General features: G+C 35.9%; 1 long non-coding RNA gene across 2 annotated transcripts; it reads left to right on the top strand.

The window, feature by feature from the left end:
* Positions 1–12,376: 12,376 nt before the first annotated feature.
* On the top strand, positions 12,377–42,079 carry LOC141570726 (uncharacterized). 2 transcript variants are annotated; one of them, XR_012495173.1, is made up of 4 exons: positions 12,377–12,647; positions 40,571–40,612; positions 40,902–41,039; positions 41,176–42,079. It is a non-coding gene; the product is annotated as an uncharacterized LOC141570726 (long non-coding RNA). The 2 variants fall into 2 exon arrangements; XR_012495172.1 differs by lacking the exon at positions 40,571–40,612 and having other exon boundaries at positions 12,386–12,647; positions 41,176–42,075.
* Positions 42,080–72,089: the final 30,010 nt, after the last annotated feature.

Below are 72,089 nucleotides of genomic sequence, written 5' to 3'. Positions count from 1 at the left end.
CTACTTGATGTATAAGCATTTCTGCAGTTTATTTGCATGCCAGGGAGAAAACAAAGCATTTATAAGACAGAAATTCTATATTTATTTTGGTCAAAATCACAGAATTTCACAGCTACACCTGTTCCATGCAAGGAGACATGCCTACCTATACCTGTGCAGGGTATAAATCGCTGTACAAATTTACTTATGGCACATAGTGGTGATGTATAGTAGTCACTAGTGTTGTGTTAGGCAAAATGGCCATTTGGGAAAGATGCAGACTGAGCCTGGCACAGGCCATTGAGCCCAGGGCTATTTGAAGGATTGTAGGCCCCTTATTTATCTCTTCTTCCATGTTTAGAAACATAACAAATGCTGCTTTAGGGAACAGCCCTACAAAATCTTTCAAGCAGAGAATTGTAATGCTCCTGAAAATTGTTTTAATTATGTTTAAGCAAATAACTTTATTTTGCTCCATGTTGTATCTTTATACTGTCTGTTTGTAATAAACAAAATGATTTTATATAGCTAAAGTGAATACTCACATCAAACAATCAGTATGTACAATCTTTTCATAAATTCTCACAAGTACGTATATAGCAGACATCACTAATAGCTCCAAAACTGTAGGGCAAATTTATTAGTATAGAAACTCTTCAGTAGTGGTTATAAGTCTAATAAAATATATTATATAGCTCTTCTAAACTTTTAATAATCAGATAGATGAAAGGAATTGGAGTAAGAAATAATACTTATGCAGTGAGTTTAAAAGACACTTTAAATAATGACTATTCACCTTTTTATGTTATCTTTTAAGCTTTAGATTTAGTGTTCACATTGTTCATATTGTACATATATGTACATATATATATATATATATATATATATATATATACACATACATGCTCAGAGAACAGGCATCTTATCCTATGGATAAAAATCAGTACAATAATCTCATCTGACACCCTTTATCTTTCTTTCTTTTTTCTTTTTTGTAAGATGTTGAAAAATGTTAAGGCTGTAAGATTATGTCTATGTAGCTTTAACTAAGCTCGCTGGGGTAAGGGATGGAGCAATTGCTCATGACAGGAATGTGGCCTAGGGCATTCAGTACTGTACCTGGGGCCAGAGTGCCTGGGTTTCTGAGCTGGCTTTGTCACTTCCAGCCATGTGACTTTGCTTATGCCAATTCACTTTAAGACACCAGGATGTTCTCTCTCCCTCAGATAACCCATTGAGTTTGTCTCCCTGGACTACCAAATAATCTAGCCCAGGGGATCCCAAATGTGGTATGTAGATCCGAGGGGAACCTCAACACTCCTTCTGGAGGAACACAAGGTCAGAAACTACTTTTATAGTATTATTAAGATTTAATATGTCTTTTTCACTGAAGGAGCAAAAACAATGGATTGTAAAACTGATGGCATCCTAGCATGACTCAAGGAGTGGCCCCAAACTGTACTGGTAGTTGTTCAATTCTTCACCATCACATAGTCACTGTACATGTGTATATACATACATATATATATATATATATATATATATATATATATATATATATATATATATGTATATATCAGTATATATATATTCACTCGAGAATGTTCTTGATGAACCAGGAAAAATACTAACTTTATTCAATCCCTAATTTTGAATACACATCTTTTTAATATACTGGTGATGATGTGTGATGGTTTCTGAGGATAAACAGTCATGCAATTGTTGTGTTGTGTGCTGAACTAGTCGCTTTTTCATGGAACACTCACTGTACCTTAAAGAACAGCCAATAGGCAAACTATGATTTTCAGACTTGAATATTTGACAGACATTTTTCTCAAAAATGAATAATGGGAGACTGTTGCTTCAGGTAAAACAAAAGACAATATTTGCAGCTAAGATAAAATTGGAGATTTCAAGTGAAAATAAGAGTTTTGGAGAACTTGTTTTCACTACAAATTGATAGCTCCATAATATGTAAAGACTAATCTAATAAGATTGGTTGTGTTATGGATGGATATTTGTGTCCCCCTGAAATTCATGTTGAAGACTTAACCCCCTATGTAATGGCATTTAGAAGTGGGGCCTTTGTGAGGTGATTAGGTTTAGATGAGGTCATGGGGATGGGGCCTCCATGATGGTATTAATGCCCTTGTGAGGAGAGGAAGGGAGACCAGACCCCCATAATCCCCAAGGTAAGAGAGGTCTGAGGTTCTGATGTGGGGCTGATCTCTTGGAATTTTCACTCTACCAAAACCCACTGCAGTCTCTACATGAAGGAATGACACTCCCCTTGCCTTCCGGGGTTGTCTGCTGCCCTGCCCTATGCTGGAGACACCCTGCATCTTAGGTGGACATTTGTGCAAACAGCTTCTCAGCCTGCTGCCTGAAATGTTCTTCTACAGCTTCAGTCAGGAGCACATGCAGCTGAGAATGGAGCAGTTTCGTTTTCCTGTACTCTTTTCTTCTCTGGTTCTGGCCCCCAAAGAAACCCAAATCAACCAAAGATGATACCACAAACCATCATGCCAACCAAATGTCTTGGCTCTTCCTCTCTGGTTGTTCAGAAAAGCCCAGCCTTGTCTGAATGGTAGGTGAAGTTCAAAATGGATGCCTTGAGAATGTAATCTTTTTACTGAATGAATGTGAAGGTACAAACAGAAAAGGAACTTTACATTTCCTGCCACTAACCTTGTAAATTTGGACTGTAGGATACTTCTCTCCTTGCCCCTGGATGAACTCTCAGGTTTGCCTCAGATTTTTATTCAATTACAACTTATATAATAAGGTGCTCAAGTAAAATTCCAGAGAACAGTCTCACTTCAGTCATTAAAATATCTAGACCAGGTAATAATCAAATTCAGAGATTGGAAATTAATGCTTCTTTCTGCTTAGCTCCAGTATGAAATGATAATCATTCCAGATTCCTCTCTCTCTCTCTCTCTCTCTCAATTTATCTCTCCCTCTTGATCTCTGTTTAGCTCTCTGTCTTGCTCTTTCTCTTTGCTATTGGCTCAGGTCAACGCAGCAAACGCTCTCCTGACCTTCTATTTTGCCCATGGAAATCAGTGTTTTTCAAGGCTGATCTTTCACCAGTGGCAGAACCTTACAGGTTGTTTTTTTGTTGTTTTTTGTTTTTTGTTTTTCTTCTTACAGGTTTTTAATATGTTTTAAAATACTTCTCTAAATTTGGTAGGGTGGTTACCCTGAGTTCACCAATCAAGTTAGAGTCCCATTCCCAGCCCGTCCTCTATGATTCTTCTCACTTTTCCACTATCCAGCACATGAAAGGTGACGTCTAGCTCCACAGGCCCAGATACTCTAGATCTGTGAGCATCAGCGGAGCAGCAGTTGTTAAATATTTCAAAGGTCATCACAGAACCAATCCACATCCTCAAACTCCCCGAGACAAGGGTCAAGCTCTTTGGTGGTCCCTTGAAGCCCCTCCTGGTTGGCTGCCCTCACACATCACCCTTCATGGCAACCCTGTCCATACTGCTGTCCCTAATCTCCCCATAGACTGTGCAATGCTGGCAGCACTGGGTTGGACCTCACCTTGGCAAGTAGCCCATGAACCATCAGCAGCAGCTCACTTTTACAGAGGGAATACTTGGTGGCTACATTTTATTCCAAGGTTTTGGGGTTCAGCTAAATCAGTAAATATCTCATTTTTAACAATCAATCAGATTCTATTTGGTAGGAGCGCATATTCTTCCAGAAAATGTGTGTCATTAATAACTATGCTTCTAATTAGAAGCTAATATTAGCTGCTATTATGTAGGACTAGAAGGAAGATATAAGGTTTTTTTGAAGGGCTAGGGAAATTATCACATGACTAAGGAACAACTTGGAAATAACTTAAAATAATTTTGGAATCTACATGGATGTCTGTATCCATGACATACATATATAAATATGTATGTAATATATTGATTATATATGTATGTGTATATATGTTTGTATGCACTCTATAGAACTTTTGGCTTTCTATTTGGATCCTGACAATACATAGAGAAGTGATGGTTTATATCATAGAGAACACAAAACATAAAAGAGAAGAATCTGTAGGAGGTGGCAGAAAGTGCAAAGATCAATTACTGGAAAATCAGCTAAAAAAAAGAATAGCAGAAATAAAGCAAACTGTAGACTTCAGTGTTCCCAATTTAAAAAAATGGTCAAAAATGTTCTATTTAATAGGCTTAAAATGACATTATTTTGAGCCATCAATATTCTCCCAATTAAAATTTTATTTTCCTCTGCCTCCTTTTGTTCCATCTCTACTGCCATCGTTTTCTCACTGAACTTGTTCAGCATTTTGCAGTAACTTATATTCACTAATTTAAAACAAAAGCCTTATCATATCACATCAAGTAGGAGGAGAAAAATGAGTCTTCTGCTTATAAGAGGACCAAATGCCCGGTCAGCGTAAGAGAAGAGGAGAGATGGAACTGGTTGTTGCCTGAAGGCCTTTGGGAGCATTCGTAGGTCAAGGATTAAGTCAGGGAGATAATTCAAAACATAGAATCTAAGAAGGTTGCTAATGTAGCTCAAAGGAGCACAAAAGGTATGTGATGTGTTTTGAACATATTGATGAGTTTTTCCTGAGGGTCCTCTCAAATCTGTGGTGCTGTCTGCCATGATCTAGTGCCTCTGCCACATGGCAGAAGCATCCTATATTGCTAATGTACTGAATGTCACCTGCTTAATGTTCCACAGACTGTCACTGTTCCGTGAAATGGAGAAATACTTTTAGACTCAGCTAACTTACAAATTTGGGTTATTTTAGATATAGATACTTTTGTGTCTCTCATCTCATATCAGCGGTAACTTTGGAAGCCTTCTGAATATGAAGCTAGTAGATTAGAAATCAAGAAATGGTGACAGGTTGGTAAAAATATATCAGGGATATATTACAAGACAGCCATTACAAAAGGACTCAAATTCTATTATTTTCCCACCCACATTTGTGTATATAGATAATCCTAGGGTAGGAATGATGGAGGTGGAGAATTAGTTAAAAAGATCTCATTAGCTCATCCTTAAAAAGGTCATTACTATTTAATTAGAAGATTATAAATGAAGTTAAATAGCTCATTACATATTTTTAAATGCCAAAATTACATATTACCTCAATTATGCATGTAATTTGTAGTTGATTATTTTGGTTATTTGAATTTCAGTGTTCTGAAAAATATTGGTGAAAATTGAGAATTCTGATCGTGTTTAAGTGAGGCTAACTCAAAACAGAAACCAAGCCTCATGAAAAAGTAGAAGTTTATAGGGGAAATATGTATTTCAGAAACAAAAACCATAGTTACACATGCATCCATTATAACCTTCCTAATTTTGCCTTCTGACCCTCAGAGGACCTTGAGAAGCAAATAGTTCTCCCATCGTTTCAGAGACCATAAGGGGAAAGTCAACAGGTTGCCTTTAGCAGGTGCAGAAAACAAGACCCAGGAACAGTGCTTTTCTCTGTGTGAGATGGTTGCAGCACTGGCATGGCATTTGTTGATGAAGTGTTTCTGAACCCTATTTTCTTATATTTGGTTATTTTAGTAAATCACCTTCTCAGTCACCATTCATTCTCATGTTCCTAGAAGGAACATTTCAGGAGCCATACATAATAAATTACATTTTAAACATCATATTTCTGCATTAAAGGTTGGATTATAAGGCACGTTTATGGGTCCTTTTCTTTCTTTATTACATTTATGACTTTTATAATAAACCCTTACCTATAAGAGAAGTGGGTATGGGGCAAGTATGAGGAGATTCAGAGAGCAGTAGAGTTCTTAAACATTCTCGTAAAAGACATTGGCATGAAAAAGGGTGAAGGTATGGCGGAGGAACTGGTCTTAAAAATATTCATTGAGGTCTGTGTCAATCAAATAACTTGAGGTGGCTGTTAGGTTTATTAGCAGGGAGGCAGGTCTCATGATTCCAGGGTTCATCTCCCCAGTCATTAGGGTGCACCTCAGCTCACACTCTTCATGCTTTCTTCACCCCTGCTGTTTACTTTATCTTCCTAGTTACTCTGTGCCTCTCTTTTCTCATACTTCTTTCCAGTCTCAGGATGATTTTTTAAAATAGACTCTGCCATTCCTTTCTAGTCTACACTTTAATACCCAAGTTCAGCTCTGAAATACATTCCCTCCATTCCTCAGTGCTACATCCTCAAATACTCTTTCCATCTTCACAACTGAGGTTTTTCTATCCCCATTTAAATTCTTCTCCTCCACTACCCCTTCCCCAATAGAAGCCAATACAGGAAATGCTGCCTTAAGTAACTGTTGACTTCATTCTCTCCCGATTTTCTTATGGTTTACCAGACAGTGGTTTTTAGGGGGAAGGGTGATAAAAATATGTAAAGTACATCATGCTAAAAAATTTATATAACTTAGTATACATCGATATCATTAAGTATAAAAGCTGATATACAGCTAAATGTAGACTCACCTTCTAATCCATCATTTTTCCTTCTAGGTATTTAACCAATTGATTCAAAAAGTTATGCCCACACAAAAGCCTGCTCACCTGCACGTGAATGTTCATAGGCGTTCTATTCAGAATCCCCTCAAACTGGAAGTAATCATTATGTCTTTCAAAAGGTGAAGGGAGAAACAAACTGTGGTGTATCCAAACATGGAGTCCTATTACTATTCACCAATAAAAAGAAATGCAATGGTCAAGCTCCCTGAAGACGTAGATGAATCTTAAATGAATATTGCTAAGTGAAAGAAGCTAGTCTTAGAAGGCTGTGTAATTTATGATCCCATTTATATAGGAGTCTGAAACAGGAAACCCTATAGAAACAGAAGCCAAATCGGTAGTTGCCAGGGAAGTACATCTTCTCTCCGTCAAGTCTCGGCATCACTGCAGCCTCATGAGTGACCACGAGACGGAGGGCCCAGCTAAGCAGCAGGGTGCCTGACCCACAGAAATTGTGAGAGAATAAATATTTGTTGTTTTAAGCCATCAAATTTGGGGGATAATTTGTTATATACCATGATATAATTAATCCCATCAGATATATTTTATGTAACATTAAAACCAAGTTGGCAGATGAGCTTTTGCTTTTAAATAAGATGATATTGAAATGTTGTGAAAATACCTTTGTCATGGATCAATGCATGTGAACAGAGTTATCGCTGGAAATATGACAGTTTTGAAACTGGACATTAATAATGTTATGCGTTCTACCTTTGCAGAATAATAACACTTTTCAATGTGTATTATATTTTAAAAATTCCTTAACACACGAGTCATTCTATTGAATTTTTATGTGATTTTCCCCCAATAAGTGCTGACTATCCAATCATTAATTAAAAAAAAAAAAAAGAAGGATATGTTTTAAACATTAAATAGGTCAAAATAAATGTTTGGTCCTGACTTCTGATTCCTCCTAAATATGTCTACATTTTAACTGTACATAAGAAACAGTCTTCCTTCACATGTTCTATGCCAATGGTATAGAAAAAAGGAAAGGGATGGTTCTAGACAAAGATGTAAAAGACATTTAGAATCAGAGCAGGGACTGGAAACCAGATAGAATCTAAGATCACTTAAAATGTCAAACTTCAATTTTTCTGGTTCTTGATTCATATCATATTCAAAACTCCTCCCTCCACTGGCTCTTTTCTATACAGATGTGGCCCATTGCCTACACAGATATTTTCTTTGGCTAATGTTCCCCATATGCACAGATCAATCTTCACACCTTCTCGCACTCATTTTGCCTCTTTTGGCATGTGTTCTGTTTGTCTGCCATATGTATCCATCCCTGCAACATTTCTAGACACATTTTAAAGTTTGAAATGTATCCTTCCCCGCACTTTGCATTTCTATGCCTTGGGAACTTGGCATAAATTTTCTCCATCAAAATCTGACTGATCTTCTTTCCTTTTTTACTTAAGCTGGTTAATTTCAAAGAAGCATTTCCTCCTACTTTTATCATTTTTGGCCCAACTCAGACTTAAGAGAACATAAAAAATGTAGCAGTGTATCAGAGAAATCTCTTTGTAGTCCTGTGAGGGCAATCCTAGTAGACAGGTGGTGTCTTCGTGAAAGAACTGGATTAGATCAGAAAGTTTTCATCTAAGCTTTTCAGCCAACTTCCTGTGTGAACCTCCTTTGGCTTAAAAAAGATACTGCAGCAAGCAACTGTTCATTCCTGTAGGAATGGTTTGTCACATTGTGAGATCTGACTTAATTCGTAATTCATAGAATGGCCCTCAGAACGATTGCCTGAAAATTAAAATTTTGTTTCCTAATTTATCTGATGGCTCTCTGTGACACAAGCAAACTATCCTATTCCAATTCGGGTCACCTACCATTCACAGACTAGAACACATGCTCATGTCATCACTCCAGGATGAATCTTGTTTCTCTCCCTCTGTACCTTCTTCATTTTCAAAGATCTAGGCCAAGTACCACTTCCTTCACAAATCCCTCACTGATTCCATCCACATTGATCTTAGCTTTTCTAATCTTGTGAAGCATTCATTGATTCTCTTTCTCGTTTTACTTCTTAATCATAGACTCTTACACAGCCTGGGATCCTCTTCCTTCTCTCTTTGGCCTGACAAACACAGACTTGTTAAGACGTTCTGGTAAGCAGCACCTTGTCCTTCAAATCACCCCTGACCACTCTCACCATCTGTTGCCCGAGGAAGTAAGTGTCCTCTGGACGCTGCTACCATAGCATCATCTGTATGAGAATATAGTATGTGTCCCCCTGTTTAATGACATTTCTTCTCTACTTCCCCATTGCAGAGTGAGCTTCTTCCTAGTAGGTAGTTAATCGTGTTCAACTCAACCTCACCAACACCTAACCCTAACTCTGGAAAATTAAAGAGGCACAATAAATATTTGATGAAGTAATAAATGAATGGACAGAAAACAGAAATTAATGAACATGTAAAGCAGTGAATTATTGCATTGTTATATGTATCAAATAATTACTGATGCATATAAATTAATTCATTACATGTATCAATCAATAAACGAATTATGTGCTCGTATTTTATCAATCATTATGTTTATTAACTTAGGAACCACAAGTCAGTTAATAATACGTATCAATTAATGATTATGTGCACATTTATTTCTTGCTGAATGAATAGAGGGGAAAATGAGTGCATAAGATATATTCTTGAACTTTCCCACGTAACTGAGGAAAGAGATTTTGTTTTCGTCACTGCTATAGACTCAATGTTTGTGTCTCTGGAACATTCATATGTTGAAGTATAATCTCCAGTATGACAGTATTTGGAGGTGGGGCCTTTGGAAGATGATTAGGTCATGTGGGTGGAACCCTTATGAATGGGATTATGGTCCTTATAAAAGAGACCTTAAAAGGCTTCCTCACCCCTTCCACCATGTGAGGACACAGTGAGAAACTGGCTATCTATGAACCAAGAAGTGGGCTCCTCCCAGACCCTAAATCTTCCAGCACCTTGATCTTGGATGTCTCAGTCTCCAGAACTGTGAGAAATGAAGTTCTATTATTTATACGTGACCAAGTCTGTGGTATTTTTATTATAGCAGCCCAAACAGACTAAGACATTCTTAGTTTACATATGTTTACCAAAATGATTTTTATTACAAATACAATTTACTTAACTCTAAGAAAGTTATGAAAATGGAGAAGAAAGTAAGGAAGAAATTACTGGGAGGAAAAACATGAATAAACCCAGTGTTTTAACCATAGCACCTGATATATTTTCTTGACATGTTTTCCACGTAATTATCGTGTTTTACCATTTTGTATGCCATAAGAATGACTGTGTAATACTCAACATAATAGACTGTCACAGTTTAATTAATGGAAATCCACCGGCCAAAGGCCAGGAGAACACATCTGAGTGAAACAAAGTAAGGTTATTCAGCGTGCTGCAGCAGGGAAGGGTTCTCTCCAGAGGAACTGTCCACGTCTCAGCAGGAGGATTTGGGAGAAGGTTTATGGAAGGATGGGGCTTGTGCTGGGTGACTCTAAGTAGGGCTTAAAGAGAAGAGGGGCATTTCTGAATTGGATGCTATCAGAAATCAGAGGCAATTTGGGGATTGGCTACCTTGGCAATTATTCTGTAGGATGTGGGAAGATTAAAGCAATGCTGCGTTGTCATTGGTAAATAAGTAGTAGTCACTTGGGTTCTTACAAAGAGGGGTTGTTTAGTTGTTTTTTGCGGTCGCTGAGTGTCCTGGCCTCTGTATTGTTTCAGACCTGCTCACAACCACGCCTGAAACAAGTTGATGAGTGTTGATGTTTTGTGTGTGTTGTTCATCACAGCCTTGCTCTAACTGCCCACAGCCAGGACTGATTTTCTCTTTCTGAAATGATTTATTTATCGTTGGACTTTTAGTTTTTCCACTTTTCCCATTCTATGATGTGATATGCTGAGCACCATTATAAATTAACTTTGAAAAAAAGATCCCAGAGAGGGCCGTCAGTATCAACTTGTGGTCGGTTTTTCCTTTGATCGCTCTATTGATATTATTTTTCTGCCAAAATTGCCATGAACCAGTTTGAACTATCGACAGTAACATATGATACTATATCTCCATTGTTGTTGTAAATTTCATATTTTAAAACTTATTTATTTAGTAGGCAAAAGTGGAATACAATTTTTAACTTATTTGAGTTTCTATAATTATTTGTGAGGTCGATTTGTTTTTTTTTACATGTCTTGTATCTGAAATTATTTAGGAAATGGTAACTTATTTAGGGAATGGTAAAAAATGCATCTCTAATATGTTGCTATTGTAGATATTATCTACTCCATTTCTCATCATGCATTGTCTTCATTTTCCTATACAGACTAGCATTTTTGGATAGCCTTTCATATACTGGTGGAGACTAAAACTAAATATTTAATATTTTTATAAATAGTGTTCCAGTAAGCAAAATTTATGAATAAATTTTTTTAGGGCAACAATTTCAACTATTGGCAGAAATCACAGTAATAGATATTGTAAATGAATAAATGAATAAGGAAAATTTCTTATAATCATGCTAAGGCAAGATTTTTGAGCTGCATGCTTCTTTATAAAATTAGTGCATTTAAATTACCAAAATGATATAACTGTGTTTTGTTTGGCTTTAAAGCTACTGAATTTGTAGATATGTATTTGCTATGCAACAATAGAAAACTTATTAGTTTTTTGTTTTCCCAAATATTTTTGGTGAAATCCATTTGAGAAACAAGGGAGACTTCCTGAAAGAAAGACACATGTCCATGAGGTATGTATCTAAGTTTTTGTTTTGTGTAATCTTGATTTTAAGTTAGCATTATAAAATTCTAGACACCAAGTGTATTGTCATAAATACCTATTGGATGACATATGCTTAGGTAAATAAAGATTTCTAAATGTTAATCTTTCCGCTCTACATCTTTCCCAAAATTGACTTATAAAATTAACTAAATGTAAATAAAAGATGCTCCTAAAATGATTTATAATATATTCCTCTTTATCAGTTATTTTTACTGACTTTTATATCTGATTGTTGCTTTCAGGTAATAACAGAAATGTACTCAATAATAAAATATGCATTTTAAATTACTGTTCAAGTTTCATATTAAATATTTCAATAATTATTTAAAGTATTGAAACATAGTATTTTAGACATTGAAGCCTAATGTCCTTGAATACACATACCGACATGCATGCATATTTTATACATGTAAATGTAATTTTACACATTAAGCATGAATACCTGTATATGTTTTTATATATACATTAAAAAATATATTTAAAATCTACCATACCTTTAGAAGCATAAACAGTTGTTTTTTCTTTAACTTGAAAGGCTAGCTAGAATTCCTAGCTCTGAATGACATGCTTTATTCATTTATGACAATCTTGTGACACCAGTCATATCTTGCAGCCATTCTGTTGTCCAGTAGTTTCCCTGTAATTATTTTTTGAGTTATTTCCAGAGTATTTCATAAACCATTTCTAATGTCACTGTATGGAAACAGATAATAAATTAATTCAATTTTTAAGGGCTTTTAAGAAACGTAGCTCTATTTTAGGTTGCAGTTAATTTTGTATTGCTACTTTTATCAGAGGCATGAGATACAGTGTTTCATTTTTTTTAAGATAAGGTTTTCATTGTTGCAATGTAGGGAAAAAATTGAAGTATAACAGTCAAGTTTTGTGTGTGTGTGTGTGTGTGTGTGTGTGTGTGTATGTTTGTTTTCTTTAATTGGAAGGGTAAAAAAGCAACCTTATCGTCCCTTTTCCCATGTGCTTCACCTTTCATGTCTGTTTTCCCATCTATTCCATTGACATTATGATGAAGGGAAGCTTTCCAGAATTTCTAATACTTTGAAAAGTAGCCAATGCCTGCTCTTTGGAGGCTACTTTGAAAATAAGTAACAATCAAAAGAGGGTGCTCAGGCTTTTGAAATCTTTAAAGACACGTCACTATGATCTTTGTAGCACTGCTACAGAAAAGACGACCACATCTCACATTTCTGGCGTTACTAATGACGATGCAGCAACTGAAAGAAAGCATGAATTTCTGGGAGTAGCTAAGATGCAGGACTCCTGCTGAGCTCACCAGTTCCTTACTCTGCACAGCTGCCTGCTCAGCTGGGGGTTTTAAATCAGCAGTGTGAGAAAAGACAGAAATGACCATGATGCATTTTCCTCACTGTGAGAAAAAGGTAATGTTCAATTAATGCTTCAGCCTTCTGTTTTCCAACTGACTTATTTCTCTGTCTTTTGTTTGTATGTTTTCCTTTGAATCTTTTTTGTTGTTGTTCTTGTTCCTTTTTGTCATGGAACAAAATATATTTGTACTTGCAGTTACACGAGAAGGGTACTGAGATTCTCTGGTTTCTTTGCTGAAATCAATGAGTTAGAGGAATTATAGTGCTTTTAAAAATGTGTACATTTACACCCATAAGATATTGACATGTGATCAGGCTCACCTAGCTAAGCTTGCACGTAACCATAAAAATATCACAACTGAAAGAGTAGAGCCCATTTTAAAAGTCTTTCAGTAATGCAACATCTGACTTGTTGAGACTATGTATAATCTTACCTGGTGATCGGCTGTAGAAATCGTGTGTACTGTGGGGTTAATAGTGAGCTCTGCTTTAAGGTTGGTTTGAGTCTTAATATAAGAGGTAACTTTAAAAAAGCAATGTTTTTAATCCTCCAGCCATTGAGAAATATATTACCTTCATTTACACCAATTATAGATTGTGTTTGGAATTGCGCAGATACAAACTGATACACATTTTATAGAATCTCATTCTTCACAGGGTTATTTAGTTCTGGATTCTTAGAGACAAACCCACTAGTGTTCTTTTTTTAAAAAAAACACCAAAAAACAAAACTTCTTTTTAATTTATTTAATTAAGTGTGTTTTCCCAGGACCCATCAGCTCCAAGTCACATAGTTGTTTCAATTCAGTTGTGGAGGGTGCAGCTCACAGTGGCTCATGTGGGGATCGAACTGGCAACCTTGTTGTTAAGAGTACCACACTCTAACCGACCGAGCTAACTGGCACCCCACCCTCCCACTAGTGTTCTTGGTTGTACTCTTTTTTTCTCTTTGAGAGCAATGTATTTCACAAGCCCAGAATGATACGAGAAAAAGTGACAGCAGTGTGTGTGCCTGCTCGCGTGAATGTATGCTCAACTCTGACTTGGGTGTGATGCATTTCCCCTCAGGTTTTCATTAGCCTTTTGGTTGGAAAGATGAATGCTTTGGACTGTGAATAACATTCTTAAGAATGAAGTTCAAGAGTTGAATGTTCATTGAAAACAGGCCAATATAATATTATTTTAAGGCATGAACCAAAATATTGATTGCCACCACTTTAGTAATCACTCAATATGAAATCTGATTGCAATTAATTTTACAAATGTTTAGTATGTGCTAGGCACTGGGCTTGGCAATGGAGACAGAAAGATAAGCATGTGGTTCTCACTCGTAAGACATGGATAGTCTAAACTTTTTCATCAACAAGCTATTTTCTGAAGAAGGATCTGATGTCCATCTCTAATTCTGTGCAACTCATGTTGGAGTAGTTTTGCAGAATCTATTGCATTTCACCTCAACGTAGAATACTATGTACTGAGTAGGCAATTAGTCTACAAATAAATATTTTTGACCTACTCAGGTGACGACTCTTTATTGAATGACTGTATTGTACCAGGCACCGTTGTAGACACATGAGGTCCACTCAGAGGCTAGACCCTCTACCATGGAGCTTACTACATTCTATCACAGAATCGAGGACAAAGAAGTAGCACAGTCTTTCACACTTGTTTTTAGGAGGAGAAAGGGGCAAGGGTGACTGAGAAATTAAACCTGCTGACTTGATTCTATAGCAATTCATCTGGCCCACTTGATTTTCATATTGGGTGATGCTGACCCAAAGGAAAAGAAAGAGCTTCTACAAGCACTTCCAGAGTACTTGGAAGTGACTTTAAAGTCAAATGACAAACAGTTTGTAATTAATAATGTTCTTTCAGATTCTGTGTTAAGAAGAGAGTGCAAAAACTATCTTAAATTATTCGCACAGTATAATGATTTTAAATTTCAAATGCCAAGTGGCTAAGATTCTTAGCAAAAGTTACCCTGAGCTTCCCTCGGCCGACCAATGGGCAAAACACACAAGTTCTCCTCTTTTCTTTTTCTTTCTTTTTTTAAAGGTAAATTGCTCATTTTTTAATGGTAAGTTTTAAAATTAAATTTATAAAACACAAGTTCTTAATGTCCCCTGAGATTGCTACACCTCTGTGTGGCCTGCTTTCATTACTAGTGAAACCAGTCCACCGAGCGTGCCTTTGAGATCCCACCCAGGAAGGCATTTGGGAAACATTTGTCTGCAGCTTCACATCACCTCTGTTTCTCGTTTGGAATACCTCATTTTTCTATTTTAAGATTGCAGTGGGATGCATTTTTTCTATTTTCTCTTTTGATCTCTTTCTTGGTTTCTTTCTTTGTTTCTTTCCTAATTTCTTTCTATAATCATTCTATCTATAAGCTATCTGTCTGTCTGTCTGTCTGTCTGTCTGTCATCTATCATCTATCTACCTATCTGTCTACCTAGTCATCATTTAGCTATCTAAAAATAAGCACCTAATCTTTTTTAGCCCACCCTCAGGTATTTCAAATTTACTTATCCATTGTCATTTCTGTTAAAACAGTTGAAAAAACTAAGTTCTCATGTTCCTAGTTTTCTTTGCAGTGAAAGTGGCCATATTCTTTAGTTCTGGACATTGAAACCTGAGCATAAACTTGCTAAGAGCTCTATGAAAGATCTTGTTTACCTGATATAAAGGAAAGACATGGCTGGCATAGTTCCTGCTTCCTTATTTCTTGAAGATGAAAGCTACTGCAGCCGTTTTGTGACTATGAGGCAGCAATGATAAAATCCCAAGAGAATTTCAGAAATACCAACCTTAACATGCTAAAACCACTGAATCAATGCCAGCTGCTTCCCTTAAGACTCCTGGTTATTTTGGAAAAATAAACCAATATTTATTAAGTGACCCAAAATGGTGTTTTCTGTTCCTTTTAGCTGGAAGCATTCCTTAACGGACGCCACATGCATAAATAATTTACTAGAGAGATTGCTGAAAGCTGAGCATTATGTTATAAAATAAAACAGTGAACAGCAAAATGTAATTCTTATTTTCAACTATTTTCTGGTGAACATTTTATATCGTAAGCAAATAAAAATCAGGAGACTGTATGATACTCATCCAAGGTCTGAGATCATTTTGCAGGAACAGATTTCTTACTGTTTCTTGGTGTTCATTCTCTCATACGTAAAGTAAGGGATTACATTATTTCTAAGAGCCATTGCAGATCTAAATTTCTGAATTTATTAGAATAAAATGTATTTTAGATCTGTAGATTTATAACACTACGTTTTGAGTAGTATTTTAAAAATTGTATTCCATGGATACTTTCAGTATAAAAAAAGTCATTGTGATTTTTAGTGGTCCTGTTAGGATTCTGTATATTCTACATTGAAAAAATTGAGCTATGAGTTTGAATCTTTGATATGCCATTATCTACTCTAAAAATCTAGTTTATTTAGTTATTTACTTACCAAAATGAGCACAAAAATGATATCTGAAAGCATTCTTTAGGAATAATTTTTTTCCCAACAAAACTCTATACAACCTCATTAATTTTCTCCCCTTTTGTGAGTATAAAATCCAGACAAAATAATTCCACTAATATGGAGATATGTCTGACACTAGGTTTTCCAGCCATTTTGTCATATGACTGTGCAATTGTATGAAATTGGCACAAAGACGTCTCATTGATAGCGAGAAAAATGTTCTCAGATTGCTATTGGGAAGCATAAAGCATAACAAATAACATGTTTCTATATCACTTAGAAGAATATATGAGTAAATGTGAATTATAGGTGACTTGATCATAAACAACATTAATTTGAAGGCCTATTTTATTTTTCCATCTCATCTTGCAATAATATGGGGTTATGTGAGTTGATCAAAGGCCAGTTGCTCCAACCAAGCCTTTTTGGGACATATAGGTTGATACTTAACTCCAATTTGTAATTTGGTTGATGTTGGAAACAGATGTGCAAAGAAGCCATTACTGGAAATAGAAAATAAGTAAAATAGAGACTATACAGAAAGAAGAGAACAGATAGCAAGCAAAAAGCTTTAATGCAGAAAATAAACAAAAAGAAATGATGTGTGTGTATTTGTGTGTTTGTGTGTGTGTGCATGTGTGTGTATATGTGTAAGAGTATGTGTGTGTGCATGCATAAGCAGACATGTGAGACAATTAGGGAAGGAGAATGAAAATGCATCCATGTAGAGACTGTGTCCTTTTCATGAGATGAGTAAACTATTGCTGGATAATTATCACCACGTCTTGTTTTCCAGAACCATGTGCAGCCCATGAACTGGAGAGCTGATCTGATACTTAAAAATGAGGACTTTTTGCTTTCTTTGAAGCAATATAGCATCTCTGGGTGGTAGTCAGGTATAAAACAAACAGAGATGCCTTTTTTCTATATGCTGGAAGCAGTCATCCCTGTTACCAGGGAAACGTCCTTTGGCAGCAAGGGTCACCTTCGGAAACAATTGGAAGACTTCAAAAGCAGATCAACAGAGAAATACCAAGCCCCAAACTTCCTAGCTAGTGTTATCTCCTAATCTAAAAGGTCATTTTCAACAAACACTTGCTTATGTGATTACTATGTACTGGGAAGTAGGAAGGCAAAATTAAATGTGTAATAGGTGCACCCTAGTAAATTCAAGCCTTGCTCTTGGAAGCCTGTGGTTTTGGTAGAAATGCTTTGAGACGGGGAATGAGCAGGAACAGCAAGCTGGATGCTGGGTTGACATTCAGGCTTACAAGAGAAGCTGCATTTAAGACTTCGTTTGCAGAAAAATTTCTCCTCATTTAAAAAAAAATACTGATTCTTTACTCATAAAAGCACACTTCATTGTACTTTGTCTAAATTAGTGAGATTCTTTTTAATATCTAAAAATATTTTGTCATATATCATATTTGTGGAGATTTGGTATCAACAAGGCACAAATTCATTCATTCATTCATTCATTCACTCATCTTTCTGCCAAATATTTGTGATTCCAGACTACGAGTCAGGTGCTACTCTGGAGATGGAGAGAAAAATAGAACATTGTCCTTGTATTTAAGGTCTGGGGGACTCAATCTGATGAAGAAGTCAGACAGAGAAACAAGCAATGGAATCACTTACAGAAGCATCACAGGGCGATGATTGTAAGTCTTCCTGGGGAGATGAGGCGAGGCTGAGGGCAAAGGAAGTGGTTGATCTTAGCCTTGTAGGATGGATAAGTGTAGAGCAGAGTCCAGCGCTAGAAGGACACACTAGACACAGACAACAGCAAATGCAAAATGCAGAGATATAAAGGGCATATTTCATGGACGTTCTGTTGACTGAAGGTCAGGATGTACTTGGGAGTGTGTTTGGGGATGAGGTTTGAAGAGGAAACTGGGCCGAGATCATCGAAGTCCTTTACACAGTATGAAAAAGTTTATGCTTTACCGTTTGTTTTCCGGATTTTTCCTTTATAACTTTAAATGTAGCCAACGGGATTATTATTATTTTTAAGGCTATACCATATTTGTTTATTCATTCATCAGTCAATAAGATTATATGATGCTCGAATGAATAGAGCTTTAACTAGCTTGGTATGACTCCCTCTTTTTCCCCTTTTGCACTGCAGAATTATTTATAAATACCTATGTGCTTTCAGAAGACGTAAGGACTTGGAGTTTCTATGACACTTTATTTCTAAAGGAATAATTGTGAAATCTAGGGATAAACTCTCTTGCTATTAAAACTTACAATAATTTGATTTATTAAAATACAAATAATGGAATTTTATAACAGGAGTTAGGGGGACCTTCCCTTTCAAAGTAACTAGTTGAATTAAGTTGTCAGTAGCAATCATTTCTTGAAAACACACACCTTTTTGTCAGAAAATTAAAAAGGGTCAAGTTCTGATGGCTCTTCTGACTACTAACATGTTACACTGCACACTGAAATGCATCTTGTTCACACTTCCTTTATCATGGACAAGAATGAAACTTTGTGTACAAGAAAATGTGGAGGGTGAGTATAGCTGAGAGCTAAAGATTTTTGGCATCATTTAGGTTAGCCACCTGTTCTAGCCTGCATTTGTTGAATAAATTAGATGCTCGGGGGAGACTGTATGCAGCTGATTGGTTTGCCTTGTTACCAAGGCAACCATTTTTTCTCTCTGCTCTATGACTCTGAAAGGGTTCATAACCCTTTCGTATTCTTCTGGTCAGGAACATGAGAAAATTTCTTTTTTCAAATTCCTGGCCAAGCTGATGGGATTAATGAAATTTAACAGATTACTCTTACCATATTGTTTATTCAGACAGTACATTTTCCAAATGTTTGAAAAACTTAGGTCCAAACCCTACAGGCATATAAATAACAGCTAAATGGAGGGATGTTAATGATAACTAATAAAACAAATTGAAAATATTTTTCAATCTCAAGTGGAGTTTGTCCAAGGCAATAGATGTAAAAATATAGATTCTCTAAAATTAATCTAAAAAGGCAGTGAATAAAAAGCTATTTTCCCAAATTATTCCAGCTATTATTTCTATCAGGATTTTCCTTATTCTACAGAGACAATGTAACATGAAAGGACAAAGATTCAGCAAGGGCTTTATCAGATCCACCAAACTATGAGTCCAGGAGCTAGGTGATCATTTTCTAAATGCCAAAGGGCTGGGGAATTGTGGGGATATGGGTGACCCCACATTATGGTAAAGCTATCAGAAATCAACACAGATTTTTACCCTGAGTGACATTTAGACCCTAGCATATTATTTTTCTTCTTTTTTGTAATTTATATTTATCTTTTCTCTTCACCTTTGTATGCTCTCTCTTTGTATTCCAGATCTTCATGCATTAAAAAATAATAATAATAATAAACAGTAGAAATCCCAAACAGACAAATTTCTCCAGCACCTACCTTGTACCAGGAATTTTATGTTATCCCATTTGCCTCATTTCTCGTGTCAAATCAATGAGATAGATATCATTTATTCTCTCATAATTGAGTAAACTGAGACTCAAGTAGATTGTATAACTTGCCAAAAGTAATGGGAGATGGTATCTTATTGACTTCTAACTCACTCCAAAGCAATGTTGTCCACTGTGCTATGGAGTCTCTAAAGTTCTGTAATAATACTAATGGAATATGTCCTTTCTGAACATCGAAATATTGGGGAGAAAAAAACCCAGATGGAATCTTAAAACATTTCAATGAAACCTCTTGGAGGGTTTCTTGTTCTATTAGGTTTGGATGTTTTCACATGTAGACAGAGACTCCAGGCTCTAATTCACTCTAGTGCTGAAGCATTTGTACTCAGTAAGATGAATGGCTTTGTCATACATGGCAATTCCTTTTACATGTTTTAAAAACTATCTTTCTATAAATTCTAGAGAAGCTGGTTAAAATTCAACCTTGAACACCTATCTTGTAACTATCTTTTTTACTGTTCTTTATGGTTGAAGAAGAGCATCTGGTCTCCTGATACACATAGTAGGACCACTAGGACCTTTGTGAGAAATGAGGCTCATATTTTGATCACAGACAAACCTTAATGCAATTAGATTTACTCTGATTTTGGACCTTCTACCAATTTTAATTCTGCATTCTGAGGTTTCAAAGCTGGAGTTGATACTTTTAAATAAATATTTCTTTGATATGTACCAGAACATTTAAAGACATGGCACAGCACAAAGACACAGTTTTTAGGAAGTACAGTTCTCGGTGTCCGATAAAACTCGGGGCAAATATTTCACTTGATGTGAAGGAATATTGTGACTGATCCCAGCTAGGTTAACAAACACTTCACTAGAAAGATGGTCCATAGATATATACGCACAAATATATTATTCTCCTAGAGTATGGGGATTTGGCAAAAGAAGAAAATGCGTCCTTTAATTTGTTGCAAGATGGATTTGTTTCCTCCCCCTCCCACTTATCTTTAGCATCAGTATAATGTTTAAAAGTTTCTCTGAAGAATAAGGCAATTATTTACAATCTGAAAAAGAATGTTATACAAAGACATTCTATTAGCCCTTTTAAATACCTTTATTTAGATATATTTACTTCTGCAGTTCTTTTCCACAGTTATCCAGCTTAGATTAAAGTGCTACTTTTGTGCTCCAAATAGTCTGCTAATGCCCTAATTCATTCGACAAGCTCTCAGCAACCATTGACTGTCTGCCCTGGGCCAGGTGCTCCGTTAAATGCCGGGCAATCCCTCTCTTTGGCAAACTTAGTTTTGTGGGGAACATCCACCCAACCATCAGTGATCTCAGTAGGGTAATGTTGTCCTAGAGTAATGAACTTGAGGATTGAGGGAATATTAGAAAGTGTTTCCCAAGTGGAGATTCTTCCAGGACTAGGTACTCTTCATCCTGAATCATCCTCAGCATCGTCTACTGCTGACCACTGTCCCTACCATTTGTTTTCCTGTGTTCGCCCTAGTCTTTGGATGTGTCAGAGTGTATCTTCCTAGTCATAACCTTGGCTTATCTCAGTTCTGGTTTCTTCTTTGCCTGTACAACATAAGTCGTAAGTCATAAGTCATTGTTCAACATAAGTTTGATAATTCTCCTGGAATTATTTTACTTTGTTGTGATTGGATGGCTACTTCTCTCTCTAGAATAACCCTGGCTGATTTCTTCCAACATTGCATTTTAATTATTATCTACTGGAAAGCAAACTTTTAAAAAAAAACCACATTGTTGACCTGTGCATTAACTGCAAGTGGCAGGATGTGTGTAGGAATGTTCTTCCTGAGGGATCCTCTCGTAGAGAGAGCTTCCACTACACAGCTTCACTTAAGGCACAGCCTGCTCTCCATCAAAGGCCACTCTTCCCTGTGTCTGCCCATCTCTGTTGAGTATTTTTGCAATACCTACAGTCAAGTTGAGTGATGCCAATTAGAGGCCCCCACACCAGCCAGGAGAGCAGCTGGATGACTGTCCTGAAAGTCAGCAGACACCTTCCACCGACATCAGAAATCAACACATTCCTGGGGTCCGGATTCATTTTGTTGTTTGAAATCTAAATTATAAGCACTTTTGTTTTTTACATAAAATAAATCATATTGAATATAGTTTTCCCCAACTTGCTTTGTTCCCATATAATTTGGAGACCTTTGGTGTACTCAAGACAGAAAAGAAATTTAGCGACAGACTGGGCAGCTCAAACCAAACCTCTAGGAGAGAACCTTGCTGTTCTGGTGAGGTCAGAAGCAGCACTCAGTAGGCCCTTGTCATGACATAATTCAACTCACACTGCCTGTGTCTCTGGTTATCCCTGTTCCACTTGTGAATTCTTAAGGGAGAGAATTAGGGTCTAGCCTGGGTCACATGTCTCTACACTTGCCCCAATCATGGCTAGAAACTGGTGGAATTGACCACTGGGGGGATTGGTTACAATTATACTTGTCTTTTCTTCATTTCCTAGTTTCCACATAAAAGTGGCTTGCCAGCGTCAACTGTCAATTTATTGTTTCAGTCCGAATTACTAGCCAAGGTCTCTTTCTGAACTTTTTTCTTCTTTCTTTAAACTATCCTGACCATAAATTAACCTGTCCTATTTCTGTCCTTCCCTTCCCTTTTCCTTATGGGCGACACTGTTTTGCCATGAACTTCCTTAACTTCACGATCTTGATTTTTCTTGACAATAATTCTGGTTCTTGACCTGATTATGTCATCTCAGGCTTCCCAAATAATAAGTCTCTTGCTACAGAATTGCCTCCTGTGTAGAGAAGTCCTAGTCAACTTTCCAGTGGCTTTGGAGTGGGTCCTGGATGAGTTGAATCTTGAAAGTAGAGGGAATAATAGTAATAATAATAATAAACTGTATGGAGGTATCGGGAAGTACAGTATTTCTAGAAGAATTTAGGGGTGCAATGTATATGTGGAGGTAAGTATAGTTGAGTCTGAAAAGGTAAGAAAAGGTTATGGAGAATTGGAAGGCAATGATAATTTCATGAAGAATTTAAATGGGGGAATGATGTGATTAGATTGCATATCAGGAGAAAGCTTAGCTTGGTGTAAGACTTAGAGGTCGTTTAAGGATTATTAAAATAATCTAAAGAGACATAAACCAACGTAGTGGCAATGGAGGTGGAAATATGTGAGCTGTTTAGGAAACAGAATGCATAGGACTGTTTGCAGTTGTGAGCGAACAAAGAGTTGAGGCTGACTCTGAAGGCTCTGGTGTTTGGAGGTGATGATGACAGTGCCATTTATAAAAAAATACAGGAGGATTATGTGTGGTCAAAGTGTGTGTGTGTGTGTGTGTGTGTGTGTGTGTGTGTTGAAGGGAGGAATACATTTACTTATATTGTCTTTTAGAAGTCTTTCGGCCATTAATTGGAAACGTCCAAAGAACAGATGGGTTTGTGGTGCAAGAACCCAGGAAAAAGATTTGTGTCTGGGTCCTAATGTTGGTGGACAAAACTAATGAGGGATAAATGAGACTGAGTACAAACTTTTTTTCAAGAACAGTGCAAAAACCTAAAAAGAGGCTTAAGGAGAGAACTCTAGGGAATACTTATTGTCACTGGATGAGAACAAGAGAGGAATCAGCAAAGAGTCTAAAAGGAATTCACAAAGGCTGAAGTTTGCTTTTAACCATGCAGGAGAGAGTGAGTCGTTGAAACGTAAGGAAGGAAATAATTCTGGAAAAGAAAGGAAGGTATGATTAACAGTATTAAAAATTGTAGGTTGGCCTAGTAGAATAAGGCATCATTTATGATTGCTAAATGGTTCCTCTGAGAACCTCACTCTTGGAAAGTAATTAGATATATAGCCTCTCTATCAGAATGTATGTGACCCCTGGTCAGGGCAGGTGGCCTTTGCTTTCCTATGACACTCATGATACTGGTTACCAACTGACGTGGCACTCAGGATCCCTAAGCTTTTCCTTGTTCCTGACCTCTGGTAACCACAAACCACTAACGTCTGTTAAATTCAGAGTTAAAAAACAAAACAAAACAGGAATAGAGTCATTATTTTTTTAATGATAATATCCTATATCATTATTGTGAATTTTCAGAAAATATAGAAATATGAAATGAAGGAAGTATAATTATCTGTAATGTGTAATGAAGGACATAAAGAATCTCAAGACAAAATGTCCTGCCCAATGATAACTATTGCTTATCCTTTATTGTATATTCTTTAACATTTAAATTCATACTCCCTAGAGGTTTTTCTGCGTATATACATTTTAAAATAAAAGTGGAATTTTACTATTCATACTATTCTTTATCAACATTTTGACTTGACTGTAAAAAATGTTATTTACTGATTTTCATATACAGTAACCCAAGATTTCCATTATGCTTTGTAACGGTCCCCTGGGATTCTGTTATCTCTCCTGTAATGTATATAGCAAATTTCCACCTGATGACCAGTGAGGTATTTCTAATTTTTAATGTCAATGTAACATCAGGATGGGTACATTTCTGCAAATATCTTTATACATGTGCAGATTACTTACTGAGGATGCATTCTCTGAAGTGGAATTTTTGGTCAAAGATGTAATGTTCACGTGTTGATAGGTGTTGCCAAACTCCTGCTGATAGCTTAAGAGGTTATTCCTTTTTCTTCTGTACTGTTGCCAACAGTGATTTAATAGTTTTTAAAAAGTGTTTGCTAGCTTGATAAACTATTAGAGTCTTAATTCAGCATTGCCTGACTCTCCAGGCCTTGATCCATGTCTAGGACTCTTGTGCTGTGGCTGCCCATGAATCTGCTGTGATGATGGTGACGATCTCACAACTCCATCCTCTCTTTAAAGGGAATTTTCTTAGTATTTGTTTTCTAAATTTCTAGGTCTGACTGCTCAGGGTTCAATAGTAGCCACTCATTGACAGCTGCTGAATGGAATCCCTTCTTTAGTGATGTGTTCACTACTAGAATACTTCCTAGAGGATATGAAGTTTTATAAAATTTTATTTCATCTTCCATCCTTGCCCTAAGTCTACTTTTCCAAGAAAGTCTACTCCTCCTCTTTCAAATATACCCACCATATTGACCTTTGTGTTGGCTTTTTATTGTCAAGAAGTAAGTCATGCATGTTTTGCCAGAATGGAATAGAAAATGGATTCCCCACCCTGGGCAGCTAGGGCAGAAGAAACTTCCCAAATGATGGTGATAACAGTGAAAATCAGTTCAAGGCAGATTTCTTGGACAAGGCGTGCGACCAGATTCTGTGGCTTAACTTCCAGTTTCCAAAGATTAACTCGCACATGGGATTTTTTCCTTTATGAATCACATTGACCAGAATTTTGTTGCGAGAACTCATACAATATAGGCAATGTTTCTGTCCTATCTTTGGCTTCAGGTATAGAAACATGTCTGCCATAAAATTAAACTGTGTAGCATTGATTGGAATTGCTCAGGGGCACATGACATGACAAGAAAAGGCTCGGAGCAATTCCAAGACTCTTGTATTTCATGGTCCCTGCCTTCTCATTCCACTGGGAAAGATACCTGGAAACCTCTAATTTCACTCCTACCTCTAAGGTTTAATCAGACAGATACCTTGGTGATGATTATTCTCTCATTTCTTCACTAGAATATGAGCTATTTAAGGTCACAAAATCTTATTCAGGACTCAGATACTGAATGAATTCTTTTAACTATGAGTCATGCTTCTAAGGAGGAACGCAGACATATCAAAGATATAAAAAATTTGCTAAACTTTTCCCCATTTTATTGCCACCAAATTGATTCAGGCTACCTCTATTCTTTCACCCCTCAAAGCTTTCTCAAACAACACAGAAGATATAAATAGTGAACCCTGGCAGTGATTCCTCAAGGCATAAATCTATTTCACATCCCAGGAATTTGGTTCCACTGAGAATGCACCTGGCATCTAGTGGTTCAAAGGTCTCATTTTGTCTTTTATCTTGGGAGTGTTCTGGTTCTTTGGTCATGATCTCACCATGCCATGATTCTCTCCTTTGTTTCAAAGGTTTGGTCTCTTTTCTCATTTGGAGGCAATCCTAGTCAGGGCATTATTTGATGTAATGTGCTTTGGAATATTGTCTGAGAATGTCACAAAAAAGTGCTGTTTACATGACATGGAAAGCACACCCAGTAAATAATCTGAGATTAAACCCTTTTCAAAAGAAGAGGGTCAAGATGAGCTCAGTTTTATGCATCACCTTTGATCCAGGTCTATTTGAAGAGATGTGTTCACATTGGGGCCCAAGACTATGAGGAAAAAAAAAAAAAAAAAATCGAAGGCTGGGTTTATTTTTTTCCTGCATGCATCTGATAATACAGCATCCACTGGAATATTTATATTTGTAAGAATTTCTTTGTCTTGAATTAAATAACAATTGTGGGTTAATATATATTCTCATTCATCTTGAATTTCTGGAATTCTAGGCAAGGACTGAAGGTAACAACTCAGGAAATTTGATATATAGGAAGCCTATTATTTAGTAAAAATGAAAAAAAGTGACATAAATGGAGGAAAATGTTTTTCTGGACAGGATGCAGCATTGTTGAATGCATAGTCTTGCCTTTGGTTCATGTCAGTGGTTTGCAAAACTGTCTGAACATTAGAGATCCCCAAGGTGCAATAGTAATAATAATAATAATAATAATAATAGTAATAACAACAACAACAATAATAATAGATAAATAATAAAGGCCAAGGTCCCATCCCAAATACCCTGGTTCAGTCTTGGGGTTTGAATCTGGACATTGATATTTTTCAAGCCCTTAAGTGACCCTATTATGCAGCCTGTTGAAAACCACTGGTCTATGTGGCAATACCACACTGTACTCTGATATTTTCCTTTGATAGTTCCTTATTTATTCTGTCATAGTTTTCTTCATTGCCCACAGCATTTGTGACACTGCATCTCTCAAACCTCCTTTAAGTTAAAATGTAAAAACTATGCTTTATGTAAAGAAGACAGTTTATTGTTACTATAGATTTTCTCTCAAAATGGGTTTTCATAAAGTGGAATGACCATCACTCACGTATGTGAGGAATGCAATCATTTCTTTGACTTCTCTGGTTTTATCAGGGCTGTGTGCAGAGGTCCCCAGACACTGTGGAACCCACCGCTGATCTGCTAATAAATATATCCTGTCTTGTTCTAGAAGATGCCAGCTGAGTGATCTGCTTTCAGTCAGCTAGAAACAACTTTAATCCCTTGCTGAGATGCCTTCCTCCTAACCCGACACTCTTCAAAGGAAATGAGCTCTTGTGCTGGCCAGTCACTGTCTGTCTCTCAGCCACCTTTGGCCTGTGGGTCTTGAGGAAGGTCACATGACATTTCTTCTCTACAAAATGAGGGAGATCGATGCCGGACTCTCTAAGATATCCTTTTAACTTTAGAGTCAATGAACTACGATCTAAATAAACACTTCAGTGAACCATGAATGCTATTCACACCTAATAGCAAGAACAATAGCCTTCATCTTTTCTGAATTTTATTTGTAGCATCTAATTAGAGCCGAATCAAATTATTATGAAGGGCCACGGACTCCTAGCTTGTGTACATGCATACAGTAATTCTTTAAAAAATACAGAACTGATATCTGAGGCCTGGTGCTGGCTTTCATAGGAGTTATTTACTTTTATCAGACACAATGCCTGGTCTTAAAAGTTTGCTACCTCTCATCAGAGAGCTTAGGCAGGTACACAAAAATATAAAATACAAAGTCACAAGTCTGTGAGATTTGTGCACACTAAATCCTAGTATTTGAAGGGAATCTTTTCTACCAGCATAAAATGTAGTGAACAACGAACAACTGGAAAAGCTTCCTCACCCCCCCACCCCCCTACCCATCTCTTCTCCTGGCATCATCTCATCTGTTCTTGCCCGCTGCAATCACTCTAATCAGAAGATCTTTTGAAAATGATTTTTTGACTTAATTGTAGATTCACATGCAGTTGTAAAGAACAATACAGAGAGATCCCCATATATACTTTATTCAATTTCCTCCAATGGTAATTTGCAAAACTTGCATAATATCAAAACCAAGATATTGACCATGACATAATCCACTAATCTTATTTCGATTATCCCAGTTTTACTTGTACTTGTGTGTGTGCGTATATGTGTGTGTCTGTGTGTGTGTGTGTGTGTGTGTGTTTAGTTCTATGCAATTTTATTTATATCTGTAGGTTCCTGTGTCCACCACCATATTTAAGACAGAACAGTTCCAGCACCACAGGGACCCCTCTATTCACTCTTTTATAACCACCGATGTCTTCCCCGTTACTCACTCCTTCTTTATCCCTAAATCCCAGCAGCCACTAATCTGTTCTCAGTTTCTGATTTTGTCATTTCAATAAAGTTATGTAAATTGAATTATATAATATTTAACCTTTTGAGACTGGCTTTTTCACTTAGCATAATATCCTTGAGATTTTTCCAAGTTATTATATATATCAACAGTCCATTTCTTTTTATTGCTGCATAGTATTCCATGGTATCCATTATATAGATGGACTACCCTGTACTAAGCCATTTGCTCACTGAGGGCCATCTGTTCTGTTTTTAGTTTTTGGCTGCTATAAATACATATGCTATAAATGTTCATGTGCAAGTTTTTGTGTGAACCTAAATTTCCATTTCTCTAAGGTTAACTGCTTGGGTGCAGTTGTTGGGTGGTATGGAAACTGCACAGTCGGTCTCTTTAAATACAATTTGATTGGCTCACCCTCTTTTTAAAATCCTTTCAATGGCATCCCATTACTTTTAGCATCAAAAAGTAGACATCAGGGCCTATAAAAGCCCTGAGATATCGGGAGTTGGCTATTCTTGCATTCCTCATCTAATGCCTTTTCCTTCTCTGCCTCTCCTTCCAGACTTATGGGCTTTCTTTTAATTTCTTAAATGTCCCATGTTCTTATGCTACCGCAGGTGCCATTTAATAGTCATAAAAAGCCTTTCATATCAGTAGTATGTTGATGGAATGGTTGGTCTGCAACTGAACTGGACTTCATATGAGTTCTTTTTCCCCATCATCCAGTTCATATTATCAAACCCATTTCTCTTAAAACCTAGGATTCATTTTTTCCATAATAAAATTCATGACTCCCATGTTCACAGATGTAAATCCTTCCTTCACCTTCACCATCTCATGGGATAATATGACCTAAGAATTCAATTTTCTAACAAGTCAATATGTATTGTTGACCTAATCTGAGTTAGTGGTGATTTATTTTGATGGATCAATTCTATTTCCTTGGTGGTAAGAGTTAGTTTTTATACAATTTGATAATTGAGTACTATATCAACATTAACCCATTTTAATATGGGGCTATCTGACCAATGTTGAAATAATGGGTTCTTTTTACAATAAAAATGCATGGCTAATTTGATGGTCTTTAAAATCAGGACAAATAGAATAAAGTTTAAAATAATGAAATGAAGAGGAAATTTATTAACTTCCAATATGGTTCCTAAATATGGTCTTAACACCACTAAACTAACCCAACGTCAATTTTATTTAGAGGCAAATACATAAATAAGTAAATAAGTAAGTGAATCAATCATAAATCAAACAACTGCGTTCTGTTTTTCTGTGTCAATTATCATCCCAAATATTTTCTTCATACCCATTTGGACTATCTTAAGAAATATGTAACTTAATATTGAACGGAATATAAATTAATCACTTAAAATACATAGTTTGCAAGAGTTTTTCTTCTAGCTTTACATCTTAAATGTTTTATTTTTTAGCTTTTATATTATACCACCTATCCTTCCTGATTTCTGCATTAAGAAGAGATTAGGACAGATAATCACAATTTTCTCTTCATTCCAAGAATTAGGTGAAAGGTCACAGAGTTAGCTGTAAATGGGAGAAGTTAGACAATGAAAACTGTAATAATGGAAGAAAAATTCACACTTAAGAAATTTACCAAAGAAGTTAGTGAGAACTCTCTTTCTTGGTAACTGAAAATTTGAAAAATCTTCATTCTTTCCATGGGATTTAGACTTTCAGTGGAAATGGTACTTTCTATTTCTCTTAAATTATCTTAGGTAGAATTTTTAATTATTATTTTATGATGGAAAAGAACTTTAAAAAGGTAACATGATAAATTCTAGCCAAGAACAGTGAGAAAAAGAGAAACTTAATTTGTAAGTATTAATAATAGACAATATGCTTCACAGAGAACATAATTTTCTATATATTAATATACACAATCATAATTTAATTTACCTTCCTTGCTGAATTTCCAAAGCACTGACACTGGATTGTCAAATGAACAAGAATGCATGTGTCCATATAATTGATCTGAAGCTTGGTAGACCTAATATCCACACACTGAAATAAAGATTTCTTATGACCGATAGAGGTTATCTGTTCTCAGTATCACTGCCTTTGAAATATTATTAAATTATTTCCATTTTTCATTGAATTATTCATTCATTTAACAGATATTTATTATGTACCTACCAGGTACCTAACACTGTCCTAGGTATGGAAATGCATTAATGAGCATGAGGCAGATAGGGTTTAAAGCCGAGTTTGGTAAAAGAGTCTGACCCTCAATACAGTAATAAGTGTGTCATTTCTGGTTGTTAAGCATGCTTGGAAGGAAAGGAACATGGCTTTTTGTGAGTTACAGCAAAGAACCTGGTTTTGGCTGGGAGTGGTGGCCTGGGAAGTTTTCATGAGTAAGTGAAGCCTTAGGTTAGATCTGAAGGGTCAGTTGGAGCCTACGGAGGGGTCGGAGGGGGTCAGAGGAGCACTGCAGAGATGAACAGCTTGTGCAAAACCCAACTAGGAGGGGATATATCACACGTAAGACATGAAAGAAGGCAATTGTGTTGAGTACAGTGTCAAGACAACAGAAAGTACTACGGTTTGGGGGTGGAAATATACTCAGGGACAGGGCCTAGCATTATAAACCATTTCAATAACTTCTGCAAAAAAGCCATCTTTTCCATTGCAAATTAGTATCAACATTACACACGAGTACAATTAATTAATTTAGAAAAAAGGAAAATATAATGTGAAATTTTGCAACATAAAACATTGAATATAATATGAACTACCACATGAGATAAATGGGATGTATTTCACCCTCTAAGTTTCCCACATCATGCCCCATGATTATTTTTTATCTATAATAATAAAAAATTGGTGACTTGGAAGAGGACATAAGATCTCTATAACAGAAATGTTTCTGGCTTATGAGAAACAGAACTCCTAATTATCAGCAGCTTAAACCATATGAACATATACTGTTTACCTAACAAGAAACAAAAAAAAAAAAAAAAAAAAAAAAGAAATCACCAAGGGCCCAGGCTCTTCTTATCTTCTTATCTCTCTTCTCTGATACACTTCATGCCTTGGCTTCTCATGGTTAGGAGATATCTGATATTATCTCCAGGAATCAAAAAATAAATTAAAAGAAGTCTATGTTTAAGGAAGAAGCAGAGCAGAAGAAGGAGTACACATAATTTATCATTTCTTACTCGTCACTTTTATGAGGAAAGCAAAACACTTTCCTGGCTCATCCAAAGCAATCCTCCACTGTTATCTCACTGGCCAAAATAAAATCACAGTCCCCCTGCTTCCTGGAAGGATGTCTGAAAGTGAGAATTTGGCTTTTCTCAGACCCTATGAAGAGGCCAGAAAGAGAGAAAGGAGGGGGAATGCTGCTTGGTTATTCAATTAACAGTGCAAATGCACGAAGAGATTGGGTTATGAGAAAACTTACCTTGGAAACCAAGAAAGGCATAATTTGTTTTGGGCCTAATTATCCTCTAAACTTCTGTTTCTCCAATTGAGGTTTTGTGCATTTCCTACAATAATTTCTTGATTTTCTGTTTTTAGTTTTTATGATTACAGAGAAAAAAATTAATGCTGGATCATATGATCATATGTTAGATCACATGGATGATGTCAATAGAACTGCCCCCCATTTTTTTTTTTTTTTTCTGTTTCGATCTCATTGGCACCAATGGTACATCTTTGATAGTCATCAGCTAGTAAGAAAAGAAGAGAATGTGATTCAGGCAGAGACCCATGCTTTCCCAGAGGCAAAGGCCAAGTGATGTCAGGAAGCACTATACAAATAAAGATTTCACCTGAGTGAAACCTTTGAGTAGAGAAAAGTGGTAGGTGAACCGAGGTAGCGGATGGCATACAATAACATAGGCATGCCAAATGCTTTTGAAACCATGATGTAGCAGTCAGCACAATATTCAAATTTCAAACAGTTTAAGCTTATCAAGATGATTCACCCCATTAAATTGATAACATTAATTTTAATTTTGTTGGCTTTATCGTTTCGTTCATGTCTAATTTGTCAATTTGTTTCTGTAGCTAAGTCCTCTGAGCATAAGATGTTCACACCTAGTTTTATATTTATACACATTTACAGGTATAGTCAAAACAATGCAAATCAACAATGAGTATATGGGTTAATATATTTTTCCTTTAAAAAGGTTCCGTTCAAATTTTAGAAACATCGATTAGAGAGCCCTTCAAGTTAATCATGGACCACCATGAAATTACCTTAGCCTGCCTCTATGTCAAGGAAAACTAGGTATGTCTATTTGTGCTCTACCCTACCCTTTGCTAGTCCACATTTTAAAGAAGCAATCAATACACTCTTTCTGTGTGTTTTTTGGTTTGTCTCAGGGATATTCGTACTCCAATCTAAGGAACTGACAGATCAAAAGGCATTAAAATGTCCCTGAGTAGTATCTCTTGGAGTCTGTCGTGCACTCTACACAATGAACTGCTTACCTAGAATTTTAAAGCTGGTAGAATTTAATTTGTTGAGGAAAATCAGGAGAGTTCATGCAGAGAACACTTGTAAAGAAAAGCTTCTTGATAAAGAAGCTCTAATCAAAATTGAATGGGTAGGCTCAAACAGAACCTTTGCTCTGTGCTTACAGTAAGTGACGGCTCATTTTTGTGGAGCAGCACAGATAAGAAGATAAGACCTTAGAGGTCATTCATGAAAAGTCCATCATGTCCCTAGGACCTCAGGAGGTGAAGGGCTCCCCTGAGGCCATTTCCTAAGCCAATAGACCCGTGAGGATTAGGACCCTGACATCCTGGAAGAGCATGGGTGTTTTTTCCCTGGGTCATATATATTTTTTGAAAGTGGAACTGGCTATTTGGGGGCAGGCGTGGGGACTAAAAGCATATGTATTACAAAATGGTTCACTAAGCAGTGGCTTATGCCCTTCCTGCTCAGATCGTGATTGCTGTATGATTGAATAACTCAACACTAATAAATTATTGTTAAAATCTATAAATAGATCAATCTATATTTAGGGAAACTGACACTAGTAGGCAATCGGCAAGCTTTTCAGAAAAAATGCATCCATCCTGTATAGTCAAGAAAACACTACTAGTGACCACACATGTTTTACTGCCTCTTATAAAAATACCTAAAGCTATTTCCACAAAATATTTTATCAGGAAATATTCGGTTTAAAAAAGTCATCAGGACACACAGGAGACTGAGAAGTGTTTAGTCTTTTATAATAAAAAGGATGACAACAGACATTACAAATATTGATGTGAAATAAAATAATGAAGGCTCTGAGTAGTTTGAACGTTTTATATGAAAGTCATAGCTCTGCACAAGAATAAAAAAGAAATGGGGACATCATTAAAGATTTTAATTCAAGACTTTGGACAAAAAAAAATCAGTGCTTATTTTGAGCAAATCTTTTTTGAAAGTGGCCTTTTGAGCTAGCTGATGTATCTCAACAATCATCTGCAGGGGCTGTGTTTAGGTTGGAAGGCATATTCACTCTCAGCAATCACTACAAAATGCCAAATTATGAAATCCATTGATCATGACCTAAATAAATATCACATGGAAAATTTTTGCAATTGGAAATTAGCAGATTCAGCTTTAAAACTCGAGATTTGCTAAATAACTCAATGCTGAGTGCAGTAGCAGCCTAGCAGCTTTCCTCTTTCGGGAGCAATCTGTATGTGTACCTGTCAGCCATATTTTCTTTTATCAGATACTGTTGCTAGGGCAACCACCTCCTTTGTACAGGCCCAGGATAGCTGCTTCTTTTTGGAAACGGACTCTGGGCTGGTTGCCAGATTTTCAATGCTCAAATTCAGGACTCTACTGTAACTGACTTAACCTTTTCCTTGGCCTGAGAAAATATAGAGTATAAGGGCTTTTAAATTTTTTATCCCCCAAATGAAACAGAAACTATCATGTGACTGAAATCTAGAAATACTCTTTTGTCAGGACATACGCTGTATCCACAAAGAAAATGAATAAGATTGATTTTTAAAAAAATTATTAAAAGGAAGACAACATTTTTGATATTTTTAAGAACATTAGGTTTCAGAAGGGTTATGCTTTTAGTCCAGTTCACAGTTCTCTGATTCTAATTCAATGTAGGGGCAAAAATCAGTTCACACTAGTGAGAAAGAGGCAGTGGGTTTTTAGTACATTCCTTACTGTTTTCTACAGAAATGCAAAGTGTACCCTTATTACAAAAGAAGAAAATGAAAGCTTCCGAACCCAATCTCTTTATAATCATTTGAACAAACCACATTCCTTACTTGTTTGAGTTTCTCCTTTCCTTACTGCCTTTATTCCTAAATCCCAGCTAAGACTGAGAAGGGGCTTCACAGATATTCTGTTCTAACTCCTGACTCTTTACTTCTCATTATCTTATGAAACTGTTCTTTCCGTTTTTTGAGCTCTAATTACTATAAATGCTACATATTTTGATGAAGTCTGAGTGTAATATCCATCTCTTTGTTGTACTTCTGTGCTTTGAAGTCATGTAGAAGAAATCTTGATCTCTGTTCGTAGTACAGCTCTGTAGTAAGACTAAAAATAGCTGTTATGCCTCCCCACGTGGACTGGCCATAGAGGTATGCCTTTCACAGGTATGCTGGGACAGAGAACCTGGTTGACACCGTCCACCGGCACACCGATGATACTGTGTTTCCCCGAAAATAAGACCTAGCTGGACCATCAGCTCTAATGCATCTTTTGGAGCAAAAATTCATATAAGACACAGGCTTATTTTAATATCATATAATACAATATAATATAACACCGGGTCTTATATAAGTCCGGTTATAATATAATATAATACCAGGTCTAATATAATATAATATATATAATATAATATAGTACTGGGTCTAATGTAATATAATATAATACTGGGTCTAATGTAATATAATATAATATAATATAATATAATATAATATAATATAATATAATATAATATAATATAATATAATATAATATAATACCGGGTCTTACATTAATTTTTGCTCCAAAAGATGCATTAGAGCTGATGGTCCAGCCAGGTCTTATTTTTGGGGAAACACGGTAGGCTGCTCCCACCCAGTGACTGGACACACTGCTACACTTGAACAAAGCCATTCCTGTCCTAAAGGAGATTCATCTCAGAGCCCATCGTGGCATGGGGACTTTCCACAGGTATGGCCAAGACTTTTTCAGAATGGCACTGTGCTCTGCGGTTCTTCCTATACGATTCTTCCTTTCCTCTGTCTTTCACAGGGCTCAGTGCTGAGTCAGTCTGAGGACCCTTCCTAACTACTGCTGCTTTGTCTCCCTTTATCCTTCGCAGACATTTTCCAACAAGTCTCTTGTATACCCAACCTCATCCTGACGTCTGCTGTTTGGGGGATCAAACTGACACACCGAGTGTTATATTTTTTCAGGATACATATTCTCAGTTCATCAGTCTTTTCAATACATAGTGGTGCTTTGAAGACCTTTATCTTCCAGATGCATTCCAGTTGCTCAGTGCTCCTCTCACGGGGGGCACCCATGGAGAACAAACATCTCCCAGGGCTGTCTAAACAGTGCAGACTGGAGCTGCACTTATTCTGAGTAGAGTATTTTTGTTAATGCATTTCAGGATGACATTAACATTTTAGGCAGCTATATCACTCTGTTGATTCATAATGAGCTTAGAGAAAATCAAATGAAGAGTTCGGATTCAGTTAAATAAAATTCAAGGGCACTTTAGCTATCCCATTCAAGCCCTTTGGGATTTGAATCTACTAAGGCTTTTTCACATCCAGTATTTGTAATAAAATTCCTCTTCCCATCCTCTACAGGCAATTAAAAATCTAGGCATAGGTATTTACATCTGTTTCAAATTAATTTTATTTGAAAAATTCCAGCCATCTTACCACATATTATATCAGCTCTCTTACTGCACATTGCATTTCTTACACCTTCTGCCTCCTTAGAATTCCATAAGCATGGCAGCAATATTTAAATCAAAGCTATTGTTCAAAATGCACAGCCATGACTGAAGAGAAGCCACAAGAAACCTGTCTTTACATTAAAACAATCATTACCTTTGGATAGAGTCATTAAGTCATATACATGTTTGCCCAATTATACTGTCATTTATAGCATATTTCTCTATCTTTTCCATGAGGATATCATAAGAAATTTTAAAATGTATTATATAAATATACATAAAGCATACAAGCTCATATTCTTGGTTTATAGATAAGCTATATCACATTATCATATGATATGTTTTGAACCCACATCGGTGCTCAATCTATTAATCCTTTCATGCCTTAGAGCATAAAATTGATATTTGATGCTATTCTAGAAATGTAAAAGGAGGGAGAATGTTTTGTGAATATATCTGACTAATATTAACAGAGTTTATTTACTTCGGTATTACTAGCCATGTAAAAAAGTGAGTAATATTTCAACTCATTGTATATAATAAATTCAATTGTAAGTTTTCCCCCTATTGCTACACTATTCAGACTGAGGTTCTTACAAGATGGCTCATTAGAGCATCATGACAAAAAGAAATTCACTGACAAGTGAATATTCTCAGTGTGAAGAGAATTTCAATAAACATGGTTAAGGAATATGATTCCAAAGACTCACTTAGGTAGAATTTCCAAACCCTTTGCATATCTCTCATTTATTATTATTAAAGGAATTTGGATATCTCTAATACAAAATTATTTAATGCTCAGCAAGATCGTGTCTCCCATTGATAATCACAAAGGATGTCAATTTTGGCTTTTTTGTTTTTTCCTCCTTTTGCGGTAATTCAAAGTATTTGTAGATTTTATTTCTGTTCATACAAATACCATTTTCCAAATAAAATCTTTAAAAAGAGAATTAAATTGACAGCAATGCATTTATTCTAAAACAACAATGAAAGGGTACGTGCTTGGAAAAATGTAGTATTTTCATTCTTTTAAGAGGTTTTCATGTACGGATACTAAGGGATGACTGTAATTAAGTTTTTGGGGAGTCAAAAGTTATATGTGAATTCGGACTGCTGGCAGGGTGGGGGAGGGTGGGGATGAGTGGGCGCCCCCATCCGTCCATTATTCAAGGGTCAACTATATATATATATATACATATATATATATATATATTTGAAAGGTAAATACCGGAGGTACCAAAAGAATATATACGTACAAGTGGACACTTTGGTCAATGTTGCTCAAGCAGTAGTTCACCGTAATCAGAAGTGTCTGGACGCTGATGGTAACCACTTTGAGCACCTCTCGTAATTGCAGAAGTCAAACATGACTTGTATTCATTTTTTGTTATTGGTATATATTGAGTATTACTATTTTAATGACTAGTTTAATAGTTTTTTCTTCTCTTAAATGTATACATTTTTTGGTACCCTCTGTATATGTGTCTAAACTCAACTCTTTCACCTTTTTTTCTCCAGTTTTTTATGGTGAGAGTGCCAGGTTGTGTTTTGTTTTTATGGTGAGAGGGCAAATTATTTCTTTATGTCCTATCCAGAGGGTAACACGAGTTTTAGAAGAAAAGATTGTTATTAACCTCGGCCTGAAGTTGTATGTCAAAAGTAATTTATTTTCTCTTGAAAAACTTACATTTCATCACATTCTGTTTTCATTTACTAAGATGGAATTTTGCTTCCTATAACTTGCACACAGATTACAGATATACTTTTTGTTCTTGAATTTGATAATTATTATTTACCAATTTCTGTTACTCAAAGAGGTAGTATATTTAATATGTTTTATAGTGGGTTACTGCATTGCGAAAAAAAAGTTACACATAAAAAATGTTTAATCAAGTCTTTTTGATTCTCTTACTAAATCTCCAGATATATGCATGGTTAAAATTTGGTATATATACTTTCAAATTTTTACAAGATATGTGCGCACATACACCTGAGGATATTTTTCTATATACTGTATGCTCTGCAACTTGCCTCTTAAGCTTTCTTTTTTTCTCTCTTTTCCTCCCTTCCTTTTTCCTTTCTGTCCTTCCTTCTTTCTTGTAATTACAAACACTACTGTGATGAGTATTCTATTTCCAAAGCATTGACTAGATTTGTATATAATCACTAAAAGTGGAACTGTTAGTTCAAAGGGAAGGCAAGATAGGTATTGCAAAATATGGTGTACCATCTGACCCTCTTTAAATTGTTGAGAGTGCCAGGTGCCTCCTGTATTTAATGCGGCATTAAAATATTTTGACCATTATCAATCTGATACATGAAATATATCTCATGGTTTTTGTTTGCATTTGTTTGATTATTATTTATAGTTCAGCATCTTACTATTTTTTTATTGGCTGAATCTATAAATTGCTTTTTGCATGTCTTTTCATGTTTATTGGAAAGTCTGTGAATTGTTTGTTCCTGTTCCTTTTTTGTTTTTAAAACTAGGGCTGTTAAATATTTTTGTGTTAATCTGTAGGCATTTTTGATATTTTGTATAGTAACCTATTATCTGTAAACTGTATTGCAAACATTTCCTTCACTGTTTTTCAGTTTTGTTTATGATGTTCTTAATTTGGTTTTGGGGGCTATTTGTTATTATAACACTTAAAATTTAGGTTCTCAAATATATAGATTATTTTATAGTTTCTGGGTATCCTTATTAAAAAGGCATTTTTCATTCTAAAGTTATAAAAATGTTCTTTTCATTTTTACATGTAAGTGTACAATTTCTTGGATTTTATTTTTGAGCATAGAAAGAGGTTGTGTAACACTTTTGAAATAAATAGTTACTTTAATTTCTGTATACAACATGTTAGCTAGTTCAATTTTTTATTCACAGATTTAAGATAAAATATTATATTCTAAAGTTTCATACATCTTTGCTTCTGCTTCTGGGCTCTTATCTTGTCTATTGATCAATATACATTTTTGTGCCATTATTATATTTTATTATAGTGATTTTATATTACATTTGTTCATTTACTCAGTGCTTTGTAAGTTTTAAGCACTGTGTGAGGACCTGGGAGTATAACGGGGAACAAGAAAGATAAGGCCCTTGCTTGTGTGTAACTTAGTAAAGAAGACGGATCATCAAAGCAAACAAAGAGGACATGTAATTATAATATAAACGGGCCTAAATTCTATAAAGAAATAAATGGAGTGTCACAAGGCTGAATTAGACCAGATGCTTTTGAAAGAGGTCAGTTTAGCAAACTTCGTTTCATCTGCAACCTTAGTTCCCTTTTGTCAGATAACCAGACATATTCAGAGGTTCCAGGGATGAGGATACGGACATCTCTGGCGGCCCATTATTCTGCCTCCTATAGGAGGTGAGGGAATTGCAGCACTGTGTGAAAGCAAAGATGGGAAAATATAGTCTTGTTTACTGTGGTGAAGAATTGGGATTTAAGCAAGAACCACCCATGCAAATATTTCAAGAGGGTCACGCTATAATTTGATGTTTTTTAAATGACTTTAAAAAAATATATTTGGGTGACAATGGTCTTCAAATCTACATAAGTTTCAAGTCTACCATTCTATAATGCATGATCTATCTATTGCATTATGTCAAATGACTTTAAAAAAATCAGTGTTTTCTTGCTTATGTCAATGATTTACTATTGGAGGTGAACTAAAAGATAAAAATATTTCCAAAACTATAGCAGCAAATTTGATTTAACCCACACTGAATATATGCAAATGTTTGACAGACATCTTTACAATATTGAATCTTTCCACGGCATAGAAATCTATCCTTTCATTTATTTAACCTTATATTTTTAAAAGTTTTTAACCATTTACTTTGGAACTGTGTATTTTGTATTATGTCTAATCTTGGATATTATGTATGATTTTAAAATATTTTAATGTGATATAAGTGATGATTGTTATTTAAATGAAATGCTATTGATTTTTGTGTATTTTAAAAAAATCTGGCAACCTAGTCAAACCTTCTTATTCTTCTATTTTCCACTTGATATTTTTGGCTTTCCAGGTAGATAGTTTTCATATAATATCTATTCTTTGATTTCAATTTTTACACAGCTAACATTTTTCTTAACAAATTGTACTGACAAGGGCTTATAGAACATTAATTAATAATATAAATGGTAAGTGTAGGTATTGATTAGTAATGAATGCTTAATTTTATGAAATGCCTTAGTTTAGCCTTCCCTATTAATGTGTAATATAATGAATTACATCAGTATATTTCTCAATATGATAATATTCTTACATTCCTGGAACAAATGATCACTACTTTTTTCTTGGTACCATATTCTTTGACTTCTGTTGGAATTTATGAGCTAATACTGTTAGGCTATTAATAAGTCATCTATTTGTATGGGATGTTGATCTACCATAGTTTTATTCCATTTTGTTCATTGCATGTTAGAGTTATATCAGCGTCACAAAAATATCTGAAGGTTTTTTCCTACGCTCTGGAACAAAATACAGAACTCTACCCTTTGCTAAAACCTACCTGTAAAGTCTCATGAGTCTATTGTCTTTGTTATTGGTCTATTCAGGCTTTCTAAATCTTTTGTTAGGTGATATTGGTCATTTATACTTTCCAGTAAAATATTTGTATTTGCATATTTATTGATGTAATGTTATGCTTTATTCCTACACAACATTTTAACTTTGTCTCTACAGTTACTTTTTTTCTTATTTCTTTATTCTTGGGAATGTTTGCAAGAAGGTTTCTATTTTGTTAGTATTTATAAAAATAAACTTGCTTTTGTGTACTATACTTGTTTAAAACATTAATTTATATTTTACTTTTATTGTCACTACCATCCAGCTTTCTTTGGGAGAAGACTGACTACAGAACACATGTGCTTGGGTAGGTGTTTTGCTAGAATGAGAGACGAATACTCGATAGAAGTGAGAAAGAAATGTATGCATTTATCATATATTTTGCTGCTTAGATCGAATGTTTTAAAATTTCAGCACTTACATTTTCAAATTCTTTGATTCTTTTTTATTTGTTTGTCATAGTATCATGATCTTGATCTATGGATGCAGTATGTTCTCAGTTTCCACTGAGAATACTAACATTCTCACTACTTTCCTGTTTAACCCTTTTGCATGAGAGAAGAGAACTTACTGTACTTGTCTGAGCTTCTTTTCAGGATATAGAGTGTCCTCCAATGTCACATTATCTGAGAATAGTTCCAATTTATGGAACTAATCGCGTGGATACATATGGTATTGCTGGCGTGGGCTGCTTTCATGCAACACTGAGCTGAGTCTGTATAGCCGGTCAACAGGTAAATACGCTTACCTTCTTCTATTACAAAATCAATTTTCATTGCTACAGGCATGTCTTTTAGCTATACCAACACTTTGTTTTTTTGTTTTGTTTCTGTCTGTTTTGATTTTTTTTTTTCCCTGTGGGGAAACCAGACATAATGCTTTGAGAAGCCATTCCATCCTGACTATGGGAGAATTGTCAAAGTTCTTTGGCTTGCTACCTGCTATCTACTTTCTAAACCAACATAATTTCACCTTCTGATGATGAGTTATTAGGAGTGTCTGTTTCAGACCTAAATTTTAGTTCTTAGTGGTAAGTGCATAAGAAGGACTTACTATAGAAACTAAAGTTTCTGGAGATTTTATTGCTGTGTTGAGTCATTTTATCCTGCATATGTGTGTGTGTGTGTGGCTGGAAGTTAGCTGGAGAACTATCTTTTCTCTCTCTCCTAACACCAATAATCGAAATCTGCTTTGGCAAAATTCCCACATTTCTTAGTTATCAGCCTCACTCAAGTCCATGCATGGAGTAAATACTACAGTCAGGTGTGTTTAGAGATGGGACACTTTTAGAAGTTACTCTGTAGTCTTCCACATGGCGTCTCTGTCACCTCTTCTTTCAACACAGATTTTGGGTTATTTTATTGAAACATTTATCACACTTAATCTTCAGGATAACTTTGTTGTGCTTGAATGCAGTAATAAGTGATACCGACTTGGTATCATCAAGAAATTCTTCAATTCCTTGTCCATTGATAGTACCTGTCTGTAGAATGTCTTTATTTCTGTCCCTTCGTTTTACTTACATGTAATCTTTTGTTGGTGATTAAAATTAGGAATTAATTTGATTTTTCTATATATGCTCCTTACTCCAATAATTTCTTTCCAGGGAGTTCTAAGCTCTTATATACCACCAATGCAGTTTACCAATTTTAATTTAAGTTATAGAGTTAAAGCAAAGTTTATCTAAGATCTGTGGGTTTATAGTGACAGAGAACAGGCGATGGGTTAGGAATCTCATTGATATGGGTGGGATTAATGGTCTTGTTTGTTCTGAAACCATTTTTTTTTTTTTTTCAGTCTCTGGAAATGCAACTATATGTAAATGCAGTCTAGATTTTCTACAGTTACACAGCTCTATACTGGAAGATTCAGGACCTAGAATCTAATTTCTCCCAAAACTAATGTAATTCTTTTCTATTGTTCCAAAAAGTCTGTTTCATCTTTGTGGCTATCAGATAAAGTTTTTGTCTAATCTTCTATGTTCAGGTAGCACATTTTGCAGATGTGAAGACTGAGGCTCATAAAATCTAAGTAATTCCCACGATACCTAGTGAGAAAATGCTAGGATCCAAATTGTCTCTCTCTCATATAGTTGTGCATCTTCTACATGGAGTTAACTTTCTAAATATGAGAGAGAAAAAATTAAAATGATCTAATCTTGCAATATACCAATAAGGCCAGGAGAGACTAGCAAAGGTAAACACGACAGAATCCGAAGCGCTTGTGATTACGTAGTTGAAGAAAGAAATAATGAAGACATAAAATGATCTATATCGTTGTGCTTATTGGAAGAGATAATTCGAACAAACAACCAAAATGACAACAGAAAGATCCACAGCAAACCCAAGGTGGCCTCTTTCCTATGTTATAGAAGAGGGCATGGCTCAGGCACGTTAACTGGTAAAGGTTTCCTGGAGCATCTTGCAGAATTGGATCTCTAGAAACTGTTGCCTGTCTGTGTGCTTGTGGATGTTTCCTGGGCTCCTGATGGCTCCTTGGCTCCCGTTCTGGACTGTGACATTTGGCATCTGCTCCCGTTGGCTCTGGATTTCCTCGACCCCTGGCTGCCCCGGCCCACCCCTGTGACCTGGGTCTTTACCAGGGACTGAACCTGCTGCTCACTTGCTGCTTTTCAGTACTGATGCTGCAAATTCCTGCTCTGCATTCTGCTTACCCTGGCAGTGGTGTCAGTCAGTGGGGACATACGTAGGCAAAGCAAATGGAGGGTTACATAACTATCTAAACAACTCTTGCCAAATTCAGTTCAGGCAGACACATTCATCTTGGTGTGGGTGAGGTATATAGAAAATGAGTCTTTTGATCAGTACTTCCCGGGGATTGTTTGATATGCCACGCAGGGAAGGGGCCCTAGTGTTGCCTTTCTGAGTATGCAGTTATTGCCCAATCCACTGAGCAGAGACAGGCAGTTAAAATATAATCTGTAACCCAGAGATCATCGTTCAGGATTTAAGACAATCAACAACAGTGAAATAGTTTCACAATTTTAAAATCTAATGTTCTGTTTGGGTGGTTCAGGACGACAGGTTCAAAACCCCAAATGCACACATTTAACTCCACGTTATTCAAGCCTCTGGGTTAGAATGAGACCTATTTTCTAAACATCTGCTTCCCTTTCTACCTTCCTCCCTCCCTCTTGCTCTTCTTCCTTCCTTTCCTTTCTTTCTGTCTCTCTGCCTCTTGTCTCTCTTTCAAACTGAATATATTTACCGTAGACAGTATTGCGGAGGACCTTGGTTTACAACAGAGACTAACTATAATGAATGTCTTCAGAGACTGTCTTATCACAACAAGGTGGCTAAAAATGGGAGAATTTTTGTCTGCTTATTTCTAAAAGATGCTTCTAAATTATGGAGGAAAAATTCCTGTCTCTCAGATGAAGACTGTTCTATCACAAATATCAATCTGCCATCAGAAACAAAATATAAAAGGGTCAAGAAGCCTTATGAACGTTGTTATGCTCTTTATTTCCACCTGAATTTAATTTTTTTTTTACATTCTAAAAGGTGTATACATTTTTACATTCTAAAAGATGTGTACATATGCTTTATCAGATATTTGTATTGCAAATATTTATCTTTTTCCCAGTTTGTGACATGTCTTTTCATTTTCTTAGCAATAGCTTTCAAACAGCTAAAGTTTTATTTTGACTGACTCCAGTTTATAAATGTTTAAATGGTTGGTGCTTTTCTTCTCCTATCTAAAAAAAATAATTGGCAAACCTAATGTTACATAGATTTTTTTTCCCATGTTATCTCTTAGAAGTATTATGATTTTAGAATTAGGTTTATGGAATATTTCAATCACTTTAGAAAACAATCTTGCAGTTTCTGATAAGTCAAACATATCTTTACCATATGATCCAGCAGTCTCACTCCTAGGTATTTACTCAAAAGAAATGAAAACATATGTCTAAAAAAAGCCCTATGCATAAATGTTTATAGCAGCTTTTTTCATAATTGCCAAAAATTAGAAACAGTCCAAGTACCATCAACTGGTGAATACGAGGTCTGACAATTAAGTTCGTGAACTTGTTGAAACCATGTTGCTAACCTTTTTTTATATTAGAGGGATTATTCATTATGAATTTGTACCCACTGGACAAATAGTTAACCAAGTTTACTATTTGGAAGTGCTGAAAAGACTGCATGAAAAAGTTAGATGACCTGAACTTTTCGCCAAGATTCATGGCTGTTGCATCACAACAATGTACCATCTAACATGGCACTGTCTGTGAGGGAGTTTTTAGTCAGTAAACAAATAACTGTATTGGAACACCCTACCGACTCATCTGATCTGGTCCCTGATGAGTTCTTTCTTTACCTGAAGATAAAGGAAAGATGGGAAGGAAGTCATTTTGATAACATTCAGGACATCAAGGGTAATACGATGACAGCTCTGATGATCATTCCAGAAAAAGAGTTCCAAAATTACTCTGAGGGGTGGACTAGGCACTGGTGTCCTTGCATAGCTTCCCAAGGGAAATACTTCGGAGGTGACCAGTAGTGGTATTCAGCAATGAGGTATATAGCACTTTTTCTAGGATGAGTTCGCGAACGTAATTTCAGACCTCGTAGATAAATTATAGTGCACTTATATAGTGCACCTACTAATACATGCAATGACAAGAGGTAGATCAAAAGCACTATGCTAAGAGGAAAGGCCACAAAAGCTATGTGGTTTATTATTCTATTTATGTGACATTTTAGAAAATGCAAAAACTATAGAGACAGAAATTATTTTATCAGTGACCAAGGGCTATGGATGCGGGAAAGGGATTGATTACAAAGTGGTATAAAGGAAATTTTTGGAGACATGAAAATTATCTATATTTTAGTGAGAGGTTATGTGACTGTGTTGTTCAAAACCCTTTCAACTGTATATCTAACAAAGATGAACTTTAATAAACGTACATGATACCTTGAAAAACCTGAGTAAATGAAATTTCTTTCAGAGTTCAAACTTTTACATAATTATTTCCAAAGAGATTTTGTTTATAAATCCCTTCTTCCCAACTTTTTGCTATGAATAAACAATTTTTTTCTAGGAAGTGAGAGAACTCAATAATCAATTTTCAGCTCTAGGAGATGTATTAATAGTTTATTACAGAAGCTTCTCCATTCTTCTTAAAAACAACATTTACGTAAGTGTCTCAGGCTAGAAAAGTCAGACAAATGCTAGCCTTTTGCTCTTTATGCATTCCTTGTAAGTTATCTGTGTAGCTATTGCTGCCTTTGCTGCCTTTGCATTAAATTGAGCTCTTTCTTTTTCCCTTTTTCTCACTATCTTAGTTTAGACTTTCATATGATTCAGCTTGGATCAAGGCTTTCAATTGTTTTTCCTTCCCCTGGGGACCAACTCTTCCAATTCATATTGAATACAATAAATCTTAAAATGCAGACTTTATCAAATTACCTAACACATCATGATTACTTCTTCCACTTGCCTTTAAATGCTTTTGGTAATAAAGCTCACTTTGGTTCCAAACAAAATGTTCTTCAAAGAATGGTTGTACTAGGTCTCATATTCAAAATTCTGTATTCATATTTGGAAAAAGAACTGGGATTAGAAGGATGTTTTATCTGTCTTTTGTCTCTTGACAAACCATGTCCAAGACCCATCTTATACCAGGGAAGACTGGAGAAAGAAGAGAAAAACAATTACAGGGGAGATTTAACATATTTTGCACCTTTTCAGAAATAAGCAATAAGAGAAAATCTTTTCAACTTTCTTTGCCTGGGGAATTTGACCTGGCTTTTTGATATGTCACTGTGGTTCAGTTTTTGGGGTGCTGCTCTTGAAACCTATACTTCAGCTAATATATTATTTTCTCCTTTCTCAGAAAGCAGGGCTATGATGTCTTTAATGGCTCAGGTGGAACAGTGAGAGAAGTTTAATAATAAAATATTTTGGAAAAAAAGTAGGAGAGTGGCTGGCATCATTTTTAATGTCAGCATGCTAATTATCTCCCTGGAGGGCATCACTGTCTCCTGCCAATCATGAAGATTCTCCCAGCTGTCAATCACCCAAATGCCTAAACTCTGCCAATTCAAGGAACTTGCATATTCTGTGCTGGAGGCATTTTATTTTCTTTAGCAGCATGAAGCTCCACAAAGATATTACTGCAGTGATTGAAATATAATAACATGCTTGCCTAAAGATTCTACAATGAAACACAGCAATTTCTTCTCTTCTCATGGCCAGGCAAATTGTTTTCAGTGTATTAATTTATTTTCATGTGCATTATATTTAAGAATAAATACATGTGTGTAAGAGGCACTGAGGAAAGGTTGTGTTTTTACTATTTAGGAACCTTGTGAAAATAAAATAATTGTTAGATTTTTATTAGGTCATGACATCACTTTCAATGACTTTAGATAATTACTTTCATACACATACACATACACACAATGAGTTTTGTTCACGGGAAAAATTTTATATCTTGAATTTTTTAAATATAGAATATTTCAACTAAAATTTTAGGCAGCTTTACATATTGAAATCGAAGTTTTTATTCAACTTCAATCAATCACAGGATAGCATTCGATGGCTTTCCTTTGCAGTTTAGTGGATACACGGAATGTTATCCCTCCGAAGTCTGTGTGCTCAATGCTTCAAAAGGCCAAAACTCAAAATGTCAGAATTTGGAGTAAGGAAAGGTTTGTTGATGGAGAAGTTGCCAACCAAGAAGATACAAGACCTAGTGGTATCTCAAATCCTTCTTAAGAAAGTACAGAGTTCAGGTTTCTTTTGCGGCAAGGGGAGGGGGAAATGGGCGGGGCAAAGGTGATTGACAGTAGACATCTGCATGCCAGCAGGAATCTGAGGAAGACTGCTTCATCTGTTGACTCTAGTTGAATTACTCTAGTGGATGAGTCTGGTCACAAGGTTCCCACAAATCTTTGATAAACAATATCTACTTCCCTTACCTCCTTGGAAGAGGCACCTTCTGGGAAGGGGCTGTTTTTATAAAACTTAAGCGTAAGCAGAATTCCTCTAATGATTATCACATCGAGATGCAAGAAGCTATTTACCTGAAGGTCATGGAAACAAAGCAGGCTTGACTAAGGTGGAGTCAGAGAGGCCAAGCATTGCACCCTGTTACAGTATCTACTTTCTTTGTTCACACTTAGACTTTTGGAGAGTAATCAGTGAAATGGTCAAACACAGAACACTGTATGCAATAGCCAAATTCTGAATGATTGATCTATTTTCAGGGAGAATTTATATGTTAAGGGGCTAAAAACACACTGTCGGGGGTAGAATCGAATGAGATGCCCTGGGATCCATTTGTGGATGGGCTGCTTACTTGGCTAAGAGCAGAGATCGAGACAAATGACTTCCCACTGAGTGGAGAAACAGATATCACTCTCTTTTCCTCTTCCTTGTTCAGCCATTAGTACACAGACGAGTGTAACTTCTTACCTTGTCCCCGTTCATTTTGACATAGATGTGCCCTATTACAGGTGGAAGGCTCCACTGGTACCTTGTATCCAGCAGCCTTAGAGGCTGTTTGTTTGCCTTTGATACTTAATCCAGGGCCATGTCAATATTGGGTTCCATATTTTCATCTATATTTATGAAATTCTAAATTTACATTTCTACTCTATAAAAAGTCTATAATTTGTGCACATTTAACCATGATTTTGCATATAGATACACAAGATTATGTAAAAAAGCCAGAAACCTAATTGAAAAAATAACAATCCATATGAAAACACAGGCAAACTTAAACTTTTAAATGCATAAACATCTCATTGAAAAGTCAAGTTGTTTATTTTTGTATAATTTAAACAAAACTTTCTGAACTATCTTTTATTAAATTCATTTTTATCCTTCTCTTATGGGTAAGACATTCCAATTTGTATCTATGAACACAGCCGAACGAGTAAACACAATTTTGTCTGTTGACATAGAGAAATTGAGTCCTTGCTGATAGCAATCATATCTCCAAAGTCAATTTCTCTTCCTTCTCCCACCCCAAGAACACAGCACAATAATAGGCCATTAGTCAAGCCTCAATAAATGCTTTGTATTAGTGTGAAATTTGAAAAAAAAACAGCTATCATCTATATATGTATGCGTTATCTCTCTCTCTCTCTCTCTCTCTCTCTCTCTCTCTTTCTCTCTCTTTCATCTTTATTTATCATCTATCTCTTTATTTCTTGGTCTACACTTTAAATCTCACTAATGGCCCTGGTTTTTAGGCAGGATTTTATTCTCATAGTAATGTGAATAAATATATTCCTTGAACACTACTCTTGATAGACATAAGGTGAAGTAATCAGTGAACAAACCATTTTTTTAAAGTGGTAATTTACTTAATATAGTCCTAATACAACACCAAATGTAATTGGAAGGTCAATAAATTACTTTGATTTAATTCTTTGCTGCTAGAGAGAACACTACTTCCCTTTATCATTTCAAATTTTTGAGGTTAAGATTAGGCAGATGGTTATTCTTTGTTATTATGAAGGTTTTGAGCTACGTTTTCAGCCAGAGACATGATGTCCCCTTATATTCTCTTTTTATGTATGTGGTAATGGTGGAAACTGTATTAGCAAAAACAATTTTAATATAATTTTCCTTATTACAGAAATAATAGAGTAGAAAATTTTGGAATTACAAGTAAGCACTAGCAAGAAAAGAAAAATCAACCAGGGTCTCACTGCTTTCATCATTAATATTTTGGCTTATTTTATTTTATTAACTAATTATCTATCTATCTATCTATCTATCTATCTATCTATCATTAATCAATCATATATCTATCTACAGACATATCATATCCCCCCCCTCTCTCTCTCCCTCTCTCTCTCTCTCTCTCTGCAGATATTGCAAGGAGTTTTACAGCTAATATAGGTTGGATTAGGTTTACTGATGAATAATCTCTAGTATTTTGTTTGGAAAAAATATTTCCTGATTAAAGTTGAATATTAAAGTGAACAAAGGATGAATCTAGTTTGATACTGGGATCTGATGCTATGCTTTGGTTCACCCATGACAGGGCATTTGCTTGGTCTCTTATGAATTATTAGAGTTTACTTATGTTATGCCATGGCTTTTCTTTAAATTATTATTTTACGATATTGAGAAAAATCCCCACTTTGCTCTTTAGGTTGGTCGGTGGCCCTCCATGGACTTTGGAGCAAATATACCACTTACACGGCAGTGGAGCTATTTTGGACAGGGTTTCATTGTTGAAGTTCCAAAATGATTTACTGGAGTCCATGCCCAATTCTTCTGACCCCAGGACATTATACTACCTTTCTTCTCCAAGACTTTGACTCTCAGTAATAGTTAGTAATTTTCTTTAGTTATACCATGACTGGACACACTCACACCTTAAAAAGAATTGGTTTGATTTGTGATCTATTGCTCTGGAATGGTTTAAAGGAAGAGTGTCTGCTTGTATCTGCTTAATGTAAAAGATTTTCTTAAATTTTACATGAAATGAAATACTAGTCACTTTGAAAATTTTAATACTTGTGTTGTTATTGTGTACAGAGTTTACTTTCATCATAGCCCACAGACTTTTTAATCTAAACCTCTTTCCTCCTTTTCACTACTCATCTGATTATTGTAAACAGTGTTTATGATAGATTAGTAACATTTTGTGCTAAAATGAAAGGTCTAATTGAAATGGACTTATAAAATTCGTCAAAATTCTAAAGACAGAAGTCATTATATTTCTTGGGACTTTTGAAATTCCTTCAGTGTTGAGATGCATAATGTTCTGGAAAGATTTTCTAAAATCCCTACTCAATAAAATGTTTCCTGGAGAAGTCTTTGAAAAAACAATTCTCAACTCATACCTATTAATGATTAATGTTAATGTTTGTCACCCATTGAAAAGTGATATGCATTGTTTACTTTGCTGTGCACGTTTTGTCTCTAATTATCACATTCTATAATCAGGTTTCATCAATACTTTATATGGCATTGAAATGTGGTTATGAAATTATTTCATGACCCAATTAATTTTAAATGGAAATGTTGTTAGTTGGTTCCGAACCTCTGCTGGTAAATCACCTTTCAGCACGCAGTGATTTCATTACCATGTAGAAAGATGTAGGTAAAAATATTTTATGGAGTTTTATGCTTTGGTTCTGTTATTGCAATGTTCAATATTTATTATTTGTTTAGTTTATTGTGCTTTTTTATTTAAATTAATGTGCTTGCATATTGGCTCCAGGGGTATCATGATGAGAGGAAACAAAATAAACTATTAATTCTGAGAACTCTCTGATTTCAGAGTTGCCTGATTAAAACTAGTTTTGAAGACAGAAAAGAAAATTGATAATTATAGCAAAATATAATGTTTGTGATCTTGGTGGGATGCTCAAGACGGCTGGGGAAACTGAAAGGGCCATTGGACTCAGGCAGGTAAAACTTCCAGATAGTGACACTTGAGCTTTTATTGACACTGTTAAAGTTGTATATGGACTTTGAAAAAGAAATACAAATACTATAGAAGGGTATAAAATAAAAAACGAAACAACTAAATGTGATGTGCTTCCTTGGGTTGAATCTTGGAGCAGAAAAAGAAATTAGTGGGAAAACAGATTAAATCTGTATAATCTTTGGGGTTTAGTTAATTGTCATGCATCCATGTTGGTTATGTTAGTTCTGATAAATGTCTTATGGAAATGTAAGCTGTTAACAGTGGGGCAAATTGGGTGAAGGGTATCCAGAAACTCGCTGTACTATCTTTTTAACTTTTCTGTAAATTTAAAATCATCTATCAGGAAAAGTTGAGAACCATATAATTTCACTCATATGTGGGATATAAAACTAAAAGCAACAAACAAGACAAACAAGCAAAAACTCATAGGCACAGACAACAGTTTAGTGGTTACCAGAGGGACTGGGGGTGGGGAGAGGTACAAGAGGATAAAGGGGCTTAAATATGTGGTGATGGAAGGAGATTGGACTTTGAGTGGTGAACACACAATGTGATATATAGATGATGTATTATAGAATTGTTCACTTGAAACCTATATAATTTTATTAACCAATGTCTCTCTGATAAACTTAATTTAAAATAAATAAAATCTGTCTGTCAAATCTCAGATTGAGTACTTAACAACTATTTCTTAATTATTAAGGAATACAAGCAGTTGTTAGATATTGTTGGTGATTCTATTTTGAAACAAAACATTCCTACTCTTCCTTAAAACTTCTGAATTGTTTTAATTGAAGAAAATCTTGATTATAAGTAACATAACAAATTGTTAGCTATTTGAAATTACTTCTCTATTTACATGAGGAATTTTTCCATCTTGTGCAGGCAAAATAAAATGCAGACATTAAAAGAAATTAAAATTATTCCAAATGAAAACATTTACTTTTTAAAGAGTGAAAAAATCTTTTTTCTTTTGCTGTTAGTACTGATATACTAGCCTCCTCCCTCCAATGATATAGGGCAGACTTTCAGGTCAATAAACACAATCTACCTCATTTTTAAAATGCCTACAAGTTATTCCATGATGCTAATTTACATATTTTAGAATCACTCTTTTGAATTGACTCCATTTTTTAAAAACAGATAATGCTGCAAAGGTCATCTTTTCATATATATCCTTGTATGCAAACCTTATGTATAAAACAAATGTTTCAAATTGCCAAAAGTAAGAATATTAACATTTTAAATGTCAAATTGTTCTTCAAGTGGTTGTTGGAATTTACAAACCTACCAATAGTGTGCAAGAATGCTTTTTAACTTATACTCTTAACCAAACCATATATTATCTTTTAAAAAATATTGCCATTCTATTAGAAAACAAGTGGTATTTCTATTATGTCATGATGGATGAATGAATTTTAGTCTTGTAACTGGCAGGGATGAGGTAGAATGGCTAAGGTGAAATTATGGGCAAGTGCGTTGAAGAACAGAGGGAATGCTAGTTTCAGAATATTGTATTTTTCAGGAAAATTGGAAGTTAGCATGGAGTTGAGGGTCAACATGAGGTTGGGAGTCATAAAATGTTTGAATCTATTTCAAGGAAAGGGGCTGAATATTGAAGGGTTGGAAAACCATTAAAGTTTTTCAAAAAGGAAGAATACAGATTTTCATTTTTGAAAGAAGTCTAGGAGTGCTGCGTATGAGTCTGGCTTAATTGGGGCCAGCTAGAGAAAGGATGATCAGTTAATAGCTTCTTAATACAATATGATAAATATTAGCACTTAGGCAAAGGAAATGCCTTTGAGAGAAGCATAGCGGACAAAAGCTACGGAACTGAGAAGCTGATTAGATATGAAAGGTAAAAAATGGAGTAGACTAGGATAAATCTTTTATTTTTGCTGTCAACAGCAAACTTAGAGATGCCTGGGGAGAAGCAGATTTGGGAAAGAGGTAATGCATTTTGTTTAGACATGCTCCATGTGCGACGTCTGTAGGGCTCAAAACTGAACAAATTGCAATGGATACGTGGAGATGCAGGTTTCAAGCTCAGTTCTGGAAACACATTCTTGAAAGTTCTCGATGTGTAGATGGAAGAGGACATTTTGGGCTGGATATTTCTTCATGGTGGGGTGTTGTCCTATGCATTGTAGCATCCTCGGTATTAGAAAAATCTCTGGTATCTACCAATTAGAAATCAGTAGCACACCCCAAGTTGTCACAATAAAAAATGTGTTCAAATATTGCCAACTGTCCCTTGGGGATAAAATAAATGTCCCCAGTTGAGAACCATTGAACTATATGAAGTGAGAAGAGAAGAAAGCTGACAATGAATTTCTGGGAAACACTGGCATTAAAATGTATCCGTGAAGGCACATAGGAGGAATGCCAGGCAGGCAAGCAGTAGAAAAACAAAAATAGTACCACTGAAGACAGGAGATAGGACGCATCAAGAAAAAAGAAATAGACATTGATGTCAAATACTGATGAAACATCAAGTCAGTTAAAGACTAAAATTGTCCACTATATTTGGCAATTTTAGTGGAAAGGTCAGTGGTGACATTAACTAGGGCAGATTTTTGGATGTCAGCTTTAGGTGCCACCTGGAAGCAGTTAGTCTCAAAATCCGATAAACTATTAGTTTTGAGTGATGGCTATCTCATTGCTTTTCTTATGGTTTTACTGACAGTCTGTTAACTCTTCTCACCCACACTCAGTCTGGGTGTTTTCCCTGGAAAAATATTGAAACTTTTCTACATTTCTCTTTACTGACCCCATTTCCAGATTTAAATGTTTAATATCCAAGTATTATTTGTATTTTAAGGAAACAACTCTCAGATTTACTTTTATTGTGATCCTTTCATTCTAAAACGTCGAAGAGTTGTGTCTTGGTGCTAACTGAAATAGCAGACAGTATGTTTTACCAGAATTTTCTTTTCCCTCTTATTCTTGAACCAAATTTAATATTTTCTACTTTCAGGTGACTGTTTCCTAGTAGCATGCTGGGGCTGGCTCTCACAAGTTCATGAGAGTAGATTGTCAAATTTTCAGGAATTTTTGAGCCAGTTTTTAGAAATTGGTCATTATTAGCTATTAAATTATGTAAGTTTACACTTAAATCACCTTTTATAAAATAAATATTGAGCATTTATGACTTTCTAATTATTTTACTATTAACTGTGTTCTTGATATGTCTACTGTATTTCCATGGTAAAGATATTATAGAATGTGGTGCTTCTGTACATCTCTTCTCAACTTTGCATTCAGTCACATCAGGTTGGTAGCTTAAAATCAGCTACAGAAAAGTATTTACATTATAGATATTGGTAATACTACAATGATCAGAATGACTATTATCTATCTATCTATCTATCTATCTATCTATCAATCAATCATCTATCATCATCTATCTTATTTATCATTACTGGTTTATTATAAAGGATTAAACTCAGGAAAAATCAAATGGAAGAGATTCAGAGGACAAGGTATATGGGAACAGGAGTGTGGCATGTGGAGATTCAATGCCCTCTCTGGGCACATAGTCCTAGCATCTCAATGCATTCTCCAGTCTGGGAGCTCCCTGATTTATTTTTGATTATTCAGATTGAAAAATGTAATGAAGAAACTGTTAATGTCAATTAAGCTTAAAAATGCTTTGTGCCTGTAGCTATACATTGTGAATAGCACAAATACAGAGAAAATAGTCTCTGATATCCAAGACTATTATTTAATCAGCAATGAGGTAATTCAGGTCGTTGATGAATGAGTAAAATTCCAATGTATGTCTTTGGTGTTTTAATGTCATCTTATTAATAAACCAATATTTGTATCAACCAATATTCATATTAGAATTATAATCACTTAATTGCAAATCTAGATAGGCTATACAGATTTTGGCAAAAATCAATAGAAGCAGTCTTGAGATTCAACTGACTATAAGGTATTTACATTGAATAGTAATATATACTTTATTATTTGCAAATTATATGCTATACATCCTTTATATCAAGTAAATTATAATAGACTTATGTTTACATATCTATAAATATCTATGTATGTGTGTATGTATGTATATATATATACATATATGTGCGCATATATATATATAGTCTGGCAATTAAGTTCCCAAACTTGTTGCAACAATGTTGCTAACCTTTTTTTATATCAGAGAGATTATTCATTGAGATTTTGTACCAACTGGATGACCAGTTCACCAGGGTTGCTATTTGGAAGTGCTGAAAAGGCTGCCTGAAAAAGACCTGAACTTTTCACCAACAATTCACGACTCCTGCATCAAAACAATGCATCAGCTCACATGACACTGTCTGTGAGGGAGTTTTTAGACAGTAAACAAATAAGTGTACTGGTACACCCTCCCTACTCACCCGATCTGGCCCCCAATATCTTCTTTCTTTACCTGAAGATGAAGGAAATATTGAAAGGAAGACATTTTGATGACATTCAGGACATCAAGGGTAACACGACAACAGCTCTGATGGCCATTCCACAAAAAGAGTTCCAAAATTGCTTTGAAGGGTGGACTAGGTGCTGGCGTCAGTGCATAGCTTCCCAAGGGGAGTAATTCGAAAGTGACCATAGTGATGTTCAGCAGTGAGGTATGTATGTAGCACTTTTCTAGGATAAGTTCACAAACTTAATTGTCCGACCATGTATGTGTATTCTCCTCCCCCTCCCCCCCCCCCCAGGAAGCCAATTAGTAAACTTTCAGCAGCATTTTTTTTTTTTTTTTACAAGATTTTCCCAATTAACTCATAAGAAATTTATAAGGTCAATATGTGTAAAAATCTGAGGTGAAATCACTTTAGACTTAATCAGAAATTGTTGCTGTATGGTGATATTTCTAAAGTTGATCTCCTCTCTGTTCACAGTCACTGACCTTGTCCAAATTTTAATTTTATCACATTTACAAAGTTACTCCATCTTTCCCTTACCATATCTACTTATTGTAGAATATTTGTCTTGCAATTATTTATCCAAATTTTATCTTGTAAAACTCATCTGGTTTTCTAGGCTTATCTTTCTTAACCCTTTTTTTGTGACACCTGTGCAGGATAAATTTAATTGCACATATTGAAATTGTACACATTTTGTTCTCATCATTCAATTTTCCCTCATATACTTCTGTTTTTATTTTCTCTAGTGATTCTAGTTTCTCAAGTTTCTGGATGGCATTCATAACCACTTTTTCTAGTTGGAAGTAATAGTTTTTCTATTTGTGTTGTCTACACCATAAACATTCGTAGGTATTCATCCCAACTTCAGTAGAAGAGCTCACCAATAATGTTTAAGTTGCTGCGTATGAAAGGCCCATTCAATGTTTCAGTGGGATGGTTTCCTCTGTTATTGGGCACAACTGAACAAAATCATCTTCAAACTAAGGACTGTCTATGATGACTCTTTTCTCTCTTTCTGCATCCATCTTCAATGTCTTTCTTTCCTCTCTAGTCCCTTCGCTGAATCACTTCTCTTCTCTAGGCAAATTATCACTAATCAATCTCCAGCCCTCACACATTTGTCCAAGTTGCTATACTCTTATGGAGTAGTGATCCTCTCTTCGTTTTAAAATTAAATTTATTGGGGTGACAATGATTAGTAAAATTTCATAGGTTTCAAGTGTACTTTCTTTAAAAGCACTTAATATCTGTTATAGGTTGAATTGTGTCCCTGCCCCCCCACTCATACATTGAACTCCTAACACCCAGTACCTCACATTGTAACCTTATTTGGAAATAGGGTCTTTGCAGATGTAATAATTAGTTAAGATGAGATCATACTGGAGTAGGGTGAGACCCTAAACGAAAATAACTGGTGTCTTTATAAAGAAGGAGAAATTCACACACACATGCACACACTGACACACTGACACACACACACACACACACACACACACACACACGGATCACCATGACAACCTAAAGTTAGAGGTGGGGATGATGTGTCTACAAGCCAAAAAAACAGGACTCATAGAAAAACTACAAGAACCTAGGAGAGAAACATGGAACAAATTTTCTTTCACAGTCAAAAACAGGAACAAATCCTGCCAATGCCTTGATCTCAGACTTCTAGCTTCTAGAAATGTGAGACAATAAATTTCTGTTCTTTAAGCCACCCAATATGTGGTCCTTTTTAATGGCAGTGAGCAAACTAATATATCATTGTAATTTATATGACTATAAATTCATCTCTGTGATTAATATCTATTCTGCATATAGAAACAAAAGTTTTCTGAGAGCAGAGGATGTAACTATTTTATTCAGTTGTATTTCTTGTGCCACCATAATGCGTGGCACATAATAGATACTCAATAAAAATGATTATTGAATAAAAATCTTGTTCTTCCTCAAAAATTTACTCCTATGATTAGGAAAATTTTGTATATAATTTATCTATCAGATTTTTTGGTTGTAAATTCAAGGGGATACAGGATTTCTTCTCCAACTCTGTTTTGAGATGAAATAAGGTAGGAAGCCTCTTAGCTGAGTGGGATGCATGCATCTGAGAAGAGGGGTCCTTTATTTTCACATAGGCTAAATTTACTCATTTATGGCCATGGCAACAGAATACATGCAAAAGTCTGAGATAATAGTGTGTGGAATGTGCTGACAGCACCATATGGGGAATTGTGTGGTATCTAGATGATGGCTGTATTTTAATATTTAATTTAAGAAGATTTGATTTTGACATTAAAAGTTGTGGTTTAAAAAATAGAGCTAAAGGGATAAATATAGAATAAAACTGTGTGATAATAAAAAAAAAATCTAGTTGTATAATAACCCATTTTCTATATTTATATATATATTCTTTCACACAAAACAATATTTCATCCCTCTCATTCACCTAATCTGCATCATATATACATATTGTCATTTCATATGTGAGGAATCTGTCTCATGTTTCTCTATTTTATAGTGCTTATTTTGGGTGATTGTTTTGTTGTTGAATTTATTTTAAAGATACTTTTTGTTAGCTATTTTCAATCTTACATAAATATGATATTTAAAATATTATGTAATAAAGTTTGAGCCATATATTGATTTATATAAATCAGAACATATAAGTTAGCATAAGGAATAAGGCAAGTCAGAGTTCATTCTAGAAGAGCATATGTCATTTCAGTGTTTGGTATCACCATTAGATAAAATAAATTTGATTACAAAATACTTTTTTCTAAATACATACGTTATCATGCTTTGAAACAGAATATTTTATCATGAATGTAGTTAACATACATATTCTCCATATTTCTGTGCTAATTAAGTGATTCTTCCCTCATCATCCCAGCATATCTATGCAGTTATGATATCATTTAGCAAAAACTCAATTAAACAATTTTTATACAATATATTTTAATTTTCCATTAATATATGATTTCAAATATGAGGAATGCAAACAAATTCAATTTTATACATTTACTAAAAGAATGAGAAAGTAGTTCTAGTAAACACCTATACACACTCACACACACACACACACACACACCCCAACACATACACCAGCTTTCATAAATTCATTGAATTAAATCATAATTCTTTGCAAGCTAATTTTCCTGAGCTTAAATTAACTAAAAATTTTTAGTTTACAAAACAATCTTTTAGGGATTTCAATTTACAGAAATTAGTTTCCAATTCTCTAAGAATAATTTAAAACAAACTTAAACACTTAAAATTTTTCTTGAACCTCATTAAACATTGCATAATAATAAATATTTTAAATACCTATAAAACTAATCATGAAGTTTAATTTTCTCTATTTTAAGTGATAGGTTAAGTATTTAGTAGGAGATGCTTCAAAAGGGAAAGTCTTTAAAAAGTAAAACATTCATACTCTTAAGTATTACTAAGTATTCTCTCTTCTTACATCATTTTAAGAGTCAGTATGACAAAATAAAACATTGTGTTCAGAAATGTTATCCAGGAATTTTTAAAAAGGTGAAAACTGGAAAATGCATTTACTTAGAGAATCATTTAACAAATTTTAAGCAAGAGTTTAAGATATAACCCCACCCCCTGCAGGAAAAAGTAGCAAATAATGTGAAATGTCTCCTCCATAAGAGCAAAGATTCCATTGTTATCTGTATCATCCTAGAGTCAGAAAAAAATAGTACCAATGAAATTGCATTGGTCATCAAAACAAAGACAACATGCAAAGAAAATGAAGTGAGGTTGTTCTCTGAAAGTGCCTCCAGTATTGGGGGAGTTGGGTAGGGCGGGGTTCCAGTGAGTCAGCAGGGTGGAGCAGTGGAGCTCACCAGACCAATCAGATTCAGATTTGGCCTGTGTGGGGGTGGGCTCAACATAGAAAAGATGGCGCCTGCCTACTGGCTGCAGGGGAGAAGGCCGCCTCACAGAGAAAATGGTGACTATCCTCCAGCCCTCGCTTCAAAACCACATATCTCAGTCCGCGGACTGTCTGCCTCTTATGCTTCCCCTGAGTCACCGTCCCTCTTTTGGAGCCCAAGGTGAGTGCCTGCAAGTAGTGAGTCTGTGTGTGGGCCCTTTAAAAGGAAGTCTGATTTTCCCACAGCTTTCTGTCCCACCTGGATGGTCGGAATCACCACTGTTTTTTACAGCCAGATTTTGTGGGGGCTCCTCTTTCTGGCACCAGTACTCTGGGCTGGAGATCCTGGTGTGGGGCTGGGGTTCTTCACTCCTCTGGGAGGGAACCTCCGAGCCCAAGATATCCCTTCTTATTCTCAACTGCCACATGGAGGTTTGGGACCAGCCTATTTCGTGTCTCTACTCCTACCCATCTCGACATGGCTGCTTCTTTATATCCTTTGTTTTGTACCTTCTGTTCAGCTAGACTTCAGATGGTTCTCCAGGTTGATTGTTCTATAATTTAGTTGTAATTTTAATGTGCTCATGGAAGGAAGCAGGCACAGTGTTTGTCTATTCTTCCATTTTGGATCTCTCTCCCCAATGTTTTGATTTACTAGACAATGATTTAGAATGGTACATTGTAAACTTTAGACTAATGTAGATTTAGAAAAACCATCAAAAACAAACAAACAAAAAACTACGGTAAAATGAAATTCTGAAGGTTCACTCTAATCAGCAACTTCTCTAGTGTGAAATATATTAATTTCTTCCCAATGCTAAAACTATAGTTCTACCCTTGCAAGAGAAGTCTCAGTGAAGATCTTAAACTGTGTTAAAAAAAAATAGACTGGACGGTCGATAAAATGACTTTCTATAAAGGCACGTGGAAATACTTTCATTTTCACTGAAATAAAATAATAAATAAGTCATACAATGAAGTAAATTTCAACACTATTTATATATTGTAAAATAATATTAAAAGGAGGTATGCTACCAATTTTCAGTTTATCTCCCCTTTGTCAATAGGAACTTTCAGAATCTTTCTCTTCCAATTTATGTGCATGTGTGTCTGTCTGGTAATATACATAGTGAAAGTTATTTTTCCTTATATTTACATATGGAACATCTCTGATTGGATGGCTCATTTTATCCATTGAACAATCCCAAACAGAATAACTTGGATGCTTGAGGTGAACACACACACACACACACACACACACACACACACACACACACACACACATTGGGTAGCCTTCATTTAAACTTAACAAAGATGGGATGTTTTTCTTTCGTGTACCCATGGATAGATGTTTTCCTGTGAAAACTTTATTCCAGGCTATGTGCCATCATGCCTTGTTACACACTTTCTGGCTTCCTCCTTTTTAACAGAGCAAAGAGTGTAATTCTAAGACCAAAGTTTACTTTTCCATATCTACATGTTAAGTAGTCAAGCAGTTCCTGAGCAACAGTTACTACTGAATCTGTGAGGTGGGCCTGCTACACTGCTGTGTAAGGAGATAATGGGCTAAAATAGTTGTAGGCAGCTTATTACTCATGGCACAGAGGACAGCATGGGCTTTGTGCATTGCTACCCTGTGGGGACAGCCCCAGAAAGCAGTTTCCAGGCTCTCGGCCTCATGTGGAAAGGTGCTGGCTCAGGTAGTAAATGGCCATCAACTGTGATTGCGTGGCCATCAGCTGTGGCTAGTTGGCCGTCAGCTGTAACCAGTGAGCCATTGGCCACTAATATGACTGCTGTGGCTAGGTAGCAAAAAAAATGGGGGCTAGCAAGAAGATGGTGGCTGAGCCTGCAAGCAGAGCAGTGAGGGTTGCGAACAGTGTGGCTCTTGCTTCCTGTGTCTCCAGCCCAGCTGCCAGCGAGAATATAGTGGTATGACTCCCCTACCTATGGCTCCGTGGGTGTTCCTTTTTGGCCTCACCATGTCCTGCGTTCTCTTGTGGGGATCGGGAGCAGAGACCCCGCAGGCCTCCCCACACGACACATGGCGCAGCGAGCAGGGTCTCCCGCACGACATACCCCTTGTCCTCAAGTCCACAGGGACGGCTCAGGTGAATGCTATACACACAGTGGATCCTTGCTACACGTGAAGAATACTGAGCTTAAGAAAACTCCAACCTTATAAGGAAACTGTTAGCAAATATGCCTATTCTCCCCTCAGAGACACTGTCTCTTCATCACTGTGGAATGTGTCAGGAGATGGCAGGGAGTCTCTAGCTTTATAACCTTGTAATTTTAGCAAACCTGGCCCCTGCCCAGGAACAGCTTTGCTAACATCCTTGAATGAAGTTGTCAGTGAACTTTGCTCAAAAGGTGTGCAGAAATGGCAACTCCTTGAAGAATTAACTCCCACTACTATCTTTTCCTCATCTACAGTGTCTTTGCAGAAAACATACTCCTGGTTAGCACTTTGCATCTTTTTCTTTACGTATTTCAAAAACAAAATTTTACTCTTTTTCTGATCATCTTCCAAGGCAGCAATTCTCATGTGCTTTACTAGATAAAAATAACTGTATATGCTGGTATTTGAAGTAAAGGGGTTTTGTAATTAAGGAGGAATAAAAATGTTATCTATTTATTTATTTTTTAAAAAAAATTTTATTGAAACACTTGACTCTGATTACTTTTTCTTGTTGGGACAGGGTGAGTGAGGCATTTGACTTTACAAATAGAGAAAATTGGGACTACCCTTGCCACTTTGGAAAATGCTAATATGATGACTTTAGAGAAGTATAGGTATTCATGTACCCACTAAAGGAGAAATGAGGATAAAATCACATTGTTACGTGAAATTAACAAATATGAAATACGAGGTACAAAATCATACTTCCTTACCTCTGTATACCCTGAAATCAATCTCAGGTTAAGTCAAGCCATTGCTGAAACCATTGCTTCTTTGATTAAACAGTCTTCCCTTGGCCTGAAGTCTTGAAATGATGTAGCTACGCTCTATGTCTAACACCAACGCAAAGCAACACTGGGTTGGAAGCGGGCCCTTCGTGTGTCTAGTTGATAGCAGTCACATATCGGTTGGCAGAGTTTAGGAAAGTGCTTTTGATTTTTGAGTCCCAAAAATCATTTTACAGGAAACCTGCTCGTATTGGTGCTTTTGCCTTAAAGATCCTTGCAAATTTTTACAAATGTCCAACTTCACTTACTGATAGATGGCTAACTGGTAATTCAGGATGTGTTCCTTATTTCAAATTTGGCTGGTCAGTTGAGCAGTGTTGGAAGCCTGTTGTTTGGGCATGAAGCTAGATTTTGGGCTTTATTGAAGAAAATGTTTGCTGTTGTATTAAGCAAGCAGTGGCCAATACAGTTTTCTGGTTCTATCAGGAGGAGGAATCATGCATGATAACCCAACTAGTGCTTCCTTTTCCACTAGCAATGAGTTGGGGTGCATAGCTACTGAATGGCTAATTCTAGGAGGACTGTGGTGGGTGTGCTGGAAGGTGAACTGGTTCTTGTTATGAAGATCCCAGTCCTTGGAACGTTTCGAGCTTTATGTGAGGTTAAATGTCAAGCCAGAGTGACTGAAGATTCGTCTTCCTGGCTCAGCGATGGCCTCCGAAGGTATAGAGATATGGGCTCATATCTATGTGACTTTGGGAAAACTGTTTTGTTTTGTCATCCCTAAGCTGAGGTATAATACTCACCTTTTCAAAGTTAACCAATCATGAGATTGAAAAAGTTTGTGAATGAGAAGTATGTAATGTGGTTTGCAAATATGTAATGCAGTGCTTAAGTATTAAGTGTAGTTAAGGAGTCAGTACAATCCTCAATGTAGTTTAGACATTAAATTAAAACATAAAGCCCTAATTAGAATTTTTTACGTTTGAAATACACAATCACACTTTTATGCATTCCTAAAAGAACACTACAGTTAGGCATTATTAAAGAATATTACAGTTACCAAAATGCAAGGTCATGAATCCATGTTCTTAAAAACAATTGCGTTATAAATCTGGCATATGATATGTATCGGACTCATTCAGTTTATAACAATATAGTGATACTGATGTTAGGATTTCATCACAGTTAATCCAGGGAAAGACTATCTTGTTTAAGATCATCCACATGTGATCAGCTTAAAATAAGAGCTTCTCAGGGCATGAAAATTGTGGTTTTATAATGGGTAACACAATCACACTAAAATAAGGTTTGCTAAAACCATGTTCTGTAAGAGTACTTATGTTTAATTTTGCTCATTTTGAACTCTATACTCTTGATTTTAATGGCTGGGGAGGTTCTACCCATTCTAAATCAATAAAGGAGCAGGATGGATTTAAATTGTTTCTATAACCCAATAGAAACGCTATATGCAGCTTACTTGATTATCAGAAATATGCATACAATTGGCACGACACATGTTACCATATCACAGTAAAAATATGAACATTCCTCTTTGATTTTAAAGTTAAAACTGGAAGAGGACATGTTTCCAATGAGGAGGCAGTCTGACATCTTCCTAGAGAAATTCCCTGACTGCCTGAATTGTTAAGGAGCCACAGAGACATATTCAATACCATTCCAGCTTTCCAATTCCATTAAAGACAAACTGGAGAGTTAGGCCGGACACAAGGGAGACCAGATGTTTTCCTGCGTGTGTTCTTGTTGCCGCCATAATGTGTCCCTCCCGCAAGCTATTCCCACCCAGTCTAGTGCGGTGACATGCACAGGCTAGCAGAGACCTTGCCTGCCTGGAAGGTGAGAGGCTCGTGCTTGGACTTCTCAGATCAGGTTCATTGGTTAACACTCACATGTTCAGATATTTTCCTCAGAGCATGGTTTCTTAGCCAGGAGCGTCTTGTCCAGCCTGGGCTTCCAGCCACAGCTGCTCATTTTCCCAGAGCCAGCTTTGGCATGCATCTTAAGTCATCAGCCCTGGCCTCCCCTCCCTCCCAAAGTTCCCTTTGGGGGCCTTTCGTGTCCTTTTCTGCCATTGTGGACGGGGCAACCTCAGTCTATCAGAGGGAGTTCTCATTTTCAATGATATGTTATTAAATCTTGGTCTTCATTCAGGAGCAGTAACACAACCCACGGCTCTTTACAAAAACTGTATTTTCCATTGATAAATATAATTTTTTAAAGCATAGATGAAAGATTTTACTCCTGGATATTTTTATTGGTCGAATTCCATTAAGAAGATTTTGAGGGACCAGTGGGGGTGAGAGGGATATAAGATCATGAGGGGCAACTTCCCAAAATATAAGAAAAGCCACAACCTCTTTAATCATCAGTGAGGCAATTTTCTAAGGGTAGAAAAGAAAAGATTCTGTTTTAAAATGACAGAAGCACTGGAAATCTCATTTAAGGAACTGGAAATAACTTGTCGGTATTTTTTTTTCCTTTATGCTCTAAATTCATTTTTAGTAACAGTGGAAGCAATTTGAAATGAAATACAAAACTTAAAGAAATGAAACGGAAATGAATGCCAGTAGTAAATGGCAAGAAGAAACACACTTCAGTGAGTTCTCCAGAAATCCTGTCTCTTGAGACTGAATGCTGAAAGTTTCATTCTTATTTTTGTTTTTGAAACTTTATAATCATGGAGCTATCCATTCAAATTAAAATTAGTTCCATTATAATATGTCCATTTATTCTCTTAATAGTGCAAATTTCTCCTCAAACAGACCTGAGCTCAAATCAAATCCCTTAATTTCTCTGACATATTTTATTTTTCCTTAGGTTTAAAGTGAAAAAAATGATACTTTCATTTTATTTATGATAATTAAAGATAAGGGATCTTATATGAGACCTTTCACATGTAGTAGGCACTTAACAGATGAATGGCAGCAACTATGATTTTCATATCTGATATTAGAATAATAATCATTTGTTTTAACCTTTGAGGTATTTGTTATTGTTTCTCATGTCTGTGCGGTAAATGCTTCTAAACAGAGTTTTTAAGTTCAAGCATCCGAAGTGTTACAAAGCAAAGATGTTTGACAATAATGTAATCATATGACAATGGAGAATTCTTCGGGCAATAAATAAAAATGCTCTCAGTCTATGTGATAAACACATAGACAGGAAGACAAATTGAAGTGGAATCACTTTGGGAGTCAGTGTTTATAATGAAGCCAAAGACTTTATCATTGGGAAATGTTGAGGGAGACAGAGTTTGCTAGGAAAGTGCCCACAATTAGGAAGAACTTTGGTGTTTGTCATCTTTAGTTTCTGTGTTTCTTTGAGATCTCTATTACCTGCCTTCCACACCACTCCTTGTGACTTTTTCTTGTAGCTAAACCTAAACATTTCTTTCTTGAGTTCTATCCTTGGTCAATTGTGCTTTCATCTAATGGACTTCCATTCCATCTCCCCAGTTGGATATTTTAACAACAATGTAGCAAGTATTTATTTGACACCTTCTGCGTAACTAACATTGTTCAGAGTCCTGAACAATGTTGTCCAGGAACACATACTCAAATAAAACTTGGTTCCTGATCTCAAAAATGTTGACTTATTTGGAAAGACATCAAGGAAACAAATAATCTTACATAATAACATAATTTCATGTACTATAGTTTTTTTAGGGTGACATGGATTGAGGGAGGGAAATCCAGAAAATGTTTCCTAGAGGAAAGTGAAGCTACGCTCAGTCTTTATGAATGAAAAGTTTGCAAGAAGAACAAGTGCACAGCTGAAGTTCCTAGAATAAGGAACAGTATGAACAAAATTACATTAGCAGATGTAATTTTGCTAACGGAAAAATAAAATATCTCAGAGAAATTAAGGGATTTGATCTGAGCTCAGATCTGTTGAGGTATTCGTTGTTTCTAACACCTTTATGGTAAATTATTCTAAACAGAGTTTTTGAAGTTCAAGCGTTCAAAGTGTTACAAAACAAAAATGGTTGACAATAACATAATAATAATCACAACAGAATTTGTTGGGTAATAAGTAAAGATGTTCTCAGCCTATGGGATAAACATATAGACTAGAGGGTGAATTGAAGTGTGCAGAAAAACTGAAAATAATTTGTAAGGTACAGGGTTGGGGGTAGCAGAAGTTAAAGCTAGAGAGATGTATAGATACTGGACGAGGAGGCGCCCGTGTATGAGACTAAAGTGCTTTGATTTCGTCTCAGAGACAATGGGAAGCTCTTGGGAGGACATGGTAAGTGAGGAATGACATTTCACAGAGTTTGTAAGTACTGAGTGGCAGTAACATATAATATAAGCTAACTCTGATCTATACTAAAGACGCTGAGAGTTCAGAAAGGCTTTGACAAATACAGTAAGAAGTATTCAAAGTCTGGATTAACTGCATCATATGTATCTCATCCCAGAGAGAAGAGCCTATGGCAAATGCTGAGATTAGGGAACACAAAACCGGGAAAGACAGAGAAGGAGGGAGAACAAGTATCAGGGTCTGACAACAAATGGGCCACTGTTTGGTATCAAATAAAACTGACAACTGGATCTTGTGGAAATGTCTTATGAACTGCATCTCAGGACAGTCCACCCAGGCAGATGGAGAAGAATTTATTCATCAACTACTGTCTCCCTTGCATGCTTTCATTTTGCATTTGAAGTCCTCGTGACTGTGTGGGATTCCATCTGAAATTCCACAGGGAAGCCCGCGGGCAGGAAATGAGTCACATGTGGGGTGGTGGCATGAGGTAATGCACTGTTAGATTATACTTATTAATACATGAGGTTAGCCAGAGCTCATACAGCCTGGGGCACTTCTATTGTGGCTTGATGGAGGGGCTGTGGTCAACATCCCTGAGGCTGAGAAGAATCTGTGAACTCTGATCCAGGCACCCTGTATCAGTGGGGATGGGGCAATCACAGTGAAGCAAAGATGAATAGGAGCCCATTCACCATCAAGGGCTAAATGGATGTCATTTTTACAACAGAAAGTAAGACTGGCATTATAATCACATCTCTGAGATTTGTATAATCTGCTGAGCTCTTTCACATTGGCTAATTGAAGTAAGGTATCTAAAAGTGATACTGATGGTCAAATCATGTTCTTCTTTCATCAGTTGTTTCACACAAGAGTAACAACGCTCAGAGATTGGTTTGTGCAAACGTGATCTAGATTATATGGCCCTCTCCCCAAATCAGATGAAGCCTCTGTGTTCATAGACACAGAATGTTTTTAAGGAAGAAAACAATTGTGTTTTTTAGGGAAGGACCTTAGAACATAACAAGCATATCCAGGACACCTTGTCCTCGGTCTTCCCCATAAGACCCATTTGCATAGATGATGGGTAGTGGTGAATGGAAGACACCCAGGCTTTCCAGAAGTGACTGGTGTTAGCTCTGAGTAACACTCATTTCTCAGGACTCCGAACATCAGGAGACCGATGTAGTTTTGAGTGAGGAAAGTCAGCTGGGATGAGAATATCCATGGTCATCTTCTCAGGTGCATGATATTGGGGGTAGATGTCCTTTACACCAAGAAGAATCCTCACAATGATCAAAATTTCAATTATTCTTTTGTGAGTTCTCTAAACTCTCTTTTCTCATCTATTGTCTCATCTAGAAACCTATGCCACATGCAACCTCACTATTATCATGGATGAATCTATACTCCTGCCTTCACTGGGTCTGTATCCATGAAACAGACCACCTATTAGAGGAAACACACACACACACACACACACACACAATCAGACTGATGCCAATATAAATTAGCCTTTAATCCTTTATTTCTTTAGACAGTTCGCTTTCACACTACTCACAGTGACAGCTTCAAATATTTTCTGCTCTTTTCAAAGATCTAATGCCCATATTGACCTCTATGTTCTGGGAAGAGAGCCTTGCCTCATTCTTGAATGATTAAATACAAATTTTCAAAGGGGAGTTCCCCCAATTTTCCATCAAAAATATGCATGTCATAGAGTGTCTATACTCATGCTTTTTCTTTCATATTACAATGCAGGAAGTGCAGGAAGGGTTTCTCTCTCTCTCTCTCTCTCTCTCTCTCTCTCTCTCTCTCTCTCTCTATATATATATATATATATATGTATATATATATAATACACATATATATGTATATATATATATGTACATACATATTATATGTATGTACATATATACATATATTCTGTTTCTCTGAAGAACTCTAATACACTGTAATTAGCATATCAGCATATAGGAAGAATTAAGTAAAGGCCTTACTATGAAAGATTTTGCCTTGAGAAAAACAGTGGCCTGCTAAATCGACTGAGAATAGAATCATGGGGGCAATCGTAATGCTTAAATGATGAACAATATGATAGTAGGACATGAAGCAACCTGAGAAGAATTGATGAGCGAGTGTCACAGGAGTGAATTGAGCAGCCTAATAGATGAGAGGGTGTTAGCACAAAGGGAATGATATACAGTATTAAACATAGCAGATAGGAACGAACTGTGGTCTGGGGATTGGACAATTAGGAAGTCCTTGGTTATCTTAGCAAAAGCAGCTTTGGGGAGTAGAATCTTATTTTCAGTCTGGAAGGGAATTAATAGAGAAATGAGACTTTGAAATGAAAAGGGAAGGAGATGGCAGTAGCTGAAGTAAAACTCAGGTCCAAGAGAAAAGTATTTTACAATTTCTCTTGTTTCGCTTTGCTGTAAGTCTAAGATACCTGTATCACATTGTCAATTTGGAAGGATGCCTCTGAAAACAGAAAGAGTGGGTGTTTGAGAGGAAAGATGCAATTCCTGGAGGAGATGCCTCAGGTGGGGTCGGGACCACTGTTGCTGGTGCTGGTCTTGAATATGAGGAAGCAATCACCCCAGGAATGGGAGAGAACTTGGAATTGTGGACCAGATAGAAAGATGTAGGCATGGGAGATAGAATAAGGAGAGAAGTCACGGAAGTAGATATTCAAATGAGAAAGACCTGGTAAGTGTTAGTGTGGGGGAATTCATAGAGTGACACAATTGTAAAATTGTTGCTTAGTAGAGGGAATTGGTTAAAGACAAGGAAACAATTCATCAATTCCAGTAAGGGGTCAAATAGAAGGTTAAAATCTGAACTAAGAACAATCCTTGGTTTTCCCTTTTTCAGTAGAGTACTGGGTAGCCTCAATTCAGACATAGAGTCAGTGTTGCTCTGTGTAATCGTGGTTGGAACAACAACAACAACAACAACAACACCTACAAGTCAGAAGTTTCCTTGTAGGGAGAAATTAAAGGAACCATCAAAGGGATCGAAGTTGAATGGGGAATGAGGTGATGACAGAAGGGAGCTAGCTGGTAGAAGAGATAAAAAGGGAAAATAAATTTAAAAATCTCTCTCCATCACTTTTAAATCCAAACTGTGTTTGAAGGCAGGCATTTCCCTTTCCATGGCTTGCAGCATTATTCAAAAATCCACTCCTGGTACTGGCTAATTGACTCAGAAAATTATTCCAGGTGGCTACAACTCTCACCATCTGCTTTGAACGTTCTTTCCAGTCTGGTCTCCTGGATTCCTCTGCCACTGGCATCATTCCTTGGAAGCTCTCTCTCTGCCTGGCCCCAACAGATTGATTACCTATTTGGACAGTCTCCTGTTCTTTGGACAATCGCCGTACCATGTGCTGCTTCTCAAATTACCCTCATGTCAACTGTGACCAGCAGCGAGTGGTGGCCCACCTCCCAACATAGCTCGCAGGACACTAACTGTGCTTGTCTGGGGATGGGGGTGACATTGAGAATTCATGGCATGTTCTTATGTTAGGCAAATTTTGTGTCCAAATTTCTCATGGGAGCTGACACATAATTAAAACGTTGGTAATATTTTTTTTAATGCCCAGACCATATAAAGATAAAGTATGAATGCTAGAAGAATATAAGTATTAAGCATTTATGATGCTTAATAATCAATACAGTTATTTGATGATATGAAAATGTAGCTCCTTTTAGAAGGTAATTTACTGGTGTTTACTCTCACATATTTTGGGGAAAAAATGGGCTATTTGCCTGAGTTCTTCAATTCATTGAATCATTATTATGCCTTCTGTAATATAGGAGCATACCTGGTAAGAATCATGATTATTTGGAGATCTAGTGGTGTTGGGGTAAATTTGAAAGTAGGAAACAACTCAGCTTTGACTGCTGAAGTGTCTTAGAGGGGCCAGTTGCAGCCCTGGTTCTGCCTACTTTGCAAGGAAAAATACCTGATTTGTATTACTAAATCTTTCATCCAACACAGAAATTCCATGAGCATGTTAGTGCTTTTTATTGCTGTGTAATTCATACTGGGGATACCATTCTTCATTTATCACAGATGTTTGGATAACCATTATTTTATGATGGAAGCACTACAGCACTTGGAGTCAGAAACATCTGGAATTTGTTTCTTCCTCTGTCAATAATTCATGCTGTCACCTTGAGAAATGACGTCATTTTCAGGCCTTTAGTTCCTTCCTCTGTAAATTTGATCCATTGCTCTCATTGTTATGTAGCCATAGTCATTTACATTAAGGTATAGTCTAAAGTTACAAAATTGACTTTATTTTAGTTTCACAACAATGTTAAATATACATGAAATTTTCATAGTAACTCTTCTGTCGCTTTTCTTCAATGATGTTTAAGCAAAGATAAACTTTTAATAGAATAGCTACATACATGCCAACACTTCTACTTTAAAGTGTTTTCTGGCCTTTGTTTTATGTGTAAAAGTGATGAAAATTCTATATGTTACCAGCATTTCGTAGAAACAAAGGGCAGAACAAACTTCAGTGCTATTTATCATCATTTATGTAAAAAGTGAGGGTTGAACATATCAAAAATTTTCAAACTATATTTTTTCATATCCACTCACAAGTGAATGAGAGACCATCTTTCTTTAAATCCCCATTGTTCTTGCAATCTATTTTAAGGCAATTTAACATGTATTTATTTCCATTTCTTCGATATCATTGGAGAAATGTTACCCACAGAAAGAGTCACTCAACTTTTGCAAAATCATTCTCTTTAGTTAAAATACTTGCATATTTAGTTTTGGAAATATGTTTTATTAAATGGAATAGTACAATTGCCCTTCTCAAATTACTATATCCAAGATGAAAAATTTCTAACAAAACACTGGTCATTACTGTGTTCATCCCAGTAGCCTGTGACATTCATTTAGGTATTTTGATATTTCCACTCTTCCTGCTAGGCTGAAGATAAACTCTTTTTTTAAATCACTACATGAATTATGTCTTTGGTTACGACTCAACAATAAAAAGACAAACAACTCAATTAAAAAATGGGCAAAGAATAGGAATACACTTTTCTCCATAGAGGATATACAACTGGCCCCAGAACACACAAAAGATGCTCCACATCATTAGCCTCAAGGGAAACACAAATTAAAACTGAAATGTGATACCATTTCACATCCACTGGGATGGCTAAAATTAAAAAGACAGAAAAATAACAAATATTGGCAAGGATGTGGGAAAGTTGGAATCCGCATACATTTCTGATGAAAATTTTAAAATGAGGCAGCCACTTTGGAAAGCATTTTGTCAATTTTTCAAAACGTTAAACATAGAGTTCCCACATGACCCAGCCATTCCACTCCTAGGTATCTAACAAGAGCAAGGAAAACGTATGTCCACAAAAACTCAGACATTAATGATTGTAGTGGCATTATTCATAGTGACCAAAAGGGGGAAACCACTAAAATATCCATTAACTGATGCAATGAATGAACAGAATTTGGTATAGCCATACAATGGAATATTATTCAGCAATAAAAAGGAATAATGTACTGAGGTATGTTATCACATGGATGGAAATTGGAAAGCATTATGCTAAGTGTAAGAAGCTTGTCACAAAAGACTAAATATGATCCCATGTATATAAATAATACAAGCAAATCTGTAGAGACAGGAAGTTGATTCATAGTTGCCAGAGCAAGGGGAGAGGAGAAATATGGAGTCATTACCAATGGCTACTAAATTTCTGTTTTGGTAATGAAATATTCTCAAATTAGACGATGGTTGAACAACTTTGAGAAGGTACTAAAAAGCATAAAACGTACATTGTAAAAAGATGCATTTTATGTTTGCAAATGTGTTTCATAAACA

The sequence above is a fragment of the Rhinolophus sinicus genome, linkage group LG03 (assembly GCF_036562045.2).
Source record: "Rhinolophus sinicus isolate RSC01 linkage group LG03, ASM3656204v1, whole genome shotgun sequence".
In the NCBI taxonomy this organism is placed as follows: domain Eukaryota; kingdom Metazoa; phylum Chordata; class Mammalia; order Chiroptera; family Rhinolophidae; genus Rhinolophus; species Rhinolophus sinicus.
The sequence above is the reverse complement of the archived record's forward strand: the minus strand, read 5'-3'. Positions and strand labels throughout refer to the sequence as shown.